The sequence below is a fragment of the Phocoena phocoena genome, chromosome 1 (assembly GCF_963924675.1).
Source record: "Phocoena phocoena chromosome 1, mPhoPho1.1, whole genome shotgun sequence".
NCBI classification, from domain to species: domain Eukaryota; kingdom Metazoa; phylum Chordata; class Mammalia; order Artiodactyla; family Phocoenidae; genus Phocoena; species Phocoena phocoena.
Window position 1 is genome coordinate 1,270,563 of NC_089219.1, and position 66,867 is coordinate 1,337,429.

A 66,867-nucleotide genomic window follows, 5' to 3' on the forward strand; every position below is an offset into this window, starting at 1 on the left:
TGTGATACAGCGTCCCTGTCCCCTCTGCTTCCATTTCTAGCTGCCAACGGCTTCTCTCCAGGTCGCCCGAATGAATGAGGCTCCCAGGGGAACCGAGGTCTGCTGAGATGGGTGGGGGGTGAGCCTGCAGGATGGGCTTCTGCTCCTGAGGGGCACAGAGGAACTGCAGGTGGTCAGTGAGGACTCCCTGGAGGAGGCGGCTTTCCTCGAAGTGACTGCCCAGAGGCTGACCTGCGCTCACCCCATGTCAAGGCGGCACCGGCACCCGCAGGGGTGGGTGTGGTGGGGCAGTTTCCGTCCTGCCCACAGGGTGCTGGGCGCTGCTCCCCGCCCTTTGCTGGACACCCCAGTGACTCACCTGCCCCATAGGCCGACCCTCGTGCTTCTTTTCTTCCCTTGCCCTAAAGAGAAAATAAACATTTGCATACGTAGCGCTTGATGGCTGCTGGGTCCTCTCATCCGCGGGGGGAGCTGGGGCTGCAGAGGGTACAGGGGAGGGCAGGTGGCCAAGGGCATGGTGCCCGGGCTCCCCGTGCTGTGTCCTCCGGGGCTTGACTCCCTCCAGGCTGCGGTGAAAGTGCGTGTCGAGGGGACCCGAGTGGCAGTCACCATGGGGCAGGGGATGTGACTGGTCACCACCCAAGGCCTGTCATCTTCGGGAGCCTGAGAGCGAAGGAAAGGCGACTGGCTGGGGTTGGGGCCTCGGGGAAGCTGGGCAGGAGGCTTATGGACACGGGTGCCCAGACCGACCGCTTGTGGCTGGAGCCTCTGCCTGGGGCCGCCGGAGGGACCCCTCCACATCCCACCAGGCACTGAACCCACGGCTCTCTGGTGGGTAGGCCCCCTGGTCGAGTAGGATCTTGGGGTCTCTGTCTTGTCTTGAGGGAAAATGTTTTCCAGGTGCCCTGGCCCCGAGCTCTGTATTCACCCCCCTGACCCTGAGTTGTATATTCACACCCTCCCCTCCCCCAGTTGTGTGTTCACACCCCCGGCTGTGTATTTCACACACCCCCACCTCCCCGAGCTCTGTGTTCACACCCCCCCAGCTGTGCGTTCACACCCCCCCACCTCCCCGAGCTCTGTGTTCACACCCCCGGCTGTGTATTTCACACCCCCCCACCTCCCCGAGCTCTGTGTTCACACCCCCCCAGCTGTGCGTTCACACCCCCCCACCTCCCCGAGCTCTGTGTTCACACCCCCGGCTGTGTATTTCACACCCCCCCACCTCCCCGAGCTCTGTGTTCACACCCCCCCAGCTGTGCGTTCACACCCCCCCACCTCCCCGAGCTCTGTGTTCACACCCCCGGCTGTGTATTTCACACCCCCCCACCTCCCCGAGCTCTGTGTTCACACCCCCCCAGCTGTGCGTTCACACCCCCCACCTCCCGGAGCTCTGTGTTCACACCACCCCCCCAACACACTGCGTCCCTGTTGCTAAGTGCTCAGGGCACTGCCCGAGTCTCCAAAGGAGCAAGGTCAGGATTAGAGCCCCAGTGACTCCAGTGCGGGGGGAGGGGTGGAGGGATAGTGGCTCTGAACTGGGCGCCGGCGAGGCCTCCTGGCAGACCTGCGCTCTCAGAAGCTGGTACGGGGTTACCCCCCGACCCTCCATAGACCGTCTCCACAGGATGGTCTCAAGGCCGAGCTTCATTCCCCTCGTCCACCTCTTGTGTCCCCAGTCTCACTGGGTATGAACATCTGTGGGGATGCAACCATTGTCCCACTGGTGTAAAGGAGATTAAAGCTGGGGTGTCGTGGTGTGGGCGGCCGGCTCCTTGCACTGGGGCTCCCTCTCCCAGTGACCGGGGCAGCCCGTGGCCACTGGTCAGGATGACATGACCCTCCAGAGAGTTCTTGCCCCTGTGCTGACCATGGCCTTGTAGGGACCCGGCCCCTCTTTGTAAAGAGCCAGCCCTGAAGCCCCTCCCGGTCCACGTCTGGGGCTGGAGCTCAGGAGGCGCTGAGGGACCGGTTGGGAATGCGGCAGGTGCCGCGGGTTGGCAAGGCTCTCTCCACGCGCCAGGAGCCCTGGGGCTGAACCATGAGCCGTTCCCTCCGTGGCCTCGTCCCAGGCGGCCTCACCTTCCCCGTGTAAGTCATCACGACAAATTCAACCCTCACCGTGAGCCCTCTCCAACTTGGAGACGCGTGTGTGAGCACCCAGGATTTTTGAATGGTTTCCATTCTACCAATGAACACCAAGTAAGCAGTTGTCTGGATGTAGTGATGTGGCAAAGTTGGAAATAATTTGTACATAAAATTGCACTGCCGGGAAGACCCCGGGGCAGGCAGGCTTTGGAGGATGGTTTCAGGCGAGCACCCTGTCACAGGGCCGTACATCCTCGGCACGGTGAGGGGCTGGGAGCTGACGGCCAAGGAGGGGTCTAGTACCGCCCCCCCGTCTCCCTCTCCTCGGCCCCTCTGTGCCCTGAGCTGGGTCCTGGGCCGAGAGCTCTTCTCGCTGTGGTGGGCATGGCCCAGCCGACACCTCTGCCCCTGAGCCGGCGCTCCCTGACGGTGGAGGCTGCTTCTGCTTTGCTCATTACTTCCCGGCCCCAAGCGCAATGCCTGGCACACAGCAGGTGCTTAATAAACGTTGGCTGTCGGCTGGGGGGTGGGTGGCGGAATAGGTGGTAGGGGGAAGGGCAAGGGAAGATGGCCCAGGGGCACACAGGTGGCCGAACCTGGCCTGGGATGGTGGGTGCATGCCGCCTGGGAGCACGTGCAAGGCCTGCGAGCCTGGCAGCCAAAAGCAGGGCTTGGTGCACGTGCTTCTGATTTCAAGGGTGTTTGTATTTTTAACCGATGCAAGTTGCCAAGTGGCTTCCCATCCCCATGCCTGCGTGGCACACGGGCGCCAAGATGGTACAGCACAGGCTGGCAAGGCTGAAGGGGACGCCCAGGTGCTGGGGGCCTGGCCTGGCCTGCCACGGGGCAAGTGGTGGGCAGCTCCGCACAGACCCTGCTGGGGGTGTTGGGGGTTGCCCTGGGTGGGCCGGGCCAGCGACTGTGTGGCCGCATTTGGCCCAGCATCCGGCCCCTGTCTTGGTGCCAGGCCGGTCGTGGCTCTGCCCGGCATGCACGCGGGCGCGGAATCTAGGTCAGGCTGGTGCAGGGGGGCCGGGAGGTGAGGGCAGTGCCGGCTCCCACGGGCTCTGTCCAGTGACTGGGCTGCGGCAGCCTGGGGCCGGGCGCTGACCCAGTGACCCAGCCAGGCCCCCGGCTGATCAGGGCTTGAGGTTATCCTGAGGGGGTGCAGAGGGAGGCGCGTGGATGCGCTGTGGCTGCAGGTACCACTGTCCGAGTGCGGACCGGGCCCCTGGGCAGCTGGGGGCCTGGGCACAAGGGTGTGGCCTCGGCCATTCAGGCAGAGCCTTCTGGAAGCTCCCCTCCCTCCCGCTGTCCGTGGCCTCCTCTCCCTGCCAGCCCATCGTCGCCCTGGATCGCCCCATTCTTCCTGTGTCCTCCCACGGGCTCTGGCCAGGTGAGGGCCTAGGCTCCCCTCCTGCCCCAGCAGCCCTTGAGGAGGCTGTGGGGGTGAGGACCTCCTGGCCAGCGGGACTCCACCGCCCCTGGTGCACCCTGGATCCAACCATTCCGGGCTGTCGTTTCCACTTTGGTTCGTTCTTCTGCCTGGGAGTGTGGCGAAGATGGTCCTTTCGAAGTGTCTGCTGGCTCCACCAGGCTTGGGGGACCAGGAGACGGGTTCATGCCCGTGTCGGAGGCTGGCACGGGGGTGCCGGGGGCAGTGGGGGTGCCAGGCCCAGAGCAGCAAGCACCCTTCCCACCCGGTGCCTCTGCTGGGCTGAGGGCAGGTCTCCTGGGCTGTTCACCCCGCACCCCAGGTTTCTGGGTTCCTCGGGTCCCACTTTCTCAGGGCATCTTCTCAGATGCCGCTCCCATGGTTTGCACAGGCTGCACGCCTCACTGCTACTTTACGCTCCAGCCGGCCCCCTCCATCTCCCACAATGGCCTGTGGTCACTCTGGGCAGCTGTGGGCAGGCTGGCTCCCCTGGGCCTGTGACCACAACCTCAGGCCCGAGCCCTGGACTCAGCTCATCACAGGGGTGACCCCATGGGCGTACCGTAACCCTAACCCGTACCCTAACCGGGCCTGGGGGAGCAGGGACTCTTCACGGGGGGCATCGCGGGGCCCGGCAGAGGGGCTGTCCCCTGCCTGGTCCCCGTGTGCCACTTGCTTCTTCCTCCCCAGCTGCTTCCCAAGGCAGGTTGTTGCTCAGCCCGTACTGGCGTGTTGAGCGTGTGTCTCGGGTGGTGGGGTGGGTCCAGCCACCCACGAGGGCCTCCCGAGCGGCTCAGTCCCTTACCAGAAGCCTTACCATTTACAGAGCTCTGAAATCAACCGAGAAAGTGACACTAGACTGGCTTCAGTGTTGAATAATTAATAAAACTTCCCCTGCGTGGCTGCTGGGCCCTGTGTCTCTCCCAACAGTGGGACCCTCAGTACTGTGTCGTCACCCAAGCGGCCGCCTTCCCACCTTTAAACAAGCGCTCGACCCTTTGGAGAGGTGGCTAAGATGTGCCGGGTGCTGGCTGGGGTGGGCCGCGGTGCCCACACTTGAGGTGGCAGGAGGGGCCAGTGTGACCTTTGGGGTGACCCAACTGGAAGGGGAGCTGCCTGGGGTCAGGGCCTGGGTCCTGGTCTCGGCTCTGCCTCTGCCTGGCTGTGAACCCCGGGCAAGACCCCTCTGTTCAGTGTTTCCTTTTGGAAGAGCAGAGAGGTTGGACCCGGTGGCCTCCGGGGCCCTTTCTAACTGGGACATTCTGAAGAAGCAGCCTCGGAGAAGCAGAATCAGGGACCCGCCAGGGCCCCTCTGCTGTGCACGGGTTCCCTGCTGCCGGTGGGCCCTCAGCAGAGCCCTGCCTGCAGCTGGGCAGCCTCAAATCCGTTTCTTGAGCGGGTCGTGGGGAAGTGTTTCCTTGGAGGTTTATGTAGGACGGAAGTCGGAAGCCGAAATCGAGGTGCCCCATGGAGGTTTCTGAGGGTGAGCGTCTGCTTTTACTCCGCTGGTGGGAAGGTGATTGCTCACAGCCTCTTGGTTCTGGGGTCTGTCAGGCTCAGTGGCTGCTGCCGCCCAGGCACGGGTCAGGGCTGCGCTCTTCGCACAGTGGCCCCCCCTCCAAAGCGGGCATTGCCCTTGGACCTTCGGCGCGAGATGGCCTGGCCCCGCCGGTACCCCACCAGGTGCCCACTGCTCCACACTGCCCTCCAGACCTTCTTCCGTGGCCTCGGGCGGGGCTCCAGGCTGGCCACCCCCTCAGAGCTGCTGGATCTTCCTCGGTGACAGACACGGACACTGAGGGCAGAGGTCGGTGAATTCCACGTGTCACGTGGAGGCTGACCCAGGCTGTGCACGGAGGCGCCCCTGCGAGCCTCTGGGCACACACACGTGCACACACACAGGCCCTTGCGGCCCCCCCAAGACAGGAGAGGCCCTGGCCTGGTCATGGCCCACGTCTCCAGCCTTGCCCTGGGACAGGGGCTGCCTAATGGTTTTTTTGGGAGATCAGAGGTGTAGGAGTGTTTCCTGCAGGACCACGGAGGGGAGCTACATTATACCCTTCAAGTAAATCGTGAAAGTCTAAGTGGAAAGTGGGTTTCAGGCTGTGGCGGGGCACTGGTGGGCCATGGAAGTCGGGGACCCAGGTTCTGCCCCCTGAGACCCTGGGCTGCCCCTGCCTTTCTTGGGCGCGCGTGGGGAGCATCAGGGCCACGTCCGGGTGGGGCAGCCCGGGGCCGGGAGCGGGGGAGGGCTCGGCAGGGTCCCCACGCGGCCCTGGTTGTTGGGCGCAGACAGCGAGGGGCTGCCCCCCTTTGCAGGGCCTGGCCCCGGGAGCACGTGTGCAGTGTTCCCATTTTTCAGGCAAGGAAACCGAGGTGACACATGAGGTTTGTCCACTTACAGGCCTGGCCGGGAACCCAGGGCTCTGGGTCCAAGGTCCAGGCTGGCCTCCACGTCTTAGGGCACAGTCTCCTCCCGGCAATGCTTGGGTGGACCCAGCTGGAGCTCATGGCCAGGCCCAGCCTCAGACTGGCCCCTGTCCGGACACAGCGCTTCAGACCTGGAACGCAGGAACCCCAGCCCAGAGAGGGGGTAGAGGGACGACTGCTCTAGGCTCAGTCCTCCTCCGCCGTTTTGACCTGTGAGGCCACACCCACTGCCCCTGCCCTGGGTGTCCAGGCCTGGGCTCTGTCCCCAGGGCTGGGGAAGGCCCTCTGCCCCCCGAGTCAGGCAGGTTTATGCAGCTGGGCCTGATCCCAAAGCAGGGGTGCCGCACACAACAGCAGGGTGGTGGGAGGGAGGCAGCTCAGGCCGTAGAAGGGCAGTGCACCCGGCCGGGGACAGAAGTGGGGCTCAAGGGCACAAGGTGCGCACCCCAGTGAGAGGGGCTCAGACAGGGGCCCCGCGCCCACTTCCCATCACCTGACTGTGTATTCCAGTCCCCTGCCTCAAACAAGAAGGAAATTAAACTCCTGGGGGCCGGCAGGCCCTTCCTCCCACCCACTGCTAGCCAGGCCAAAGGCTCTCAAAGGCGGAATTTTGCTTAAATGCCCGGAAAGGAGATTTAGGAGATCAGAATCTTAAGCAAATGAACACGTGCTTAATCACCGCCTGTTACTCGCAGGCCCAGGTCACGGAGCGCGGGGGGCGGGGCTGGCGACACCGATCGATCTTTCATTAGAGCCTGAACCTGAGTTTCATCCGACTTCTTCACAGGGTGGGGCTCAGGGGCCTTTGGTCCACTCCAGGGACACGAGGCTGGGCCGGCCAGAGCCCCCTCCCCCGGGGACCCTGTGGTCCGCACGCCCTCCCACACATTCTCACTCTCTCGGATCTGGCTTTGGTTTTGCCTCTCATCTCCTCTCCCTTGGTCCCCTCTCTCCCTGCCTCGGTTTCTCCTCTTCTGAGAGTTTGGGGCTGCTGGGCCTTTCCCAGAGGCGACCGGACTTACCAAACCCAGGTGTGGGCTGAGCACAGGAGGGGTTTGGATGCCGAGGGGGCTGGGCTGTCACCAGGGGCCCTGGGACCCCCACTGTCGTCATCCTGCACACCGCCCACCAGGACAGCCAGTGAAATGTCACCCTAGCCACCTCTGAAGCGCCGAGCCTTCGTGGGGGCCCCTTGTGGGGTGGGGTGACTTGTCCTGGGAGGAGGCCCTGTGCAGTGACGTGGGGGGATGCCAGCTGGGGGACATTTGGCTCCTGGGGGGATGCAAGCGTCTACCCGCTCTGGTAGGGGGGCTGACCTGGAGGGCGGGAGGGAGGCCAGGAACAGCCAGGGGTGGTGGGCAGAGCCCCAGCTGGAGGAGCGAACAGCACCACCCCCATCCCATGCTCCTGCCTCTGCCCGCGCCCCCTGCCCCCGACTCCCACCCCTACACGTGCCCCACGTGCACCATTCCTCCCTCTGTGGTTCCCAGCCTGGCAGTGGCAGTGGCAGTGAAGGGTTAAGGCAGGCGGGGAGCCCGCGGGAGGGGCGGTCCCGGCAGCAGCGGCAGCCGGCGCGGGCAGCACGTTGATCGGACATGGGCACGCGAGGGGTGCCCGGCTTGGACACAGGGACACACGGGGCCAGCACGCTGCCTGGGGACCCCTCAGGCTGTGCCGGTGGCAGTCGGGGTGGAGCCTGCGGGCCATGGCAGTGCCCGGGGACCCTGGCGGGCTCAGCCGGGACCAAGGTAAGGGGGACAGGAGGGGCTCAAGGAAGAAGGCTGTGATCGGCCCTGTGGGGAGCCCAGGACCAGGTGCTGAGCTGCCCATCGGTGACCCACCGACCCCACATGGGCAGTGCCTGACGCCCCCGACCAGGGGCTTCTCCGACGACCCCATTCGCACCAACACCCGCACACGTCTCCCCACCCCCGGCCTCCGGCCCCCACATCATCCCTACCTGTGCCGGCATCCACTCTGAAGGGTGGTGACAATCCCGGTGGGCAGCAGGAGGCGGTGCCCTGTCAGAGCCGACACGGTCCCCTGACCGCCACCCCGCCCCCAACGGACTTCAGCCTTGTTGGGGGTCAGATCTGGGTGTCCTGACCTGTGGGACCCAGGGGCCAAGCCTGTTCACACCGTCCCTGTCCAGGGCCGTGCAGGCAGCCCCGAGCCTCTGTCAGCACCATGGACAGGGCAGCGGCAGCCTCCACCTGAGGGACCTGCCCTTGTTTGCTGAGCCCTGGCACCTGTGCGGGCAAATTCTTGCTCAGATCTGTCATGCTGTCTTGATCTGGGGGCCAGCGCGCTGCTCCGGGCAGACGGCACAGATCCGCTGGGCTGGCAGGAGCCCTCTGAGGCTGCCCGGAGCTGCCGGGCGCCGAGGAGCTTGGATGGAGAGGGGCCGGGTGCTTGGCGTCGGGGCCCGTCCTGCAGGGACAGGATGGGGCAGAGCTTCTCCAAAGAGGGTCTCTGTCTGTCCCCAATGCAGCACTTGCTCCGGACCAGGGGTGGGAGTGGCAGGGAGGGAAGGGGGACCAGCGCCACGGCTGCAGCAGGAGTGACTTGGGCCAGACAGCAAAAGAACTTCCTGATTAAGGGCTGGGATTCCAAGGACAGTAGGAGCTGCCTTCTGGCGACTCGTCTGGATCCTGGTTGTTCTGGACCCGATTTGTTCTGCCCTCTGATTGGCATGGACACGGGGGAGGGCCTGGGGAGCCTTGGAAAGCATGTGTAGCAGGCAGGGGCATTACTGCTAGGCGGACTGAGGATGGGTCCCCGCCGGCGCCTTTGATGAGCTGTGTGACCTCAAGCAAGGCACTGACCCTCTCTGAGCCTCTCATGGAGGAGAGGGACAGCATGGGGCTGCCTTCCTAGGGTGGCCTTAAGAAGCGTGCGCCTGGCCCGTGTGGCTGCTCCAGGAATGCCTGTCCCCTCCTGCCTCCCAAGATGAGTTGCCCTTTATGAAGGAGGACAGTGTGGTGTGTGTAGACGGGGCTGGTGGTGCAGATGTTCCCAGCTTGGCCAGGTGCTCAGGCCACTCCCGGTGCGCCCACTCCCTGACCGCAGCCCCCAGCGCAGGGCAGGGTTCCCATGGGTGGGTGGTCCCTGGGGAGGGCCTGGCCCAGCACATTCCTGCCAATCTGGCCTGCAGAGAACTCTGTGGAATTAACAGTCCTGGGCTGGCCCGGCCTCGTTCAGAACCGCTGGGTGCAGGATGCCTGCTTGAAGACGGTGCAGGAATGGCTGCTACCATGTGGCCCCAGGGCCCCAAGGTCCAGGTAGCCCCGACATAGCCAGTGTCTTCAGCCAACGAGGGAGCAGCCTGGGAGCGGGGTGGCAGCAGGCACCGCCGTGAGCCCCCCTCCGTGCCCTGTCCTCTGGGCTGAGGACTCGGCCAGCCTCGAGGGTGGGGATGTGCGGCGTGGCCCTTATCTTCTGGGTCGAGCGTGCTGGGCCCCCCTCCCAGGGAGGGAGCAGTCTCAAACTTGCAGCCGAGGACGGAGCAGATGGCTGCAGTCTTGGGTCCGGCCTCCAGCTGCACAGCTGCTGAGCCGACGGCCGAGGTTTCGGCTCTCCTGTCACCTGTCTCCTGAACAGCCAGTGGTCCGGCCCCCACCGGGAAGCATCCCTCTCCAGGGGCAGGGTGCGGGTGAGGGGCACGTGGGGCTCCGTCCTGTGCCGGGCCGGGCCGGCTCCACGTTCTCTGAGAGCTGTCGGTGGGAGTGGGGTTGAGGTGGGGCATGAATAATCGGAAATGTCTGTTTCTTCCTGGGACTCTGCTTCCAGCTCGTGGGCTCCCGCGGGCTGGACGGACGTCCCTTGTGGGAAAGGCCGGTGGGCATGGGCCTCCAGGTGGGGCAGCGGATGCCCGCCCCAGGACAGGACGTTTCCGTGGCTCCTGCGAGCTGTGGGGAGAGGAAGTCACCCACCCGGGCAGCCCTCGACCGGGGTTTCCACACCCGCCGGGGCAGCGTGTGCGGAAGGTCCCAGGCTGGGGCCTCGTGTGCCAGCCGGTCAGCTGAGGGGACCGAGCTGCTAGGAGTCTGCCTGCTTGGGCAGCGCCAGAGCCCGTGGACCCTCAAGCTCAGTGTCCCGAGGGTGGGGAATGCAGGCGTGGTGGCCCAGGAAGGCTCCGTCCGCAGGCGGGTCCTCGGGAGCCATGATGAAGCCACCGCTCAGGGACAGAGGGCCACCCTGTCCTGGGGGTCCCCTCAGCCTGCCCAGGTCTGGGGACCCACAGACAAGCCTCCAGGTGGCTCAGGGCGGTCCCGATTTCACACTGAACGGGACCTGGCCTGGCCCATGCCCCGGGCCCTGCCTCAGCCGAGCTGCTGCTTCCTTTGGAAGCTCTCCCTGGCGGTCAGGCCCCCGCGGTGGAGCTGACTGTGGGCCGGGTGCAGGCGGCTCTTCCTGGGCATCCTTCCCGGTCAGCAGGGTGCGTCTGGGGGCTTCATGGAGGGGAGTCAGGGTGAGGCCCAGGCAGGTCCGCCGGGCCCCTCGGGGCAGGAGCAGGGGCCGGCAGCTGGCCCAGCCCCCAGGTGGGGTGGGAGGGGCGTCCTGCACGAGATGTGGGACACTAGTCAGACTTGGAGGACCTGCCCGGTTCTGGAACATCCCCTCTGTGCTGAGGCCCCAGGGCTCTCTCCGCAGCTGCCTTGGAGGTGGCTGGCCACCCTGGCTGGGAGGCGTGGCCGGGCTGGGGGAAGGGCCCAGCCTTCTTCTGTTTCTTGTCTCCCCCTGTGGCTCTGCCTGGCGGCCGTCCAGCCCCACCGGCTGCTGCCCCCCGGACTCCCCGCACGGGCCTGGGCGGGGCCGGCTGGCCAGTACCACGAGGACGCCTCCCCTGGAGCTGTCCCCCAGCCCTGCAGGAGTTTCCTCTCCTCCCCACAGGCAGACCAGGTTCCATCTGGTGACTTTTCAGGGAAGTGCCCCCCCCCCCCCCGCCCCCGGTGCCGCTCTGAGCCTCTCTCTCCCTCTGCAGCCACTCCCTGGGGCTCCCTGGGCCCCTCCCGATGTGGGCCGGCACCAGCCTCGGCCCCCCACCGCCTGCCCGCCCTCGCAGCCTCACCCAAGTGTTGCCAGGGCAGGAGCCCCCAGAACACAGGCACCAGGGCAGCTCTGAGGGCAGGAGGCCGTGGATGGCTGCTAGCGGAGTCCTCTCCCGGTCTGTCGGATGTGATTAATGCCGCCGCTGTAGCTCAGCAGGGGACCGCCGGGGCTGGGCCTGTCCCCGGCCAGTACGAGGAGGCCCCGGCTCTGCTGGGTGGGCAGAGGAAGGCCAAACGTTGGGACCCCGCTGTGCTGGAGACCCCCCGGCCCCCCGTGGTGCTCAGACGGCTCCATGTCAGCATGGGGGCCCACTGCGGGGGAAGGGGCTCGTCCAGGGGACAGGTGCGGGCACTGGACACCCTCTGCCTCAGAGAGTGTCCTGTCCACCAGTGCCCACTGCCACAGGAGGCCGGAACAGCTGAGGACAGCTGTGACCATCACGAACGCTTCTGCTCCATCACTCTCTGTTGGGTGGTAGACAGAAAGTTCCCGCTGGCCTTCCCAGGGCTGATCCTGGAAGGAGCTCAGGCCGCCGGCCGGAGGGGCAGGGGGCAGGCTGCTGCCATCCCCACCCAGAACAGGAGCAGCAGGAGCCTCTGTGGGCAGGTGGAAGGTGCAGGCCCAGCCCAGCTGGTCCGTCGGCCTGCTGGATGGGGCGTGGCTGGCCACCAGTCTGTCCCCACCCTCTAGGACACGCTCTGTGCCTGACTCCCTGAGGTCTAGCGCACAGGCCCAGAGAGGGCAGGTGGGCAGAAGCAGCCCAAGGGGGCGGAGCAGAGCCTGGCCCGCTCGCGCCCTGTCCCCCTCTGGCCCTCCTCACAGCCCAGCTGGACGATACAGGGGGGCCAGGCCCCCGCCCACCGAACGCTCATCTCCCCCGCTGCCTGCCCCGTGAGGTGGGGTGGGGCCTACAGGAGGAAAAGGGCACATCCTGGTGACAGGGTGTCTCCCTCCCCGGCTGCTTCCCTGCCCCCCGGGCCCTCAGCTCTCCCCCAGGCTTGTCTGGGGCCAGGCCCAGGCCTTGCTGACCCGGCCAAAGGACCCTCTGGCTCCACTGTCGTGGTGCGGACCCCTCGGGCCAGCCAGGGCTCCTGTGTCCCCCGGCCCGGAGCACAGCCACGTTGAGGTCTTGCCTGGGAGGGTGGACTTGAAGGAGGCAGCTCACACTGCCTGATAAAATAAAAATAGTTGGGGAGGAGACACCCAGACGTACGGGGTCATGCCGCTTCTCAGACTAAACGTTTAAATAATCTCCAGCATACGTGAGTGGGCCTGTCTCTCCCTCCTGGAGGCCCCGGCCTCCTTCCCCTTCTCCACCTGAGCACTGTCTGAGGGCCTACTGCATGCTGAGCTGGGCCCCCCGTGCAGCGTCGGGGGAGGCTGGTGGGGGGCTGAGGACCCTGTGTGTCCTGCTGTTACTGACCATTCTGAGTAAAGTGGACACGGGGAGGGTCCATTGGAAGGTCCTTCGAGAAGGCAAAGAAGCTTCGGAGGAGGAAAGGGCTGGAAGCAGACAAGCAGGGAGGGCAGATACTGGTTTGCCCCACGAAGGGCAAGCGAACATGGTGTGTGTCCCTTCTGGGGCGGGCCTGCGGCTCCGCGGGAGTCCGTGTGTGTGTGCGCTCGTGCTGGGAAGCCTGTGGGTGTAATTTGTGGGTTTTATTGGAAGATTAAATTGATTTCCCAGCCTTCCCTGGGGGAGAGGTGGAGATGCCGCTGTCACTGCTCCCTCGTTGCTGCCGCGTTAGGACAAGATCAATCTCGGCCATAAAAAAAAAATGAAGCCAGAGCTACCCGGCTTCTGACCGTAAGGGCGCTCCTTCCTTGGAGCCATGGCCGCCAGTGTCCCGCGGCCGGCCGCCGTCCTCCGTGGGGCTTGGGGCAGGAAGGAGCCAGGGGCGGGGAGCCGCCTTCTGACAGCCGGGGGACCTGAGGCAGGGGGCCGGGCGAGGCCCATCTGAGGCCTCCGTGTCCTGGCGGCTGCTGGGCCAGGCGGCCTGGGCGGCGGTTCCACCGCAGTGTAGCGGCCGGGCGCCTCTCCCCTGGGGGTCGTGTGGGGTCGAGGGTGCTGTGCTCTCTCCTCGCCTCAGGAACTGGCCCTGCCCGTCCCGTCTGCTGGGCGCGTCTGCACGCCAGGCTCTGCGGCTGGAGGTGTCGGTGCTGCCTGGTGAGGCTGAGCCCTAGAAGGCTGGACGGCCAGGCCAGACGCCGGCTCCGTGTCTCCTCCTGGAGCTGGCTTGGTGGCCCGGGCCCTGTGCCCACCCCCACTCGAGCGCCCGGTCCCAGCTGGTGCAGGGGCAGAGCCGGACAGGCCCGGACGTCCCCTCCCTGGAGCACACGGTGTGCAGGCGAATACGCGTGGTCCTGTCAGCAGCCACGAGGCAGCGTGAGGAGCCTTGAAGGAATCACCCAGGGTCACGGGACAGGACCTGGAGAGGGGAGTGCAGGGTGGGCGTGAGGATGGAGGGGCCTGGGGACCCCCTCCGCGACGGAGCCCTCCTGCCCCTTCCTGACCTGGGTAGCTGGTCCCCAGCTGTCCTGGCCTGGGGGTGCAGGGGGTCCCAGTGCAGGGCAGGCCTCCCGGGTGGGCCTGTCATTCAGGGTGGGACAGGTACGAGGGCCTGGAGGCCAGGTGTGCTGCTTCCTCCCACCTGAGCCCCACAGGGCTGGGCCAGGGCGGCGGACTGGGCACCTGTAGCAGGTGTCCAGGCTCGAGCAGGGAGGCCCCTGACCGAGGGCGTCGACCACAGTTGGGGTCTGGGGCCTTGTGAGGAATGGCAGCCCCCCACCCCGGGGAGGGGTGTGTGGGTCCCAGGCAATGGGGGAGCACACCAGGTTACCTGCCTTTGTGGGGGTGGGGTGAACCTGGCCCAGGTGTGAAGGGCGCCCCAGGGCCCCATCTGTGGCCCCCGTTATGGGACCAGGTGGGGCGCTAGGCCCTGCTCCCTCCAGGGGTCACCCAAGTCTGCTCTCAGGCAGCCCCCTGGGGGGCTGTTTCTCAGGCCTTGGGACCTGGGCCCCGAGTGTGACTCTGCGGGAGTGGGGGTCCCAGCTGGTGTTGCTGGCCTGGCACCTTTGGGGGGCTGCTGGGGGTGCGAGGCAGGGGTCCCACACCTCCTGGTTTGGGGGCTGAGCCATGTGGGCTTGGGGCCCGTAGGGGGGTCACCTCCGGCTTGGCAATTACCGGGGGCGTGGCCTTTGCACCCAGTGTGCTCGGCGGCACCGTGCGGGTGACACAGCCACCCCTGGGAGGGGTGCTCCCCGCCGGCGTCCTGCAGCCCTGGGGCATCCCTGTCTCGCACAGCAGCTGTGGTTCTGCGCCCCCCTGACTCCTGGAGCATCAGAGGAGGGGTGGGGGGGTCCCCTGGGCAGCAGCCTCGCCAGCAGAGCCCTGCCTGAGGCAGATTAGCTGGACCTCATCTGCCTGGTCAGTGGAGGATTATGGCCTGGGGCAGCCGTGGAGACTCAGGGAGCCTGGGGTGCAGGGGCCGGGCCCCCTCCCAGAACCCCTGCCCAGGAAGATGGGGGCACCGAAGCCCCCCGGGGTGGCGGCGGGAGACCCTTGATCAACCAGTGGCTGAGAGCCCAAGGGCGTGGCCTGGGGGGAGAGCTTGGGGTGGGGGAGCTTTGCGGGGGGGGAGGCGAGGGCACCTCCAGACTGGAGCCAGCTGTGGGGAGGGGAGAGCAGGAGGGACAGGTGTGAGCTGGGTTCGAGGAGACGCAGGCTTTGGGGCGGGAGTGTGTGGTCCAGGGCCACGGAGGGGATGAGGGCGGTGACCACAAGAAGGGTCAGCACGAAGGAGGGGTAGGTATCACACGGGGCCCAGGGCACCGAGAGTGTGGGCCACTGGGCCTCTGCCGGGGCTACCCCGGCCTTGCTCTGGCCTGATGCTCCCGGGGCTTTCTGGTTCCCCTTCCCCACCGCCCATCACAGGGGCTCCGGCAGCCTGTGTCTTCCTGAGGACGCCCAGGACAGAGTCCCCTTTCCAGTTCCGCGCAGAGCCACCTCCTGCAGGGACGGAGCCAGTGTCTCCTGGGCAAAGTTCCTCACTGGGTTTGGGTACTTGGTTCTGAGTCAATGACGGGACCCTGGTTCTTGTGCTCAGCCCAGGTGACCCATCCTGTCTCCTCAGAGCCTGCGCCACCTACCCTCCCTGACCCTGGACCCAGGGGAGTGTCCCGGGCTGCCCGGTCTCTGGTGCCCTCTGGCCCTGGCTCTGTGGCCTGGCCCGGGCTCCGCCCCTCTGGCCGGGGAGGGAAGGCGGACGGGCCCCGGCACAGCCCAGGAGCAGTGGGGTTTAGGGCAGTGAGGACTGAGGGGTGCAGGCCCAGCACTGCCACAGGCGGCCTGGGACACGGATTCATGCTGTCCCTGCGGTGCCTGGGCAGGGGGCACAGGGTGGGCTGGGGGCTCGCGGGCCCAGCGGCAGGAGGAACGTGAGGTCTTCGGGGCAAGACCCCAGTCCTCCCTGCTGCCGTGACTGGGGTGGGGTTCTGCCCCCCGGCCTGTGCCCCCTTGTCTACCAGGCTGGCCTGCCCTGGAAGCCTCCGACACCCGGCAGCCCCTGGCCCAGAAGAGGAGGGGCTGCCGCCCACTCTGCCTCTCCTGGTTGCCCCTCGTCTGGGCCTTAGCCGGTGGCCTTGACCGGGCCTTGTGTCCGGTCAGCAGGCAGCAGGCGGGTCTTCCCTAGGCCCGGCCCTCCTCCCCCAGGACAGGTCGGTCATGAGCAGGGCAGCTGGCCCAGGCCAGCCCAGCCTCTGGGGGCAGAATGCTGTGAGGAATGTGCCCCCTCCGCTGGGAAAGGTCAGTCTTGAGGGCTGGTCCTTGGGGACTGCAGCTGCACGCCAGGGGCCTGGAGCTGGGTGACGGAGGCAAGGAGGGCTAGACCCAGGCTTGGGGACCTGCATCCTTCAGCCAGTGCTGGGAGTCGCAGCAGAAAGGGGCCCAGTAGGCCCCGGGTTGCCCGTGGGCCAAACAGGCCTGGCCAGGCAGTCCCGCCCGGCTTGGCTCTAGGGCGCCAGCCCACAGGGAGCTGGGTGCTGGGGGGCAGGATACTACTGCTTCCGTCCCACCTCCAGGCCCACCGGGACCTCAGGAATCCCCTCGGAGTTCCCCTGGAGTACGAGAGATGTGGGGTGAGATCAGGGCCTTCTCCTGGGGCACAGGCTGGGATGGGGCAGAGCATCCAACCTGCGGAGGGGCGTAGGGAGACCTCCTGGTAGGGCCTGAGAGTGTGCCCCGGTGGGTGGTCCCATGAGGACCACCCCAGGCCTTACAGCTGTGGTCTTCAGGTCCCCAGGGAGACCACCTGTCTCTCCTGCCTGTCGTTACTCAGCTGGGGCGTGGGGGCTGGTGGCCTGGGGCCTTGGCCGACACTGCCACCTGCCTGGTCCCCTCCCGGTCCCCGGCCGGGAGTTCCCTTGGCCTAAATCCTCTGGCCAGCTGGGCTGGATCCAGGCTTGGATTAGCGCAGGGACTGGGCAGAGGGTGGGTGGGGCGGGCAGAGGCCCTGCAGCTTCCCTACCTCAGGCCCTGGGGCGTTGCTTCTCCTGGGACCCCTTTGTGGCCCTGGGGGCGGGTGGGCTGGCTCGGGGGCCATCGGGGACAGCAGGTGAGAGGCCAATGCCAGAGGCGCCTGGGAGCAGCCCTGCGGGGGCCTCGGTGGGCAGTGAGGGGGAAGAAGAAGCCGAGGAGAGAAGGGGGCCCCGTGGAACCCCCGGGCTGCCTGCCACCGCCTGACCTGCCGTTGAGGTGGGGCTGGGGGCTGGCCCTCTCTGGCCTCCGTGAGCCCACCCCTGGCCATCATCGGGGCATGTCTGTCCCCTGGCCATTTAACCCCAGCCGGACCAAGGGAATGGTGGCCTGCCGGGCGGAGGCCCTCCTCTGGGTCGGCGGCAGCGTGGCTGTGTCCTCGCGGTGGCAGCTTGGCCCACTAGGTGAGGGAGCAGCCCTGTCTGGTCATCTGGGGCGGGGCTGGCCTGCTCCTCCCTGGCTAGAGCCCCGCCCAGCCCCCGGGTCACTGGGCTCAGGAGATGGGGGGGCGCTGCTCCTGGGGTTGTGAAAGGCCTGGTGGCTCCCACCCCACCTCCATGCAAACCTGTAGCCTCCTGACCCCTTGGGTCTCCCTCTGGGGGTCACGGGGCTCCGGCAGCAACCCCCGGTGCACCTCTCTGACCCCTCCGCTCAGGGCCTGGAGGCTGAACCCCAGGCGGGCAGTGGGGAAGGAAGGGGTGGGGGAGTCAGGGGTAAAGGAGGGGCCGGGGCCATGGTCCTGGTGGATGTGCGGCTGGACACTCGCTGAGGGGGTCCCTGGTACTTTGGGGGGCAGTGGCACCTTCGGCCCAGGTGTGGTGAGGCCAGCATGCTGGTGCCAGATGTGTCGGCCCTTAGAGGCCGGCAGAGTGCCCGACACTGCGGTGAGACTCTGGAGGGTAGAGTGTCTGTCTTGGCGGGGCCCCTCCAGCTCTCTGTTCCAACTGGCAGATGGGGCCTGGCCCAGGTACCGCCTTCCAGAACCTGGTTCTAGGCCTCGGGGGCCCGCCCCTGTCCCCATCCCCGGCCTCTCCCCTCCCACCTGCTACCTGTGTCCTGGCAGCCATACCGCGTCTTTACCTCCTGATGTCTCCCCTGGAGCCCAGCCTCCCTGTGCACGGCTCCCCTCTGTGCCCCCCACCCAATACCTGCAGTTCAAGGTCAGAGGTTGGCTTCCTCTGAGAAGTCCTCACTGCCTGTTCCCTCGGGCTGACACTGCCCACGGGCCTCCACACACCACCTGAGGGTTCCTCGTCGGGGGGGCCTCGTGGGTTAATTACTTGGTGTTTCACCAGTTGGTACTTCCTGGGTCCCGGGCTTTCTAAGCAAGCAGTTGTGAGGGGCCGGAGTGGGGCCAGGACAGACCCATCCCTGGGACTTCTGGAGGGCCTGCTACCTCTCCAGCCTGGCCAGCCATGGCCTCCCCTGGTACCTGGGAGATACACAAGCTGCAGACAGGAGGCTGAATAGATGGAGGAGGAGGGGAGGGGAGGGGAGGGGGAGGAGAGGGGAGGGGGAGGGGGAGGGGGAGGGGAGGGGGAGGGGGAGGGGGAGGGGAGGGGAGGGAGGAGAGGGGAGGAGGAGGAGGGAGGGGGAGGGGAGGGGAGGGGAGGGGAGGGGGAGGAGAGGGGGAGGAGGAGGAGGGAGGGGGAGGGGAGGGGAGGAGAGGGGGAGGGGAGAGGAGGGGAGGGGAGAGGTAGTGGGGCCCCCTGGGGGAAGGTGTGGGCTCTGCACCTTCCCAGACCTGTGTGGGGCCTTGGCCTCATGGAGCCTCCTCTGTGGCCTCCGGGTGGATGTGTGTGGTGCCACCCTTGCGGCGCGTGTGAGGAGGGCGGTTTCCTGAAGATGCCACGGGAAGGGGATGCAGGCTCTCAGGAGCGCCTGCGGCCAGGCCAGTGAGCCAGGCTGGGCATCGTGGGGGGCTGCCTGCATGCCGCCCACCTGGGTCCACCCTGTGCCTGGCCCGGGACCTCGTTGCCCAGCAGCTCCTGAGAGCGGGCTCGGCCACCCATCCCTATGTCCTCTCGTGTGTCATAGCTTTTGGGGCAGGTCATGGTGGTGGAAGGGGGTGGGTGGGAGGCCGCTGAAGCAGGGCAGAGCTGGGGGGCGGGAAGGGTCCCGTCTGGGACCTCGCCTGGCCCTTGGGCCGCAGGACCATTGGGGAGGCCAACAGGAGCCCGGCTGGGCAGAATCGGTCCAATTCTCTGTGGACTCTGGCCTCTCATCAGGGTCCTAGATTGGATCTGTGGCCTGGGCCAGCACCTGGGGCCTCAGGCAGGCCTGGGGTCTGAGTTCTGCACCCCCTTGAGCACGTGGGGGGTGGGGCTGAGGCTGCAATGAGCACAGAGGGGCCGCTGCAGCGCTCACCAGCACCCCTGTCTGTGTCTGTCTGTGTCTGTCTGTGTCGGTCCGTCTGTGTGCCGGGTCGGTGGGCCACCAGTGGAGCGATGTATGAGTGCCATGCAGGCGGGGACACAGATGGTAAAGCTCCGCGGCAGCTCCAAGGGCCTGGTCCGCTTCTACTTCCTGGATGAACACCGCTCCTGCATCCGCTGGCGGCCCTCACGCAAGAATGAGAAGGCCAAGAGTGAGTGGGTGGGGGAGTGGTGGGCAGGGCAGGGCCCCCAGACCAGCACCCAGGGGGGCAGAGGACCCTCCCAGAGCAGCCACTGGGCAGCTGGAGGGGCAGCAAGACCTGAGCCCTGGAAGTCCCCAGGGCTCAGCTGGCCTTGGAGATCCTCGGTGACATCTGGACGCAGTGGGGTGAGGGCCCTGGCCCTGCTGCCCACCTAGCAGAGCCCTCTGGGACTCAGTGGAGACTGAGTAGCCCCAGTGCCCAGCCCTGCACCGGATGCTGAGATGCGCTGAGAGGCGAAAGTCTTTCAGTCTAGCCGGCGAGATAAGACCGCTGGTGAGCAGCGAGACCCTGCTGGGCACCCTGAGGGTACGACCCGGTGCTGAATGCTGGCCCAGGCAGCCTGGGGCTTGAGCAGCTGACAGGCGTGTGGAGGCTGCAGAGCTGTCTGGATGGGTGGTGGCGGGTAATGAGCTGTGAGGATTTGGGCAGGGACCAGGCTGGGGGTCCTGGGGGTCAGGAAGAGACACGTGAGTCCTTACAGGCGAGAGAGGGGACTTTACGGCCCCTCCTCTGGCTCTGGCGACTGGAGAGACGCAGGTGTGCCGGGGCAGGGCCTCAGCCGCATGGTTGCTAAGGGCACTGCTGCCACCATGGGGCCCAGGAGAGAGCCACGCTGTGGAGCCCCCTGGGAGGGTGTCTTGGAGGAGGGGGCTGGGACTGCCCTGTGGGCCCCGGGGAGGTGGAACCACCACTGGCTGCTCAGGCAGGAGCCCCTGTGCTCCATCCGGAGCGCCTGCTCTGTGCCAGGCACTGTTCCCAGCACTGGGCATCCTTTGGGAACTGAGCCGCCATGAAGCTCGTCTTTTGAGTGCGAGGTGGGTGACACCACCTAACGGTAGGATAACTTCACATCATGCTGAGTGACGAGAACACAGGATGGCAAATAGAGGGGAGCAGGTGGGTGGGGGTCGTGGAGGCCCCTCTGGGGAAGGGGTGACAGGGCAGAGACCAGCAGGCTAGGACGGGGGGAGACCAGCTGACTCTGGCCATGGAGGGGTCCCCAGGAGGGAGGAACTGTGGGGGCAGCTGTCTCCTGACTGTCAGCGCCCCCTAATCTGGGGGCCCAGAACCCTCACCCCCACCACGAACATGCGTGCGCACAGGGAGCTGGGGAGGCGGGAGCTCCCGGGGAGGGGGTAGTGGGGGCAGAAGACAGAAGGACTCGCGCACCCTTCACTGTGCGAGTGGGGAAGACCCATCGTTACTGCACGGGACACGATAACGTCCAGGGTGGTGCCGAGCCTGCCGCCGGGGGCAGGAGGCGGGCAGGGGGCGCAGTGCTGGAGTCCCTGGCTGTGCCGAGCCCAGGGTGCTTGCTCCCAGCGGGGATGCTGCCCACCTGTGCCCCGACTGCCTGAGAAGGGGCCCTGCCTGGGGCACAGGAACAGACCCTACAAACGCCCTTCTCAGCTCATCTCCTTGTGGTGACTCAGCTTCTGAACGGAGGCTCCACGGAGCTGCAGGCGCTGCAGCCAGTCATGAAATCCCTGCTGGCGCCTGAGCTGGTGCGCGCCAAGCCGGGCCCCGCTGCCCCCCGGCCCCCACCTGGTGCCAGCCTTTATTACCGAGGCGGCCCCAGGCTCAGACGGGGCGGGAAGCCCCAAAGGGCCCCAGCTGTTGCTGAGAGCACCTTGGGGCCTGCGGGTGGAGGACGCCTGGCCCCGGGGAGGGCTGTGACCGTGCCCCCCGCCCCCTGCAGTCTCCATCGACTCCGTCCAGGAGGTGAGCGAGGGGCGGCAGTCAGAGGTCTTCCAGCGCTTCCCCGACAGCAGCTTCGACCCCAGCTGCTGCTTCAGCATCTACTACGGCAGCCACCGAGAGTCGCTGGACCTGGTCTCGCCCAGCGGCGACGAGGCGCGCACCTGGGTCACCGGCCTGCGCTACCTCATGGCTGGCATCCGTGACGAGGACAGCCTGGCCCGCCGCCAGCGCACCCGGGACCAATATCCTCACGGACGGCGGGAGGGCCCCGGGGACCACCCCTCACTGTCCCCCGTGTGAGCCCCAGCGGGCTCACATATTTCGGGAAGGGGAACTTGGGCGGGGTCCTCCACGCCTTCCTGCCCCGGGAGGGGAGGGGAGGGGCGGGGCGGGGAGGGAGGCGCAGCTGGCCTTGCTGCACCTCCGTTGGCCCCTAACTTGGCCCCAAAGTGGCTGAAGCAGACGTTTGACGAGGCCGACAAGAACGGCGACGGCAGCCTGAGCCTCGGGGAGGTCCTGCAGCTGCTGCACAAGCTCAACGTGAACCTGCCACGGCAGAGGGTGAAGCAGATGTTCAAGGTGAGGCCGGCGGGGCCGCCAGGGCTCTCGGGCCCCGAGCGAGGGCTCCTGGGGACAGGCGTGTGTCCGGCAGCAGGCCGGCCCTGTCCAAGCTGCAGGAGGTCCCGGGCGGTGCCGTCCAAGCTGCAGGAAATGGCAGGGAAGCAGCCGTCCTGCACCTGTGCGGGGCGGTCAGTCAGACGCCCCAAGCTGCCCCCTGTTTGCAGCTGTGCTGGCACCACTGCAGCAGCTCCTGGGGCCTCCCCGGACCGGTGGACCGGACATGTGGGCAGGCGCCGGGTCAGCGAGGGGAACCGCCCGCAGGACCTGCACCCCGCGATTCCCCAGACTTAGTGGGGTGCACGGGCCCTGCCTTTTGGGCAGCAGCTCTGGCTACCCACCGCCCAGCCACCCCGGTGTTAGCAGTTATGACAATGCATCCTCAGCTGAGCGGCAGCCTTTATTGTCTGTAATCAGTTTCTCTCTTTGCGGAACCGCTGCTGGGCCGGGGTTGGAAGGCGGTGTCAGCGGGTCCTGGATCCGGGTGGGGACGGGCGAGCAAACTCCACTTCACTCAGGCCTCACTGTCTTGCTGCCACCTGGGAAGAGGGTTCCGCGAGCTTGAACCGGGCCCTGCGCCCCAACACACACACACACACACACACACACACACACACACACACACACACACACACAGACAGAGCCAACCGCTCCACGAGGCTCAGGTGCCCGGCTGCCCCCTTCTGGGCTCTCATGAGGGACGGGAGGTTGTGCTTGGCTGGAGCGAGGGGAGCTGGCCGGCCCGGAGCACATGGATCTGTGCGTGAATGGCGGGGGCGGGGTGGTGTGAGCAGAATGCTCTCGGACTGCTGGGTGAGTACTGGGGGGCTCACAGGGCCCCTCCTGAAGGCCCCAGTGGGGACAGAGCCGGCCTGGGCAGTGAGGGGCCGGCAGATAGCTCAGGCCCGCAGAGCAGCCCCACCGTTCCCTGCCTGCCCTGCTTCCAGGGGCAGCTCGGCGGTCAGCAGTGCCTTCCAGAATGGTGAGGCTGTGTCAGGGGCTCAGATTGGCCTCAGAGGCAGGACGAGAGACGAGTGCCCCCCACGGAATGGGTGCGAGTGGGCACAGGCCTCTGGGGCCTGAAGGTCCACCACCAAGACCTGGCTTGAAAATGCCCCCCGCTGGGAGCTCCGGAGAGCCCACGCCCCCCGCCCCTCCTGTAAGGAGGCTGGGCCTCTCCCGCACCCCCTGGGCACAAAAGGGGCTCCCCACAAAGCCCTCTGACCAGCCCCAGGACTAGTGGTGTCCGGGTGCTGTCCAGACCGCTTCAAGGAGAACCTGCCAGTGGGGCCCTGGAGAAAGGCCAGCAGGGGGCTGTGGGCCACAGCTGCTGACCCCAGACCCTGGGCAGCTCAGTGCCAAGTGGGCGCTGTCCACGGTGGCCCCTGAGCACCTGGGCCTCCCTGCCCATCTGCACGGGGCCCTCTGTGGGCGCTCGGGAGCCCAGGGAAGGAGGGCTGACCCCCAGCCGGGCAGAGTGGCTCTGATAATTAGTAACAATTTTATGGTCGAGAAATCTCAATATTGTTTCCGCTGCCTGGAGCTGCCCTAACAAAGGAGAGATCTGTACGGTGGGTAACGAGTGGCTAGAGCGTAATTTCATTAAGCCTAAAATAACCGTGGAACGTAGGCCAGGCCGCACCCTGGGCGGCTCTGAGGCCTGACCCAGCAGCACAGCTCCGGCCGGCGTGTGCTTTTAGCTGCCACGGTTTCCCTTTGTGGAGAGGAGAGCGGCTGTGTGACCACATAGACAGGCGTTTCTGGGGCCGAGGGCTCAGAGCCGCCTTTCGGGCCCCTGAGGGCCTCGCCGTCACAGAGCATTTTCAGCCACCACCTCGGCCTGCTGCCCAGCCCGGAGCCCGCGGAGAGGCCAGATCACCCCGCATCTCTGCCCAGCTGCAGCCTCGGCCCCTGGGAGGGCCTCCAGCCCGACTCCGTCCCAGAGGGGCCCTTTGACCTGCAGCGAGTGCCCTGCCTGGGTCCGTCCCACCAGCTCTAGACACAGGGCTGCCCCCAAACCTGGCACAGACACAGGGATCCTCATCTGGCATCTGCTGGCCCCGTGCAGGTGGCCCTGGGCTGGGCCCCTCATACCAAGCTGGCCCTGTCCTGGCCTTGGTGTGAGCACCCGGCATGGGCACCCGGGTCCTGGAGGGAGATGCTCGGGCTGTGCTGGGCGCCCACCTAGGGGCCAAGCCACAGGGCCGGGGCAGGCAGGGCAGCCTTCCTGGGAGCCCTACTGTCTCTGGGGCCGGGGACATGGGGGTGGCTGTAGCCTGCACCTGGCTCACTGGTGATACTTCTGGTTCAGAGGGGGCCTCATTCCCATCTCCAGCCACCCCAGATTGTGTGGCCATAGGAGAAAAGACAATGCAGACGCCCCGAGAGGCTGGCGGGCACTGCTCTCCGTGGTGCTGAACCTGGTGTCTCTTTTTGCCGGGCAGTCGCACCCACCCCCACCCCCACCCCCCGCCCCCCAACCTGCTCACCCGGCTAAGGACCCAACCTTGGCACTCAGGGTCTTGAGTACCTTCCACATGGCCCTTCTGGCCCAGCTCCAGGGACCCCCATGACTTCCTAAGGGCAGCCTGGCCTCCAGCACTGGGTGCCCTTGCCCTCTGGGTCTGTCCCTGGCCTGGGCTCTTGGTGTCCCCAGGGTCTGACACCTCAGCAGGTGCTCCCTGAGTGAGTGGATTCATGAAGGAGTCTGTGGTCTCATTAGCAGCCTGGTGGGTTTGCCTGGGGGGTTCCTGTGGGTATTGTGTGAGCTGCTTTCTGGTCTCAGCCACTGTCCTCGCATCTCTGCTGTGGCAGCCGGAGTCTGGGATTCCTGCGTGCCCGGGGGCCCTGTGCTTCTCTAATCAATGGATGGCCAACCCTAGTTACAGATCATAGCCCAGCGTAGGCATTAACTCTTGGGTGGGGTATTTCTCCAGGGTGGGGTGACTTTGCTGGGTTCAGTTGCAGGTTGACCTGGGAAGGCTCGGAAAGGGGGAGGTGGGGTGAGAGCTGTGTTAACGGGTCACTCGGTGGCTTCTTGGTGGGAGAGGCGAGGGGGAGCCCAGTGAGGACGCCGCTGCCGGGCTTGGGGAGCATTCGTGAGCCCGTGACATGGGCAGTAGTGCTGGAAGAGGGAGGGGCGATTCGACTCAGGGTTGCCTGAGGAATGGGGAGCTTGGAGGCACCCTCGCGGTTGAGGCCCAGGGTGGGATGTGAGGGGACCCGGAGGCCTTGCGTTATAGGAAGCAGACACAGATGACCACCAGGGGACACTGGGCTTCGAGGAGTTCTGTGCCTTCTACAAGATGATGTCCACCCGCCGGGACCTCTACCTGCTCATGCTGGCCTACAGCGAGCACAAAGACCACCTGGACGCCGCCGACCTGCAGCGCTTCCTAGAGGTGGAGCAGAAGGTGAGCGTCCCCGGCAGGAGCCGGGCTCCTGGTGGCTGTGGCCTCACTGCGGCCTCCCGGGGCATTTGAGCCCGTCCACAGTGTGACTGGGAGCTTGGGGAAGTGTGGGCACCAGTCTGGCATTTGAGGCCCACTTACTGCACCTGCCTCGGTTCCTGGCTCGGGCCACAGCCACCAAGCCGGTGGGGAAGGAGAGTGGCTCAGCCCTGACCGTGGCCCCCCCGGAACTCCCAGAGGGGAGCCCGTGCTTGACCCCGGCCCCGACACTGGCGTCGAGCATCTTCTGGCCTAGGTCCCTTGGCCCAGCCTTCAGGCCTGGTCCAGCCACGTGGGTCTGGCTGGCTCCCACCCCCAGGGCTCTGGGCCCGCTGCCAACTCACTCCAACATTTGTCCAGCAGACGTGCAGGCGCCTCTGGGTGCCAGCAGGGTGTGCCTGCCTCTACTGTCCCCGGCCCCAGGCGCCCCATCCGTCCTGAGAGGCCGAGTGCTCCCCAGGCGCTGCCTGGCTCAGGGGTCTGGACCCCTCATCCCGGGCCCGGGTTGGAGGGGGGAAGGCCACCCCCTGAGGGGACAGCGCTGCCACAGCGGGGCTCGGACCGCAGACGGCGTGGGTGCGGCTACTGTGGGCAGCGCCGGAGTGAGGCTGAGGGGCCGCTGTTCCGACAGGGGTGGAGGGAGGGAACGCGGCCCGGGCTGGGATGGGTAGAACTGACCCGTTGCTCCCTGACCTTCGCCCTAAGCTCTCCAGAGCTCTTCTTACCGTCTGCGGCCCAAACTATCCACCGGCTGGGTGGTTTGAGTCCTGGCCCCTGACTCTGGGCCTCCTGGGTCCACAGCTGCTCCAAGCTCTGACCCCATTTGCCCCTCTCCCCCCACTACATACCCATCCCCACATTCCTGGGGACGTCCGGGTAGCCCTGCTGGTGGGTCTGCCTCTGGGAGCGGGGAGCTCCCGGGGGCTGCACTGTGGGGCCCTGGGAAGTCACTCAGCCTCTGACACACGGGTCCACCGATGGGCAAGGCCACCTTGGGCTCGGCTGCCACGCACAGCTTTCTTGCGAGGGACTTGGGGAGGCGACAGGAGGGGCCAGGTGAGCCCCCTGGGCTCCTCCAAGATGGGACGTGGTCCTTCTCACACCGGGCCTCGTTCCCTGCCAGCCCGCCCTGGTCCACAGCCCTCGAGACCCCTAACGCAGCAGCGGTGGCGGGTGGCCCGGCTGATCATGCCAAAGACCCCTCCCCTGCCAGGGGTCCTCAGTCAGCGCCAGCTCTTCCAAACCCAGGGGACCCTCTGGAGTCTGCTGGTCACTGAGTCCCAAGTCTCACGCCACTGGGGGTGGCCAGTGAGCCCCCCAAACGGGGGAGCACGCCGCAGGGACCAGGGCCTCAGCCTCGCGTGGTCAGCGCCCGTGCGCGGAGGCGGCCCGCGGTGGGGCCGGAGTTGGGCCGGCCTGGCCTCAAGCCCCTGCTCTGGCCTAGATGACGGGCGTGACCCTCGAGAGCTGCCGTGACATCATCGAGCAGTTTGAGCCCTGCCCGGAGAACAAGAGTAAGGGGACCATGGGCATTGACGGTGAGTGGGCGCCACGCCGGCCCAGCTGCACTGCTGGGTCAGCGGGGCGCGGAGGGGTCCACGCGGCATGGGGGCGGGTGGTCCCGAGATGAGCCCACGGCGGGGCTGGCACAGGGCTGAGCCCCTTGTCCCACCGTGCTCCCCCAGCAGGTTTCACCAACTACACTCGGAGCCCTGCTGGCGACATCTTCAACCCGGAGCACCACCACGTACACCAGGACATGACGTGGCCGCTGAGCCACTACTTCATCACCTCGTCTCACAACACCTACCTCGTGGGCGACCAGCTCATGTCCCAGTCGAGGGTGGACATGTACGCCTGGGTCCTGCAGGCCGGCTGCCGCTGCGTGGAGGGTGAGTGCTGGGGCTCTGGGACCCAGCACGCCCCTCGGCCCCAGGGGCCGGGCCTAGGCCGTGGGCTGATGTCTCCTGTGGGAGGGCGGGGTGGCCCCGAGGAGCCCTCTGGAGTCTCTGGGCACGGTTCCTGCCCTCCGCCTGGCCGGGGCCGGGCTACGTCTCTCCCGGTGTTAACTGCGGCACAAGAGGGCCGCCTCCGGTTAGCGTCCACGGACTGGGTCTCCGGGCAGCGGTGGTCCGGCCCCTGGAACCCACTGAGGCCTGTGTGCCTGCAGTGGACTGCTGGGATGGGCCTGACGGGGAGCCCATCGTGCACCATGGCTACACTCTGACCTCCAAGATCCTCTTCAAAGACGTCATTGAAACCATCAACAAATACGCTTTTGTCAAGAACGAGTGAGTGGCTGGGACTGGGGGGGGCTGGCCCGGGGGTTGGGGGGGAGGGGCTCAAGGGCCTCATCCTGCCCCTCCTGTACATCCTTTCTGCGGCAGTGCAACCTTTTGGCGGGCGGTCTCTTGTTGAGGGTGAGGGGCAGGGCAGGGGCAGAGGAGAGGGAAGGCGGTGGATGCAGGAGCGACAGCTGGGCCGGGCAGGGCGCGTGTGTCAGCGGCCCCGGGCCACAGACACCTGGTGTCAGAGGCCCTCCACAGTGGTGGCTCCGCACTAATTGCTCTTAAGAAGTTACTGTGTCCAGACTCAACTTGCGTCACTCAGAACGGCTAGAGACACTGTTGAACAAAATCCAGTTTAGTTTCTGGGAATAGAAGATGGCCTCCCCGCACTGCTCCCCTCAAGTCTCAGCTCAGCGAGGCTCGCCGGTGAGAGTGAAGGAGGGGGGAGTGGAAGCGAGACTGATTTAAGAAGTAGAAACCGAGGTGCCCCTCCGGGAAGACCTGGCACAGGCTCTGTCTTGGAAGGGGTGGGAGGGAGGGATCTCTGCAGGGCCTTCTGGCCTCTGGAATTGCAGGTGAGGGGGCGTCTCAGAGCAGGGGGGCTGGGACACACAGGTCTCCTGCTGGGGTCTCAGGACGGGGCTTGCGCCTCCCACGCCAGCATAATCTCTGTGGGCACAAGGTCCTCCCCCAGGCCTCGGTGCCCTGCCTGGGAAATGGGGAGGGGTGGACCTTTGCCCCAGGCCGTGCCTCTCACATTGCAGGACTCGCCCACCTCTTGCTCTAGTTTCTGACTTCTGTGTCTGGGTCATTTACATTTTCTAAAAGGATTATGTTGCCTTTCGGCAAAAATCCAAGTAAATGTGCACATTTCTAAGGAAATAAACAACTGAAGAACTTATCGTGAAAGTCCGCACGCTGCACTCCCCACTCTGCACCACGTAGGTAATAATGACGTGCCCCCCGACGGTGTGTACCAGGCTATGTCTCCCTCCTTATTGGGCCCCAGGGCCATGCACAGGACAGCGTCTGCCGTATCTCGGTGAATGGGGTTATCTCTCTCACAGTCTATCCATTGCACCTCGGTGTAGTCCACGCCATTTTTTTTTTTGGCCGTGCTGTGTGGCTTGTGGGATATTAGCTCCCCCACCAGAGGGGGACTAACCCTAACCCTGGGCTCCCTGCAGTGCAAGTGCAGAGCCCTAACCCTGGACCACCAGGGAGGTCCCCCACGTCATTTTCAAACCATGACTTGCTTGAACATTTCCTTTTGTTTTTCCTGGAGTTTCTAATCGCCTTTGTTATTTTCTTATTGGGAGAAGAAGTACATGTCTCCTTTACCCATCCCTAAGGTCTCCCAGCTCCTTTCCGCCACACTCTCTTGCTTTTGAAAGCCATTGGTGGGCCCCTTCCCAGAGTGGCTGGCAGCCCCGTCTATCCTGGGCTCCTGTGAAGATTCCTCCTCATGCAGTGGTGCAGGTGACCCGCAGTCCTACATAGGTGAGACCTAGCCTTCCCCTGGCCTTATTCTGCTCCTTCCCCCTTGGGGCCACAGGTATCCAGTGATCCTGTCCATTGAGAACCACTGCAGTGTCGTCCAGCAGAAGAAGATGGCCCAGTATCTGACCGACATCCTTGGGGACAAGCTGGACTTGTCATCAGTAAGCAGCGAGGATGCCACCATGCTACCCTCTCCACAGATGCTCAAGGGCAAGATCCTGGTGAAGGTGAGCCCCTGCCTACCCCGCCTGGGGCCAGCGTCCTGCTGAGCCTCTGACCTCCGACCTCTAACCTGCAGTCAGGTCAAGGGCAAGGCCCTGCTCCGGACAGGCTGGGGTTCCGCACCATCTGTGATAGATTTGAGGGGCCACAGGGCAAGCCCTGCCCCTGACCTCGCCTCCTTCTCCCCGTAGCTGTCAATCAACTTGGGGCCTTTGGCATCACACCCGGGCACGTCCCTCCCACGCCGCTGCCGCAAGGATGGGTGGGCTGGCCCTGCCCCCGGCCTGAGAGCCACAAGCAAGCTTGGGAAAGGCTCCTACGCTTTGCTGCTGCTCCTGTGGGTGCCGGCCCCCCAGCACTTCCCACAGGGCCCCTGCCAAGGTCCACCTCCTCCCCCAGGGCAAGAAGCTCCCAGCCAACATCAGCGAGGATGCTGAGGAGGGCGAGGTGTCTGATGAGGACAGCGCAGACGAGATCGATGAGGACTGCAAGCTCCTCAACGGGGATGTGAGTGGGCGTGGGGGGCTTTGGGGGCCGGGGGAGCTGCAGACCTGAACAGCCAGCTCAAGCCTTGGTGCAGAAGGGAGGTGGCAGGGACAGAGGGGCAGGGGGCAGATTCTGAGGGTGATTTGCAAAGCTGCCAGGCTGCTGGGCACCCCCCTGCCCAGCCCTCCACACAGGGCACGAACCCTGAGTTCCCAGCTAGCGGCTGTCGCCTCTTCTCAGAGAGTCGCTGGGACCAGGGGCAATGCTGGGAGGCTGAGGAGTCCACAAGGGCTTTGAGCAGCCGAGGGGCAGGCGGGGGTGGGGGTGGGGACTCTCTAATTAGCTTCTTCCCTCTTCTGGGTACTGCCAAGGTATTATTTCTCCCTGAGGGACCATCGGATGGGAAAATAATCTTGCTGCTGGCTAATTGTTTTAGAAAGCCCTGAGGCAGTGGATTCCTCCCGCTCTGGGTGGGTTTGCACGTTTCCCTGCCTGGCCAGGGGTGATAGTAAGCCCTCGGTCTGTGGTGGCCACCTTGCACCCACTCCAGCCTGGCTGGGCATGGGGGTGCCCAGATGCCCAAGGCCCAGGCCCTGCCTGGAGGGTCCAAGTTGGTCAGGACCACGCTGGGGTCTGTCCCCACCCCATCCATCTCCTTGAGGCGCACGGTGGCTGGTGGTGGGTTCCCAGATCCTGAGCCGCTGAGCGGCTCTCAGAGCCCAGAGTGGCCGCCGGGTGCCCGGTGAGCGGTCCACTTGGTCCGGCGGCCGCATCGTGCACCTGAAGGAGACAGGTGTTAGAATCGGATGGGCCTGGGCTCAGGGCCTGCTCGGCACTGTCTGAGGCCCCGGGGCAAATCACATGCCAGGGCGCACAGCAACGTGATGTGGGAGTGAGCCTGGGGCCAGCTCCAGGCGTGAGCTGGAGCTCACGTGGGCTGAGCGTGAAGTGGTGCTGGCCCTGCCCGAGACCGGACGCTGTCCCCGCTGCTGCCCGCAAGCTGGGGACCGAGGCCAAGGGGCTGGCCGTCCGCCTCTTGCAGGCCTCCACCAATCTGAAGCGTGTGGAAAACATTGCCAAGAGGAAACTGGATTCCCTAATGAAGGAGGCGAAGATTCGGGACTGCGAAGACCCCAGTGACTTCACCGCGTCCACGCTGCCCCCGCCTGGCAAACTCGGGCACACGGCAGAGGCCAAAAAGGTGGGAGCCCCGAGGCAGGTGGGGTCGGCCTGCAGCTGGGAGAGGGGCCGGAGCGTGAGGTTTCTGCATAGCTGTGCACACACACCTGCACGCACACACACCTGCACGCACACACACACCTGCCCCCCCAAACCTGGCCACATACACACACACCTGCACGCACACACCTGCCCCCCCAAACCTGGCCACACACACACACCTGCACGCACCTGCACACACACACACACACACACACACCTGCACGCATACACACACACTGCCTCTGGTGTACATCTCCACCCCGGGTCCTCCAGGAGCTCACACTTGGCTGTTCCAGTTCTCACCATGAGGGACCCCCAGCTGTCACCCTGTCACAGGCAGATGGCCAAGGAGGGGCTGCCCTGTTTGTGTGGCTGACAGCCTGTCCCCTGGAGGCCTGCGGACAGCTCCTCTAGCCCACACCCTCCCTGCCTGTGGGCAGGAGCGGGCTGGCAGCCCCCGGGGCACCTGCAGCTCCTTGCCGAAGAGGACCTGGGCGTGGCCTGGGGGGTCTGGTGGTGACAGGCAGGGGCTCCAGGCTCTCAGAGCCGAGTGAGTCCTGGGCAGCTGTGCAGCCCCCTGCCCAGAGGCCCTCCAGCCGCATAGGGAAGGGCTGCCGAGCTCTGGGAGGTTCCTCTGTGGGAGAACAGTGTGGGGGCCGTCAAGGCGGACATGAAGCGTATGGGGGCCGGGCCGATGCGGCTGAGCAGTTGTGGGGCCGTCTGGAGGGGCCGGCAAACGCTGGAGATGTGGCCCCATCAGCTGAGTGGCCCGAAAGCCGGCGCCCTGCACGGGCTGTGATGGGCGGGGCAGCTGGCCTTGGGGCCAGGAGGGTGCCGGTGGGCCCCGCAGACCCCATTTTGCGAGCACGAGGCCTGTCAGGTGCTGTGTCCTGGTGGGAGGGGCTTCCCACACCCCCCCCGAGGACGGCACGCGGGTGCTGCCTCCCCTGCTGAGCTTGGGGTGCGCGCGGTGGGGGTGGGTGACAGCAGATCCTGGTTGTGGCCGCAGCACTTCTCCAGGATCTGGGCCAGCAGGCGCCTCTCCGCACTTGTGGCCAGGTTCAGGGGTGCTTGTGTGCTGGGTGACCACGCGGTGCAAAGAGCCAAGGGGTGTGTCAACCCCGCCGGCTCCTGACACACCGTGAACGCGGCTTCCCGACCTCTGCCAGCTCACGGGTTTTCTGAGCGCCTCCGTTGCTGTGCCTTGGGCTCTGGACCAGCGCCCCTCTGGGCAGCCAGCCAGCGGGTGGGAGACAGCACTCCCCAGGGGGTGGAGGAGGGGGTGGGGGGTGGCCCCGTGGCTGTCCCTACCCCTCAGCCCTCCTTGGCCGGGCCTGGGGGGGCCTCGCATCTCCCGCTTGAGCTCCAGGCTCCCTGCTCGGCGGCCGGAGCCCAGACCTGAGGGGTTCTGCTCATTTCCTGGGTGAGGCCAGCGAGCCAGGCAGGGGCGTGGCCGAGGGAGGCGTGTGCGCACAAGCTCGCGTGGGTGCACGCAGGGCGCGTGTGCAGATGTGTGGGCCCCTGGCTGAAGCCCCTCCTTGACAGGGAACCTCGGCTGCGAAGCCGGCTCCCGCCCTGGTGGGCACGTCCTGAGCAAAGTTGGGAGAGTTCGGGGGCGGGGGCGGGGAATCTGTGGAAGGGGCTGGGGGGCGGCTGGTGACGGCTGTGATGAGGGACCCAGGGGACGCTGGCACAGACTCCCAGCCGCTCCAGAGGTGTGACTGAGCTTCAGGGTGGATGAGAGCTTTGTGCCTCGGCCCCAGAGGGGGGAGGGACAGGCCCGGGGGCCCCTCGGGTGGGGGCAGGAGGGGAGCCGCCAACGCGCATGTTCTGTAAACAGCAGCGAAGCGCTGGTCCTGCAGCCTCAGGAGGCTCACCGTACCCGAGTGCAAACGGGAAATGGCCACAGCCCAGGGGATTGTCTAAGTAGGTAATAGCTTTGCCGCTGCAAGAAGCAGGCGGGGGCTCCTGAGCTGCGGGACCCCTGTATGAGGGTCACCTAAGTGGACACGCCGAGGAATGTTCCGGACACACAAGCGGCATTTATTAGGCCGTCACCATCCACGGGAAGAAATCACGACTAGGCACTGGAGGAGTGTCGAACGGCACGGCACATCGTGGGGAGCTGATGCGGGCGTGCGCGCGAGCGCTGTTCTCAGGCCTCTGCTCCCGGCACACTTCCTCCACGCCCCTCCCAGCTCCCTCCCTTCCAGGAAGGTGGCGCCCGGGGCCTCTGCGGGGAGCTGCCCATCCCAACCCGGGCCCCAGCCCCGCTGCCTGTCTCTCCTCCCAGGCCGAGGAGGCCGGAACCAGCAGACAGAACGGCCGCCTCCTCGCGGGCAGCTTCTCGAAGCGCAAGGTCTGCCGGGCTCCCCATGTGCGCCAGCCAGAGCTGGGGGGTCTCCTCCAGGACCCAGGGCCTCTGGGATTCCTGACGCCCTGGGCGGGGCTGGATGGAGCAGGTGCCTCGATGGCCCTCCCCCGGTCCACGCTGGTCGACGCCCGGAGTGCAGGTCACCCAGGGCCCGGGCCAAGCAGGGCACTGCAGAGGGGGCAGGCCCGGCTGCAGGGTGGGCGCCGGGACCCCAGGGCTGCAGGCCCTTCCCTCGCAGCGTCCTGGCCTCTGCAGACGGCCCGACTGGGCCTGGCGCTCCAGCCGTCCTGACTCTGCCCTGGTTCTGCACAGAAAAAGAGCGGCAAGCTGAAGAAGGCGGCCAGCGTGGAGGAGGGGGACGAGGGCCCGGATGCCCAGGGCGGCCAGAGCCGAGGGTCAGTGCCTGCCTCCATGCCGGGCCCCCGAAGAGGCAGCGTGGCGGCACGCGCTGGGACCCTTGTCCTGGCGACGGTCGGCGTCACATGCGCAGGCTCAGGGACCCGCACGGTGGGGAGCGGCCGTGGGGGCCCAGGGCAGGGACCCCGGGGTGCAGGGCCAGACTGCCCAGCGCGGTCCCCGTGCTCGTTTCTGTAGCAGCTGTCGCGGTTGGCCACCTGCCCCCTCCCCCGGTGTCACCTCTCAGCACGTCCGCCGCACGTCCCGACGCCTGGAACACGGGGGCGTAGTGGACGCCTGAGGGGCGCTCCCCGGAGCCTGAACAGGGAGGCGTGCGACCCAGGTCCTGACCCCACCCCTCCCGCAGGGCCACCCGGCAGAAGAAGACCGTGAAGCTGTCCCGGGCCCTCTCAGACCTGGTCAAATACACCAAGTCTGTGGGCATCCACGACGTGGAGATGGAGGGTGAGGGGCCCCTGGGGGGCGGGGGAATTGGGGCCCTGGGGGGGTGGCTGACCCGGTGCCCTGACGCCGCCCGTCTCACCCGGCAGTGGCGTCCAGCTGGCAGGTGTCTTCCTTCAGCGAGACCAAGGCCCAGCAGATCCTGCAGCAGAAGCCGGCTCAGTACCTGCGCTTCAACCAGCACCAGCTCTCTCGCATCTACCCCTCCTCCTACCGCGTGGATTCCAGCAACTACAACCCACAGCCCTTCTGGAACACCGGCTGCCAAATGGGTGGGCGCGGGGCCTGGGGCGGCCGGGCTGCCAGATGGGTGGGCGCGGGGGCTGGGGCGGCCGGGCTGGCGAGGGGGTGCAGCTGGGTTCTCCGCGGCCTCTCTGCTTGCCCTTGGCTCTGGAGAACCTTCGCGGCAGCCAGCCAACTTCACCAGGATGGCGCCGGGGTGGGGGCCGCTGGGGCGGGGGCCTTAGGACCCCAGGGCAAGGCGGGAAAGACACAGGTGCGCGGGGCTGCTGTGCCGGCTCTGTGGGAAGTCCTGCCTGCCGGGACGCACGGCCCTGGCCGTGCCCGACGTGAGCCCCAGGGCCCCTGCTCACGTAGTGGACGTGGGCTCACAGGAAGCGGCGGGCGGGACACATGGGCTGGGCGCTGAGCCAGCCACCTCACATCCTTCCCCACAGTCGCCCTGAACTACCAGTCGGAGGGGCGGATGCTCCAGCTGAACCGGGCCAAGTTCAGCGCCAACGGCAGCTGTGGCTACGTGCTCAAGCCCCAGTGCATGTGCCAGGGTGAGGCTGTGGCCCCAGGACGGGGACACGGGGCTGGGGGCTGCTGCACGGAGGTGGCAGGGGGCGGCCACGGCGAGGCCACCTGGCGGGTCAGGCTGGGGCACGGGGAAGCGCCGCCACCCTGCCGGGCATCTGCGGCCCCTCCCCACGCTGCCCCAGCGCGAGGGTCCCCGGGCGAGGCGCCCTTGGGCGAGGTCTGCCTGGCACTTCCTGCCTTCTCGGTCACCTCAGTTTTGTCCCCGACGTGCTGAGAACGACTTGTGGGTTTCTTCCCATCGTAACCCTGACCCGTCCTCCCACGTGCCTCTCGGCTCGTGCCGTGCAGCCTTTATCTGCAGTGGCCTCTTCGAGTTATCGACGTGCGCAGCCCCAGGGCCCCCCACCCTGGACCCTGTCCCCGGGCACCCAGCCCCCCACCCGGAGGTGGTGTGGCCTCGCACTGAGCCCCCGTGGTCCACCTGTGGGAGGAGCGAGCTGGGCCCACATCACGGGGAGGCCGCAGAGGCGACCGGCCTACGGCCCCCGACGCCCACCCCTGCCCCGGAAGGCTGCCTCCCCTCCCCCGCCCGCACCCGGGGCTCCCATCCAGTGGATGGGGTGGAGGTGGGAGTGGACGCACCGGGGCTGCCCCGGGAGCCGGTGGTGGGTTTGCCCTGCCTGCTCAGCCTCACCCTGGCCCCCCCAGGCGTCTTCAACCCCAACTCCGAGGACCCTTTGCCCGGTCAGCTCAAGAAGCAGCTGGTGCTTCGGATCATCAGTGGACAGCAGCTCCCCAAGCCGCGGGACTCCATGCTGGGGGACCGAGGGGAGGTAGGAGGGAGGGCCTGGGGGGCCAGGGAGGGCCGGGGCGTTGGCCCGGGCCCCGGTGCCACCCTGCACTGTGTGCCAGATCATCGACCCCTTCGTGGAGGTGGAGGTCATTGGGCTCCCCGTGGACTGCAGCAAGGAGCAGACGCGCGTGGTGGACGACAACGGTGAGGACGCGGGAGGGCCGGGGGCGCCCGGAGGCCCCGTCTCAGCTCCTGTGCTGCTGACCGGGAAGGGAAGGGTGAGGGCCACCACCTGTGACCCACATGACTGTCCAGGACGCCCCCTCGGCTGGACGCCCAGGGACAGCCGCCTGGCCTTGCAGTGTTGCTTCTTTCGGCCGGTGGCCAGCCTAGGAGGAGGTGCTGGGAGAGGGCGTGGGCCCCTGTGGCCTCCAGGCTGGAGCTGTGGTGTGGATGGGACTGGCCTGTCTGAGAGGTGGGGGTGGGGCAAAGGTGACAGACACCTCCTCCTGGTGGCCTCCAGGATTCAACCCCATGTGGGAGGAGACCCTGGTGTTCACGGTGCACATGCCTGAGATAGCGCTGGTGCGCTTCCTCGTCTGGGACCACGACCCCATCGGGCGTGACTTCATAGGTCAGAGGACGCTGGCCTTCAGCAGCATGATGCCAGGTGGGCAGGGGCCAGTGGGGGTGGGGGAGGGCCAGTGCCCCCCGTAGCGCGTCCCCCATAGGCCAGCAGAGGACGCCAGGACCGGGCGGGGCTCAGCTTCCTCCTGCGAGTTGCCTTCTGCCACGGGGCGGCCTGGGGATACCGAGGGAGCCGAGGAGGAGGATTCAAGGCCACAGCACTTTTGTGGTCAGGGTGGGGGAGGGTAGCACCAGCTGCGGAGCCCCTCAGCCCCCAGAAGATGGTTGCTCTGCAGGCGAGAGCAATCCTGGCAGGCTTTCTGGAGGAGGTAGCGGCCCCAGGACCGGGCTCACAGGTTGTATTCAGGGCTTTGGGACCTTTAAGTAGAGTGTGGGGGACGTGGGTGGGTAGGAGCCGTGGTGAGCGTGACCCCGGCTGTTTCAGGCTATCGGCATGTGTACCTGGAGGGGATGGAAGAGGCCTCCATCTTTGTCCACGTGGCCGTCAGTGACATCAGTGGTAAGGTGAGTGCCACCTGCAAGGTCACTTGCTGTTGGAAAGGGGTGCCCCAGCCCCAGCCCCACCCCATCCGTGTCCCTGGGGCCATGAGGCCTAGTGCTTACCTCGACGGGCCTGTGTCTCCATCCACGAAACGAGTGGCGGGGGCCCCGGGCGCGCCTCTATGTCCCGGGGCCAGTGTGGCCACCAGCATATGGAAGCCATGGCCCTTCCTGGGCAGCCGCGGCCCCTCCCGTCTCTCCTGAGCCTCCCCTTCTAATGCTCGGGGTCCCCTGGTTCTCTGTCCCTCCTCGAAGGCGTCTGCCTGGTTTTGCCCCGTCCCTCACCTGCTCCCAGTACATTTGCCCCAGGATGGGGTCTCACTCCGACTTCCCCAGTCTGCAGAGCCCAGGGGTCCCTGGTTCTAAGTTTGGGGCCTAGCAAGGCTGCACGCGGTGGTCTGTCAGGCACACACGGGGGTCCATGTGGCTTCCGGCACTAACCGTCTCTCTCCTACCGTGTTCCTCGGCCCTGCGTGCTGCCGACGGAGGCCCCGCAGGCCTCCCAGCTCCGTTGTGCGTCCATGGTCACCCTGTCGGTCCCGTGTCTCCGTCTCCGTGCTCCACGCCCGCTGTTCGTGTCTCACGGCCTCACTCTGTCTCTTTGGTCTTGCAGTGGGCTTCTGTATGTCCAAAGTCTACTTTTAGAAGCACGGCCCTGTTAGGAGCTCGAAGGTACCCCAGCACGGGGGCGGCGTGGCCTGCCCGCCCCCCACCTGCATGCTCAGGCCACCCCGTTAGCATCCGTGAATTCCTGGTAGCATTTTGGAGACTGCCAGCTCATGTGACATGGGTCGGGACGTGGTTCCGGGTCCCCCGGGCCATCCTCAGGCACAGAGCGGCATTTATGAGGCAGGTCCAGGACCTCAGCCAGGCTTCCTGTGTGTCCGCCCTGAGGTCTGGCCCATCTCCTCCTACCCTTGGCCTTTCCGACTCCTGCACCTCCCCCACCCCCCGCCCTGCCCTGCGCCTCCCTGTGTCCAGTCCTCTAGCTGCCGGCCCTCCCAGTACCCGTGCCCTCTCCCTCTCCCCCACCTCCCTCTGCGCTCCGCCTGCCTGTGTGCCCCTCTGATCTGTCTGTGCTTCCACACCCAGTGCTGGAGGGGGAGGGCGGGGTAGACCCCAGGGACCAGGAGCTCCGAGCTTGAATTCTGGACCTTCTTCTAAATGACCTCCTAGCCAACTTTGACCAAATTGCTCTGGATTTGGGATCTTGAATCAGACAGCTGATTCAAGTGCTGGCCGCTGATGCCTCTGCCCAGATGTGCCCCCGTGTCGCGGGGACCGTGGCTGTCTCCAGGGTCTCTGCATGTGAGGACCCTGCCGGCCTCTCCGGTGTTGACCCAGGCACGTGCCAGCCGGTCCTGGAGACCCTGGCTGCCGTCCTCAGGCCGGGAGGCTGCGGGGAGAGGCCTTGTCGGGGCCCCCCGGGCCCGGCCGTCTGGGAAGGACTGCCTGGCAGGCATCTGGAAAGGCTTCCCGGAAGAGGCAGCACCTCCAGGGGAGAGGGCCGGGCAGGAGCATGGGTGAGCCGAGCGCGGGGCTGCACCTGGCTGTGCTTGCTTCCTTGGCCGCGGTGCCTGGGGGCGGGCGGGACCGGTGCTCCGTTTGGTTCACACCCCGTCTTGCTCTCCACACCAGGGCCACCCTGGGGGCCCCGTGCCAGCCTGCCCTGCCAGAGCTGGGGCCCCAGGGGCTGGAGGGGTGAAGAGTGCGGTGGGCACTGGGCTGGGGGCCAGGTATCTGCTTGGGAGACCCTGGGGGGGGCCTCCCCGCTCCAGCACTCCCTGGCCACCTGCCCTGAGAGCCACAGACCCTCCGCCAGCGCCCACTCCCTCCACCCTGGTGCAGGCAGGCGCCGTCCACGCTGTGCTGAGGCCACAGCCTCCGCCGCCCCTGGTAGAGCCTCCCTGGAGACCATCCTCCTTACACACAGCCCTGAGTGGTGCCCCAAGCGAGCAGGCCCGTCGGGCCGCAGCAGGCTCTCCCGGGCCACGGCCTCCGGAGCACAGCTGGACAGGGCTGGGCAGTCTCCGGCCCCTGGTGCCCAGCTGTCGGCTATGTATCTCCTTCTCTTGCAGGTCAAGCAGGCTCTGGGCCTAAAAGGCCTGTTCCTCCGAGGCCCAAAGCCCGGCTCCCTGGACAGTCATGCTGCTGGGCGGCCCCCGCCCCGGCCCTCTGTTAGCCAGCGGCTCCTGCGGCGCACGGCCAGCGCCCCAAGCAAGAGTCAGAAGCCAGGCCGCAAGGCCTTCCCAGAGCTGGTCCTGGGCCCGCAGGACCTGGGCTCTGAGGGGGAGGCCAGCGACGCGGCACCTTCCAGCCCCGGCCCCACTCCCGAGGCCCCGGCCCTGGAGGAGCTGGGCGGCCGCAGCCCTCGAGGTAAGGCTCCAGTGGAGAGGAGCCCGGTGCAGGTGCGGCCCCCGCGGGCCCCCGAGGGCCCTGGGCCTGCCAGGATGGCCACCACCTGCATGAAGTACGTGGTGGGCTCCTGCACCGGTGAGGACGCCGAGGGCCTGCGGAGGGGGCAGCTGCCCAGCCCGGGGCCCGAGAGCAGGCACGCGGCCATCAGCCAGCAGCCCCGCGCCTGGGCGGGCTCGCTGGGGGCGCCCCACACTGCGTCTGGGAGAAGCAGAGGGGCCCCCAAGGGCCCTGGGTCCCGGCAGCCAGGGCCGGGCGGCTGCGGCTTCGTGTCCTCGGACTCCAGCAGCCCAGGCAGCCCCGAGGGGACTCCCTGCTGGCCCGAGGGCGCCCGCAGGCAGGTGGGGGCCCTGCAGAGGGAGATGAACGCCCTGTTCATTCAAAAGCTGGAGGAGATTAGGAGTAAGTCCCCCGTGCTCTCCACCGGTAAGCCCAGGCGCTCCTCTGCAGTGTCCCCGTGGTGGCTCCCACGCTGCCCCCGCATGGCCTGGCTGGCGTCCCCGCTGTGCTTCCGTGTCCAGAACTGTGGCCTCCGTGTGTTCATTGGCCTTCGTTTCCTTGTTCCACTGGCTGGTCCCGTGGGCCCCTCAGCCCCCATACCCCCGTCTGACCATGATTTGCCCCGTAGGCCCCCAATGCTCCCCAGGGGCTGGGAAAGTGACTGCAGCTCTGGCTGCAGCCGTCCTCACCCCGGGCTGGGGACTGGGGAGTCTGAGCCGGGTCCACTTGCCGAGGCCTGCAGCCCAAAGGGTGGCCTCTGGAGCCCAGCCTGACTGCCAGGGCCCTGGGGCAGCTTCCAGGCCCTCCTCCTGCCTCCCCCTGGCCCCTGGCCGGCACCGCACTCCTCTGGGGAGTCTGGCCTGGGTTCCTGGCTGGGGCTCAGAATCTCGACGTAGAGGCCTCTGTTTGCAAAGTGTGAGGGGAGCAGCTTGACCGTGGCCCTTGGCCCTGGGGACGCATGTCTGAGCAGCTCTGCTCTGGAGCCCCCACCCCGGCCCCAGGGCTGGTCGTGACAGCACTGCCTGTGGCCCCTGGTCGCGGGGAGCAATCGGAGCCCGGGGAGGGCGTGCTGGAAGCTGGGCCACCCGCCCGCTCCCCCTCCGTACCCGCCCAGCCTTGCGTCCGTCTGTCCACGGCCAGCCCCACCCCGGCGCTGACCACCCTCTTCTCCTTTCTGTCCCCACGCTGCCTTCCTAGTCAGGGATTGAGAGCGGCTGAGTGCCAGGTAACGCGGCCCGGGCGCGCGTGGGCCCTGAGCTGTGCCGGCCCCAGGAGGGCCTTGCCTGTGCGCCCAGGCCCATCTCTTCCCCCATCAGCAGCGGAGTGGGGGGGCAGGGTGGGGGCAGCTGTGAGCACGTGGAGGGGCCTGGAGCCCCGCGGGCGCCCCTGACATCTGCCTCTCCCTCTCCCCGCAGACGCCCACCCCTTCTCCTCCCTGTGCAGCCTGGAAACCATTGCCGAGGAGCCAGCCTGGGGTCCTGGCCCCCCACCGCCGGGGGCCGTCTCCCCCAGCCACGCCCCTGGAGGGCCCCAGTGCTCTGCGGGGCCCGGCACGGGCTCGGCGAGCCCCCGAAGGGCGGCTCTGGGAGCTTCCTGGCCCCTCCAGCTCAGGACCGGGAGCCAAGGGAACGCTGAGCCAGCCCCCGAAAGCAGGCAGTCGGCGTGCCACGGCGGGGGCCCTGCTGGGGCCTGCAAGGGGGTCCCCGGTAGCCAGACGGACGGCAGGGGCCACCCCCGGGCTCTGGGCCACGTGCTTAGAAGGGCCAAGAGCGAGGGGCAGGTCCCCTCGGAGTCCCTGGGTGGACGGTGGCCCCTGGCCAGGCCCCGCCCCGTCGTGTCCTTGGACGCCACTGGCGGTGACCAGCTATGGCAGCCGCTGGAGCCAAGCAGCCACTGTGGCAGCGTGTCCTCGTCCTCCAGCCTGTCGTCTGGTGACACGGTCATCGACCTCTCCCTGCACGGCCTGGGCTTGGGACTTGAGAGCCTCCCGGGGGCCCCGGCGGGACGCCTGCCCCTGTGGCCCTGCTTGGCCTCGGCCGCCCGCCTGGACCTGCCCGCTGTGACCAAGAGCAAATCCAACCCCAACCTGCAGGCTGCTGGCCAGCTGCCTGTGGGGCCTGACGAGCTGCAGCCCCGCCCCCTGGCCCCATGGCCACCCTGGGCCCACCACCTCCTGGTGGGCCTCCCGGACTGCACTGTGGCTGCCAAGTCCAAGAGCCTCGGGGACCTGACCGTGGACGACGTTGCCCCCCCCGCGTGGAGAGCCCGGGCCGCGGCCTGGGCCTGGCTGGGGAGAGGCCAGCAGGGCGGGGGGCGTGGCTGGACGCCCTGACGGAGCAGCTGCGCAGGCTCACGGGGTTCCAGCAGGCTGGGGGCATCACGTTGCCCACCAGCGGGGTCCCGGCTGGGAAGGGGCAGCGGGGTCCCGGCTGGGGAGGGGTCAAGGGGGTCCTGGCTGGGGAGGGTCAGCGGGGTCCCGGCTGGGGAGGGGTCAGCGGGGGCCCGGCTGGGGAGGGGTCAGCGGGGGCCCGGCTGGGGAGGGGTCAGCGGGGGCCCGGCTGGGGAGGGGTCAGCGGGGGCCCGGCTGGGGAGGGGGCAGCGGGGGTCCCGGCTGGGGAGGGGGCAGCGGGGTCCCGGCTGGGGAGGGTCACCGGGTTCCCGGCTGGGGAGGGGGCAGAGGGGGGCCCGGCTGGGGAGGGGGCAGCGGGGGCCCGGCTGGGGAGGGGGCAGCGGGGGCCCCGGGCTTCCTGCGGCGTTCCTCCTCCCGCAGCCAGAGCCGTGTGCGCGCCATCGCCAGCCGGGCCCAGGAGCGGCAGCGGCTGCAGGGCCCGAGGGGCTCCCCAGAGGAGGAGCGGGGCACCCCTGAGGGCGCCTGCTGCGTGGGCCAAGAGGGCTGTGGGGCTGTGCCGGCCCCGCCAAGGGTGCCACCAACCAGCTGTCAGGTGCTGCCGCCACTGGCCTCCTGCTGCAGCCCAGGGCTGGGCGGGGCCCGCGTTTGCTTAAGATGCGGAGCTGCCGCCCCGAGGCTGCCGCCTGTCCCGTGTGGCTGTGCCCCTCGGCCCTGCCCCTCCTCCTGGGAGGAAGGAGCCCGCCCTGGGGCAGGGCAGAGTTTTCACGACCTTTTAAGATCCACGTACACAGAGAGATACTTAAATTTTCAGAGGCAAAGCTTCTACAATGAGAAAATGGTACCGTGTCCTTTTCCACTTTCCCCTGGTCTCAGCTGCGGGGCGTGTGTGGGCGCGCGTCTGCCGGGCCCCGCCATGCGAGGCGCCCAGTGACCTGGAGCGTGGCCTCCCCGCCCCGACTGCTGGCTTGTTCTGCACACACTCTGCTCTGTACGGGACGTTGTAGACTCTTGTAAACTCCCAAACACAGCTCCAATAAACACGCTTGCGCTTGTTCCGAGCGGGCTCCCTCTGTGGCCGCGTACCCGGTGTCGCGGGGCCGGAACCCAGAAGATGCCCCCCACCCTCTGCCCGCGGATGGCTTGGCTGGACCGCACCCAGGGTCAGGGCCACAAGCCCCGAACACACCCCTGTTCTTTCCCTCCCCCTCTCCCGCCCCACTTGTCGGGGGCAGACGTTGGCCCTGGCAGGGCCCCAGGCCAGAGGGTCCCCAGCTATGGGGCTGCTGCTCCCGGAGTCTCTGCGCACAGAGGACCGCCAGGGCGGCCCCCTCCCTCGAGAAGCTGGGGGGCTGACTGCCCTCCCCACCCCGGCACCTGGCCTGCACAGAAGCCAGCTGAGGTGTCAGAGGCCACCCCAAGGGTGGACTCTCTTGGTACAACAGGCAGGGGCTGGGGGCAGCCCACCCACGGCTCAGCTCAGGGAGGCCTCGGGCCCCGCACCAGGATCAGCCCTACCGTCCAGGGTCGGAGGCTCTGGGGACGGTGGGCGCCGGGCAAGGCGTCTGAAAGGCTGGGTGTTGGTGGGCGCCAGGCGCGCTGTCTCTTGCTGTGTCCCTCGTAGGCCCCAGGGACTCACGCCAGCCGCTTGCCCAAACTCAGCAAAGGCCTGGGGGATGGGCAGTTGTGCCAGTGCCACTTTCCTCCCAGGACCAGTCAGGCCCCTCGGAACCGGAACCGGGAAGGCCCTCCTCCTTCCTCTGGTTGGGGGAGCTCAGCCTGGGGGAGCTGTGGCCCAACCCCGGAAGGGAGGGGACCCCAAGGCACTGCATCTGGGCTACTAGAATCTTGGGGGAAGTGAAGGGGAGGCGGGGGGCAGGGAGGGACACAGCCTGGGGCAATCTGCCAGGACTCACAAGATATGGGGCGGGGCGGTCAGCCCTTCTCCAGCCCCGGGTGGGCGCTGCCTCTTGTTCCGTTACCTCCCAGGGGCTGCCCTCAGCTGCTGGGAGGCCCAGACCCTTTCTGTCCTAGCTGAGAAAGGGACAGGGCATCGCAAGAGGGGTACCTGAGGGCAGGGCAGGTGCTCAGAGCCCTGGTGCCCTACTCACTGCGGGGCCACCGCAGGCTTCCCCCGCCTGTCCAGCGACCCTCAGGGGAGCGCCAGGGCCTGACAGGAGGGAGGCCCAGCGAGGCATCATGACACAGGCCGAGCTGGGCTCTGATTGGACCTCTGGAGTCCTCCTGGGTGTCTGGGCAGGGCATGCCCTGAACAGGGAGCCCCAGACCAGCTAGGACGATGCTGCTCCGACACCAGGGACGGGAGGACAGAGGGTGGCCTGGGCAGAAGAGGGGCCAGGCCAGGCCTCATAGAGGCGACCACAGGAAGCTGAGCCGTGCATAGGTGCAGGCCGGGGGGGGTAGCGAGGGGCTGTGTTGGGGTCAAGGTGGGTGAGCCTTCGCGGAAAGGGGATCACATGGACCACCCACTGGACAGGCCTAGCCTGTGCCCTCTAGACGGCCGTGCCCCCTGCTCCCCCTGGCGGCTGCTCACAGGAAGGCCAGGGCCCTCTCTGCCGACAGAGCAAGTGCTTTGAGGTCCGTCCATCCAGGAGTGGGGTGCAGCACATGGGTCACCCAGGGGGGCTGCTGTGGCGCAGGACAGGTTGAGCACCTCTGAGGTTCAGTGCAGGTCCCAGACCGCTGAGCTCAGGCTCCCGGAAGGGGGTGCAGGGCCCCGGTTTCCCTGGCCCAGCAGGGCAAGTGCGAGGGCGTCTTGGGCAAAGAGGGCGGGGCTCAGGTCCCTGCAGGGGCAGCCCCGACGGCCTTCCTCATCCCGCCCGTCCTCACGTTGCTGGGTGCTCCAGCAGTGAGGGACCTGGGTGCTGGGCAGTGGGGCTTCCTCAGTGCACAGGGCCCGGGGCCACGGTAGCAGGGCCCCCACGCAGCTCTTTGTTCCTGAGACCAATGGCACACACAGGCGGCCTCGCAGCTCCGGGGCCAGTTCTTCTGCCGCGATGTGGCGTCTGAGGCTCAGGTCTGCACCCCGAGGGACGGGTCCAGTGGGGAAGGAGCCCACGCCATCTCACAGCACCTCCATCACCGGGCCCAGTGAACCCCCCCACCCACCTGCCGTCAGGCAGGGCTCTGGGCATGGGCTCAAGGCCGTGGCGACACGACCCACGTGGTCTGAGGTGCTCCGAGCAGGAGAGGACTGGACCAGCCACCAAGTCCCTGAAAGTCCTCGAGGGCCCTCGAAGCCCGTGGCCTCCTCTCAGCAGCCTGTCTGTCCTTCCCGTGCGTAGCGGGGCCAGGCGGAGCAGGGGCGCACGGGGAGGCCTCCTCCAGATAGACACGACGGGGAGTGATGCCGGAGGCCACGTGACAGGGCAGCGGCCATGGCCCACGGGCCAAGGTGGGCCTAAGAGTTCTAGAGATCACCTAGGGAGAGACCCCACTGCTGGGCTCCCTGGGGGAGGCGTGGGCAGGGCCCCCGGGGGCGGGGCTGCCCACCCTCACACCAAACAGCAAAGGCAGAAACGCTCTGTTCTCACTCTGGAAACTATTTGCCGTGCCCTGACCTCAGCGTCCCGTCAGAGGCGTATACGTATATATTTATATTTTTATATATATATATATATATATGTATATGTATATATGTATATATATATAAAAGATTATTTAACAGTTAAATATATTCCAATAAGAACGTCTCACGGGACAAAAGTCGTGTCTCCCCACCACGAACACGTCAGCACTGAAGATACACCAAGCCCGAGGCCACGAGCGCTGAGCCCACACCTGGGCGCAGCCGGCTCTCTCATAAATATTCCGATTTGAACGCGGGTCCCTGTTGCCGTCGAGATACGTTCCTGAGGCGACGGGCAGAGCAGCCCAGCGGCGGTGGCGCCTCACTCGGCCGGGACCTCGTACTTGAAGATGACGCTGAAGAGCCGGCCACCCAGCCGCTCGGCCAGCCACGAGTTCTTGATGACGGCCAGCTTGAGGCTCTCGCAGCGCAGGGCCGCGTGGTAGTTGGTGTGGACGGCGCGGCCCATGCCCTCGATGACCACCAGGTCGGCGCCGCGCTCCCGCACCAGCACGGCCAGCCCCTTGTCCAGGCGGCTTCGGGGAGGAAGGGGGCAGTGAGGAGGGTGCAGGCGGGGGGCCTGGCGCCCTGCACTGGTCTGCACCCGGGGCAGACGCCACACCCTGCCTCCAGCCAAGGGCGGCGACCGGTGGGAACGCCGGAGACCCCCGACCCTCGGCCCCCCCAACTACGTGGGCCTTGGGTCCAGCCTGATCCCCGGACAGCCAGCCCGGCAGCTGCCCGCCCGGGGCCCGGGGCCCAGGGTCTTGGGGACCCCTGGCAGCTGCGCTCCCGTGGCTACAAGGAAGCCGGTTCTGAAAACTGGGCCTTAACGATACTTTTGTATTTTGAACGTTAAAGAATCTGAGTCCTTTCCATAGCTTTTTATCGTCCCTCCTTGTTGGTTAATAGTGGACCTGGAAGGGGAGTAAATCAACACTGGAGGATCAGCGCTGGAACAGACTGAGAGGCTGACGGTCCCCGAGCCCAGATGTGCCCTCCTCTACACGGCCGCTCCAGGTGCTAGAAGCCCCAGGGCGGAAAGCACTATGGCGACGAACTGATTATCCAAGGCGGGGACACGCCCCCCTTGCTTCCTCCTCCCAGGGTCCCGAGGGAAGAGGTGCCTGGACCCTGCCCGGGGCTGCGGCTGGCACAGCTGACTTCCGCAGGGGACCAGGGGGACCCGGGGGCAGAGGGGCCACATACCTGAGGTCGAGACACGGGGAGCTGGAGCCAGTCTGCATGAGCAGCAGCCTCCCTTCTCTGAGCGCCGAGCTGCGGAGCACAGGGGTCGTCACCCGTGAGGCGGCGCCCCAGGAAGCTGCCCCGCCGCACCCCCGCCTCGCCACGCCAGGCCCCAGCCTCCCGCCCAGCTTACCGGATGACGGGGTCCATGGCCGCGATGCGCTCGGCCACGATGAGGGACTCGCTGTAGGTCACGTCGTTCAAGGCGGGTCCCGAGTTGCACGCCAAGATGACCTGCGGCAGGATGCCCGGGCTCTTTAGGGACCTTGGCCGCCGGCAGTGCTGAGCCAGCCTGGGCTCGCCCGCCTGCCCGCCCGCCACCCACCCACCCACCTGGGGCTGCCGGCGGAGGAGCACGGCCTCCGGCGACCTCTCACGGCTGGGCCGGCTCTTGGGGCAGGCTGGAGGTGGCCCCAGGGCCCCGCGGTCAGGCCGACCTAAGCCCCAGGACGCGACCGGCCAGGTCTCCTCCCGTGCTCCTGCTGTACCACTGCCTACCCGGCACCTACCTGCACACGGAGGGGCCCAGGGCGATGCCAACCCCACCGAGCACGGGAGCTGGGCAAGGGACCCGCCATGCGGCCCTCCACACTCACCTCCGTCCCTCTAGAGAGAAGCTCCCTGACAAAGGGGAAGACTCCCAAAATGACGTCTACTCCACTGTTATCTGCGAAAATTAAGGCACATTTGTGAGGGGGCCCCTGTAAGACAAAACCAGGACGTTCAGTTGGGAACAGGCGCGTCCAAGCGTTCCAGACACCTCCACACTCCACTCCCCACGGCCGGGCGAGGGCTGCTGGGTCCTGCAGGCACTGGGGGTACAGGGGCAGCCCCGGCCTCTTCCAGAACTGCTAGCCCGAAGGACCTCTGACCCGAGGCCAGTGACCTCATCGCTGTCCTGCCGAAGTCAGGCTTGGAGCAGGGATGCCAGCTCATGCTTGTAGCTCGGGGCGGGGGGCCCTCGGTGCACCGCGCGGGCCCGCGCCACCTCCCCACCCGTGAACCCTGCCCGGGCCCCTAGGGCACAGGACAGAGGCGGGGACAGCTCCATGTACCTTCAGTCTCTGAAGCCACTTGCTGTAGGAGTCCACGAGCCAGGGCCGCTCTGCGGGACACAGGGGCGCGGTCACCCGCCCGCCGGCCTCTCCGGGGAGCCGGTCCTCGCCTCCCCCCGGCTCAGCGGGCATGCGCGGCCGCCTCGCTGCTTCCCCCCACCGGCCCGAGTCCTGGCACTGGAGGAGAGCCCGGGGCGCCCCTACCTTGCAGCTTCCTCTTTGCCTCCTCAAACCCAAACTGGGGGTCAGATTCAAGGACGCTGCACAGGGGAGGAGAAGACAAAGTCACCAAAGCCCCGGACCTCGGCCTCCGTCGCTCCCGTGGGACACGAAGCCCCGCCCGAGCTGGACGAGCGTGCTGTCACCCGTCACTGCTGCCGCGTCGGCCCGAGGACGGGGGAGGTGGCACGGGGAAGCCTCCGTGCCTGCAGCCACAGGCCAGGCCCCTGGGGAGCACCGGCCACCAGCCTCACCCCAACGTGCCGCCCAAGGGGCAGCCGGTGCTGAGGGCAGGGAGGGGGCGATGGCTGTCCCGGGTGCCCGGGTCCGAAAGCGCACGTTGGGTGACCCAGCAAGTCCCCTGCACGGGAGCCCCGGGGAAGGCGCCAGACGGCGGGCCCCGGGACAGGACCCTTGGGGGGACGGGGAGACGCGTGCCCACCGCTGAACTTCACGAGGCACCTATTCACTCCGAACACCCAACAGCGTCTAAGCCCACCCCACACGGTCACTGCGACGCGCAGTTTCACACTGACGACACCCACACCTGCAGCCCTCCACGCGCCTGCTCTTGTGTGCGGGCAGGGAGGCTGGGTCCCAGCACCTGTCCCATCCGTTCCCGAGGCCACACGTGCCCAGCAAGCCCCGAGCGGTACCCCAACCCCCGAGAACCCCCGGTGCCCCCTCTGCCACCTCCTCAAGGGCCAAGCTGGGCCGGCCGAGGCTGGGACTGCCGGAGCCACGTGTGGCCCAGGCGTCAGTTCGGGTCCAGGGGCTGTGGCTCTGAGGCTGAGCTGGAAGGAGGAGGGGAGGGGATGGGCCTGCACGGGCTGTGAGGACAGCGGGCACCTACTCAGAGACGGCTTTCGCTCCCCAGTCGAAGACGTTGCCGGCCAGGAGCCCTTTCACCAGGGCCAGCTGCCTCTCCTCCCAGCCCAGGGCGTCCAGAGAGTGGATCACCCTCCGGAAACACTTTAATGCCACGCCGTTGTCCTTCTGCTTCACCTGCGGGGAGACGCGAATGAAGACGTGGTCTGGCCTGCCCCAGGCCCCCAGCAGGGCAGGGAGAGGAGAGCACCGCGCCGCGAGAGCACCCACAGCGAGCCTGTTCTAGGGGACAGAAGACTCCCATTGACGTCACTGCGGGAGGCTAGACAAACCCAGATCGCGTCAGGTTAAAAGCAGCGCTGACTCGGAGCGGCGCGGGCTGAGAGCAAGCATGGGGGGCACGCTGGTATCGGTGCAGGTTTGAAGTGTGCACTGAGGACGGAGGCTCAGGTGTGACTGTGCCGTGGCCGAGCACGGAGGACCCACACCCCACGGGTGCCCGCTGCCCTGACCGTGACATCCTCAGCACCCAGACCCGCTGTCCCCAGACGCTCCTGTGCGAGGGCAGGGAGGAGGTGGCAGGGAGCTGAGGTCGGCTGGCTCTGGACCCCGCTCACGGCTCCAGGGCACGCGGCTTCCTGGTCAAAGAGCCCAGGGAGGCACCTCCAGGCCACCAGCCAGGCCCTGGGAGGCTCGTGGCCAGGACGGACATCCTCAGGCACCAACTCTTGAGTTTCCAGGCTGAGTTCAGGAGGCCAGGAAGAGGCGAGGGGGCCTCGGTGCCACATGCCCGCCACCCCCACTGGCTGCTGGCTAGAACCCCCAGGACGTGCTGCTGACGAGGTCAGGGCGGTGCCGGCATCGGTCCACAGCCGGTGCAGCCGACCGAGGGGCCGCGGCCCAGAGCTCCTGGGAGATGGACCCTCACCAGGGCGGCTCCAGGATGCAGCCTGTCGCCAGAGCCGGGGGTCAGGGCTGCCAGCACACCCGCTCGCTGGACAGGACGGGACTGACGCCCCGTTCCCCACGGCCCCCTGCAAGCACGTGCCCACCCACGAGAAGGGGGCGCTCACCTTGGAGTAGGGGTCCGGGAAGTTGAACTCGTTCAAACAGTGCTCCCTTGTGTCCAGGAGGCTGCGCACGGTCAGGGTCCCATAAGCGCTGAGGACAGAGCCGGGCGGAGGGCGGCTGAGTGGGCTGGACGGCTGACTGCACCGCCCATCGCACTCTCCCAACCCAGGGGCGTCCTCGTGGCGTCCAGGCGCCGAAAGGAGAAGCCCAGGAGGCCGGCGGGGTGCTGAGCGTCCCCGAGTGTGTGCCAGGGGAGGGGCACAGAGCTTCCTGGAGAACTTCGAGGGACTCGGCCCGCGGGTGCGAGTGCGTGTCCTCGTAGAGGCCGCTCTCGGGGTTCTGGCCAGGGCGAGCGGGCAGGCCACTCACAAGGGCTGGTGCCGCAGCGCCTGCAGCTTGCTCCAGTACTTCTGGCGGAACTTCTCGGCCCTCTCAGCTGCATCCACGGAGCCTGGCTGGCTCGCCACGGCGCGTTTCACGACCTACCGAGGACGGGGCGGCCAGCAGTGCTCAGGGCAGCCCCCAGCCCGTGGGGGCAGGCACTGGGGGCTCCCTTTGCCAGGTGGGAACGGGGCTGCCGCCAGCCCTGACCCAAAGCTCATATCCGTGTCCTCCGATACCAGCCCCAGGGCCCACTGGACACCAGCTCCCGCTCTGCTGAGGGGACTGGTGGTTCTGGAGCATCCTCCAAGTCTGTGGGACCCCTCGCTCTGAAGACAGACCCAATGGGCCTCTCTGAGGGGCGTCGTGGAGGAATGGGTGTTCCCAGGAGGCTCCCATGGCCTTGACCCCCCTGAGCCTGGAGCCGGAGGCCAGCCACTGCTGCCCCTGAGCCCTGTGCGAACTGCTTGCTTTTTAAAGAAACACGGTAGCCGGGAAAGCCACTTGCGAGCCGATGAGGACGCACCTCACTGACACCACGTCCCAACAAACCACTCAGTCAGGTTCCCACCCGGGAACTATGAATTATACCTCAAATAAAAGGTTCCTGGAAACCCTTGTTCTCCTCCATCCCGCCTCTCACTGCCCCTTGGGAACCTGAAACAGTCAAGAGGTAGCCAGGACCTCAAAGGCCCACAGCCCAATTCCTGGACGGACGTGTGTCTTCTTCCTGGGGGTGTCCAGCCCCGCCCCCAGGCCTCATCCCAACCTCACCCCCACCCCAGGCCCTCACCCCGTCCAGGGCCTCCTCAAAGCAGGTGAGCCAGTACTTTCGGGCCAGCGCATCGTCTGTGAGGTCGACCGTGTCAGGCACGTAGGAGGACGGGTCCAGAAGGAGAGGCAGGTTGACGAGCGGCCTCTCCAGACGGTCCATTTCCAGCAAGTCGAACTGGGAGGACGAGAAGCAGGCGGGCACGTCAGCCGTGTCCTTTCTGAAAGACCAAAACCCCCTTCTACAGGCCTTGGAACCGGCTTCCCTGCACGAAGGGAAGCTGCCGTGTGCGGCTAATGGAGAGCCTGGTTCCTCCCCGGCCCTGGGCCCTGCCTGCCTCTCACGGCCTCTCTCAGCCCGGGCGAGCCCTCCACTTGTCCGGGGCCCTGAGCCCGACGCCCCGACCCTGGGTCCGCTCACGCCCCCGGCTTCCTGCCGCGCCCCGTGCTCTCTGCTCCGCGCTCTGAACCATGCACACCGACCGCGCTTCTGGTCCACCTGCCCTGCCCGCCGGGCTCTGTCCTGCGGCTCCTGCCCGGGGTCGGTTCCCAGGCGGGGACACACCGCCCCGTCCCCCCACGCCCTGCATCCAGACCCACTGCCCCTGCCACACTCAGCAAGACCGGGACGCTCGATGCCCACGCCAGGGTCTTTCAAACGAAGGGTCCTGTGCGCCTGGCCCCGTTCTCGGATGAGAACTGTGTCAGGCAGCTGCTCCAGGGACGTGACAAGCGAGTGAGCTCAGGGCTTGTCCTCCAGGCACCGATCCTGCCCCCCACCCTCCAGGGAGCTGCCCACCTGGGACTTGGCCCTGTGTTGCTGACTGGCCCACTAGCAGGTGAGGCGGCAGGTGTGCTCGGACCAGGCATGGTCTGGATGAGAAGATCCACCCCACGAGGGAGAGATGGGCTTTGGGGACGCGCCACGTGAGCGCACGTTTAGCAGGGAAGGAGCCGGTGTGTCTCCACGGGGGTCAAAGGAGGCAATGGCTGCCCCCTGCCCGGCTGGCCGGCAGGGGCCGCCCTGTCCTCCAATGAGTGGGAGCTCACATCTGAGCTCGGCCTGGCCCCCTGCCCCTGGGGATCCCCACGCCCACTTGCAGGGACACCCCAGCACGACAGGCGCGTGGGGTGCCCAAGCTGCACGTCAGCGCTGGCTGAAAGGTTTCTGGCCCGCCCACCGTGTGGCCGGCATCCACGTCGCCCTTCGACAAGTCAGAGACGTTAACGCCTTTCTCTGCACACCCGTCACGGCGGGCCTGGGCCTTGCCAACCCTGCCCCTGGTGCCTGCCTTTGGGAAGGGCCCAGCTACCCCCGCACAGCTGGCTGCAAAGGATGCGGTGTGGAGCTGTGGGAACTGGGGGTGCCACACGTGGGGGACTCTCCCCAGGAAGTGAGAGGCGGCTGAGGCACATTCTTGCCATGTTTACACTGATTTACAAGAGAATCTGCATCTACAACTGAAAAGCAACTTTCCCTCCAAACTGGCCTCGGCCTGTCGTCCAGCCCCGCCTGTCGTCCAGCCCCGCGTGCGATTCTGACAAACCACTCCCTGGGTTATCAGGGATGTGATGTCAATGAAACGGTAACGGGCTTCCCTGGTGGCGCAGTGGTTGAGAGTCCGCCTGCCGATGCAGGGGACACGGGCTCGTGCCCCGGTCCGGGAGGATCCCACGTGCCGCGGAGCGGCTGGGCCCGTGAGCCATGGCTGCTGGGCCTGCGCGTCAGGAGCCTGTGCTCCGCCACGGGAGAGGCCACAACAGTGAGAGGCCCACATACAGCAAAAAAAAAAGATGGCAACAGCTCGTCCAACGATGATCTGGGCCAGGACGGGGCCACGGCAGTACCATCCCGTCCCAGCTGGGAGACCCTCTCCACACCGGCTCGGCTGGCGGGGGAAGCCCCCATCCAGACATGGTGGGCCTCACCCCAAGGGGCGACTGAGGAAAAGGTGGAATCGCCTGAGGAAATTTGCAGACTCTGCAGGCTCGGTACCGCCTTGAAACCATCACGCAGAGAACGTGTTCTAAGAGAAGGGGCCCAGGCTGGTGCCCGCGACCCACAGTTTTACCCCGATTCTGCTGTGAACGGTCCCAGAGCCCTAGGAAAGACCCCCTGTGGTCCCGAAACTTTATATTCTCCCTGCAAACCCGGCGGGGACCGCGTGGCCCCGAGGGCTCCGGCTGAACACCGGAAGAATGTGAGACACTACGGGAGGAATGAGAACAGCCAGCTGCAGGCTGCAAACGTCTCTCTTTGGCCCCAGAGTCTGTGGTTCATGACCGGCCTGCACCAGGAGGAGGCGCCTTCGAGCCCGGCCACGGCGGCACGGAGGCTCTCCTCGGGGACCACCAGGAGGCCGCAGCGGAGGCGGCGCACGTGGGACTCAGGGCCACCCGCGCCCGTACTCACGGTGCCACTCCTCGGCCGCTGCGTTGGGCAGAGCTCGGGCGAGGAGCTCATGAGCCCGGAGCTGCCGGCGTAGTTCTCTTCCCAGCTGTACTGGTTTGGGTCTGTGGGACAAGAGACCCGGCGTCAACCGAGGGGCGAGCGGCTCGGCAAACCTTGGGCGGCTGGGCTGCCTCTGGGAGGACCGGCTGCCGAAGGCCTCCCTGGCGCCGGGTGAGTCGGGGGCGTTGTTCTGTTGTGTTATTTCTTACTGGCACAGAGACCTCTCAAGCTGAGCGGTAGCTTCCGAAAGGTACCCGTGGCTTATCTCAAGTAAGAAGCTGGACTTAGGGACGCAGTGAAGGTCTGCCCGGGCTGCTCTGACTGGCGCTGACCCCCACGCAGTCTGCCCTGTGCTTCCTCGCGCAGAATCACGCCTGCGATTCCTTCACGTGTCCTTCAAAGAGGACAGACCGGATGCGCATCTGAAGCGACAGCTGGGCAGACGGCCGGGAGGAGCCGGCGGGCTGAGGCCTTCGGAGGCGAGGCCGTGTGCGCAGCCCCTGCACGGAGCCCCGTCACTCAAGGGCCCATGGGTTGATCACGTGGCACCCACGCGAGTCGGTTTCCACCGGCCCCTCAGGAGAATCACAGCAAAGGCTCCTGCCACTGCTGGGGAGGGCCCACGAAGACGCCACGTCCACCCACAGCCCTCGATCGTCGCTTCACACGAGCAGCCACTCCAGTCACTCCCCAGGGCCTCCCCGCCTCCCAATGCCGCTGCCCAACACAGGCCACGCTGTACTCACTGTCCTGCTCGGCTCCTTTAAGAAACGCTCCTATGGCGCCCAGGTAGCCTTCGTGCCTCAAGAACAGCGCCTGGACCTCCCCCTGCCACGGAGACGCCCCTGAAGCGCCACTCAGCCCAAGGCTGCGAGTCCACCCGACACAGGTGGCCTCCCTCCCAACTCGGCGCTTGTCCACGGGGCTGTACGCACACGCGGAATTCAAGGGCCCACCGTTTAGAGCAGCGGTCCCCGGCCTTCTTGGCACCAGGGACCAGTTTCACGGAAGACCACTTTTCCATGGATGGGGGTGGCGCAGGGTGGGGGGGCAGGGGGCACGACGGTTCGGGTGGTAACACGCGCGATGGGGAGCGGCCCGGGGCGTGGGGATCCCCGGTTCAGAGGGTAACTTCTTCCACAAAACGGACACCCACCCAGTTCCCCACGCTTGCTGGGGGCCACACGCCCCCACGCCGAGACTGACACCTAGAAGCTCACCTGGAGCTCGCAGACAGTGGGAGGCGGTCTCTAGACCCCACCCCCGGCAACGCGCCAAACTCAGGGATGGCCACGGCGCCCCAAGTGCAGGATGCCCGGAGCTAGTGGGTGGGAAGGGGCTGCGGGCAGGGGCTTGGGGGTGCTCAGCTGGGTCCCGCCTTGCTCCCGTCCCCTCTCAGGCCTGCGAGTTTGGAGACATGGGGGCCCGGGCCAGGGGCAGGCAGAGCAGAGGAAGGACGCGGCGGCCCGTTACCTTGGAGAAGAAGTTGATGCTGTAGGTGATGGTGCGCATGGTGACGGGGTGGCCGCGGATGAAAAAGCCGCCGAAGTACACCCGGTCCAAGCAGTGGAGCCTGGCGTACAGGCAGGCGAGCTGCCCGATGTCGTTGCTGATCATGTGCAGCAGGCTCTTGGCCATGTCCTCCTTGGAGAACTCTGGGGGCGGAAGCAGCGCGCTGGGCAAGCGGCCAGGTGGGCGCCACGCGCCTCCGAGAGCGAGAGCGGGCGAGCGGCCGGTACCTGTGTCCGCGGTGGCCGACTTCCCGAAGCTGCTCGCGATGAGGTTGCCGCTCAGCCCCAGGGTCTGGTGGGCCCCTCCGTAGATGTCCTGCACCAGCATGTCCACGTTCGTGTGCTGGCCTCTGGAAGCCAGATGCAGCAGCTCGTCAAACTTCTGTGGGGACAGAGCAGACGGGAGCACCTGAGGAGCCGCAAGCTGGGAGAACCCCACGGCCCTGGACGAGCCCACGGAAGGAGGCCAGCCGCCGTGCCGGGGAGGGAAAGCCCTCTCCCGTCATGGCCCAGAGGTGGGGGGAGACGGGCAGCCTCTGTGGACCACCCAGCTGGGCGACACTCTGGCCACCTGGACGCCCATCCTTCAGAGACTCGGGACGCAGGACGAGGTACAGGGAAGAGCCACTTTCACAACAACCCCAGCCAAGCACAAGCCTCCGACCCCACAGCCGCCAACCCTTTCCTGAGGGGACCAGGAAACAGGCTGTTCCGCGGAGCCAGGAGCATCTTCCTAGAGCTGCCCAAATACCTTAGTTTTGGTGAGCAGAGCCCCAAGCCCCCAGAAGGTGCCACCCCCGATGGAGCTGCCGCCGATCCACTCGAACCTGTCCTCTGTCTCCACCTGGAGCGAAACGAGGGCAGGTGCGTTAGCAAGGGGGCCCCCAGCCACGGCCCAGCCGGTCCCGGGGACGCGGCGGCTCAGGGGCATCCCCCGCCCTGGGTGGCGGTGCCCTCGAAGGCTGAGTCTGGGTGGGCTCGGCAGGTGCTCGTTCTGGAAGCAGGGGGCCGACCTCCCCGCAGACCGCCCGCGCCAGGCACTCCGCGTGCGGCCTCGCGCCGTGAGCGCCAGAGGCAGGCCTGGGTCTGTGTCCGCCTCCCTGTGCCCGCGTGCCTGTGCCCGGCATGGCTCCGACATGCAGCCAGTGCTCAACGAAGCTCTGCAGAGGCCCGTCCTCTCCCACGAGCCAGGCCCCACCTTCACGATAGAGACCCCAGAGCCGATGCTGACTAGGAGGTACGGGAAAACGCTGGGGTGGTTGGTCTGAAACCGGAACTCGGGGTTGGAGCCCTTCTGGTACACGAAGGCCTCGTGCGGGATGTTCTTCAGCACGAAGTTGCAGCCCTTGATCAGACAGGTCATCACGTCCTCCTTGTCAACCCTGCCAGGGAGCAGCCCAGCCACTGGCACCGGCACGGGCCACGGCACAAATGGCCCCTGCCTCCCCGCCCCCCTGGCAGGGCCGTGGCCCCGGGACCCTCCGTCCAGCGGGAGCGGGCCCGACTCGGTCTCGGGGCTCCATTCCTTTCCTTTCAGCCCTCGCCTCTCCCCACCCACCATCTCCAGTCCCCCGAGGCTTCCTGAGTTTCAGCCACCTGAATTCCACTGCAGCCGGCCCAGAGCTTGGCCTCAGACCCGCGGCCACCCACCAGCCACCCGGAGCCTCACCGGGTCCTGAGGTCTTAGGAACCCCCAGAGCCGGGCGAACGGGCTGGTGCAGGAGAGGGGCCACTGCGGCCGCCACGTCAGGGCCCGACCCCGTGAGCGGAGGCCAACCGGCCCCCACGCTCCCCTCCCCGCCCCGAGGTCCCCACTCACTTCAGCTGCAGCTTCTCTTCGATGAGGTCTTTGAACTTGTACGCCCCGCCCCCGGTTGCCTGGATGACCTTGGTCTCGGTGTTGACCAGGTGGTCTTTGATGAAGTCCAGGCAGGCTTCTATGTAGGTGTTCTCGAACTTGACAAAGTGCAGCCTGGCGGTAACCTCCTCCTGGACGGAGATCTCATAGGGCGGCTCGTGGTCCTGCTCTGTGTCCTGGGGGTGAGGGTGGGGAAGCCGCGTGTGTGAGCACTGCCTCGGGGAGGGGACGACGCTGACACACAGCCCCCGGGCACCCTCAGCAGCGCCGACGATTTCTGCCTACCCTGAAGTCCGTGGGAGTCTTGATGGCGACGCAGGTGGGAGATTCGGGGGGGAGGCACGGGCAGGTGGGAGGCGGGGGTGCTCTCGCCAGGGCTGGGACGGAAGGGGAACTAAGCTGGGAGCATGGAGGGAGGGGCATCGGCACTAGAAGCTTCCGGCGCCTGCCCGGGGTCCTCCCAGGAGGCTCACCTTGTCTGAGTGGTCGAAGGAGCGCACTCTGGCAACTTTGTGTTGTACGGTGGAGTAGTAGGCCAGCTTGGTCAGCGACCCACCTACAGGGGACACACAGATGCGGCGGATTCAGAAGTGGCTGGAAGGGACCCTGCCCTTCCACAGGCCCTCCTCTGCCAGACCTGGGTCCTGCCCACAAGGAGTCTGGTGCTACTTGAACGTGAAAGCCCTGCAGGGCACCAAACAGAGGAAGGGAGTGAACTGTGAGGCCTAAACACGCTCTGCCTTCCTCGAAAAGCTCTGGTCCTCTCAGGGCCCAGACTGAAACGGAGATTGTCTGTTTCTCCACCAGCACTGAGTCCTTGACGAGCAAGGGACCTGCTGTTTCTGGGTGACTCGGCGATCCTCAGTGGTTTAGGAAAATTCTGTTTCAGACTCTGATGAACCGAAGGAAGAAGCTGACAAATCCACTGTTCTCATTGAAAAGCATACAACTGACGGTCGGTGGAAGGAGGTGGAGAAGGCAATGCGGGCGGAGGAGGGGCTGTTTTCACCAGGAATGTGCAAGGAAGGGGCCGGAGAGCAGCAGCTGAGGCCCAGACTCACCAGGGAGGCCCTGCAGAGGGCGGCGGGGACTTGTTAATGCCCCTAGGAAGCCTGGATGCCCCTGGCCTGTGACCAGGGACAGAATATCAGGAAGCAGATAAGGCCTTTGGGCAAGTTAAAAAGATCCCCAGAGCAGTCCTCCTGGAGGAGGAGTTCTGGCGAGCCCCACTCCTGAGTCAGAGAGGAGGCATCGGGGGCTATAGGTGATTCACGGCTGTGAAAGCCACGAACGGCAGAGCAGAGAGAGGCAGAAGGCTCAGCTCTGCAAAGTGACCTTGGAACCAACTGTGTTTCCTAGGAGGCCCGACAAAAATAAGGGGGAAACCCCTTGTCTTGAGAAGGCAGCTAAAATTATTAACGACTGTTGTTTTGTGACAAAACACTAAGGGAGTATTCCACAAACACTCAAGTCAGAAACACAGATTTGGAAACACAGTATCCGAAGGCCAAAGCTCTTCCAGGTAAGAAAAATCAAAGCCCAGCTTCCGAGACCAATCACACCTGTCCCATCGGAGCCGCCTGTCTGGCAGTGTGGACAGGGCCTCCCGGGACGTCCTGCGACCTGGCCTCGTTGGGCCACGTTTGGTCACTGAACACCGTCGTCCTGGGCTTGCTCTCATCCCCAGACCGTCAGCTTAAGACACAGAACTTGGCCTTAAGCCTCCTTATCCCTCCTCCCTGCCCCCAATCCCAGCCTGGCACGGAGCATCTTCCACTGAAATGTTTGTTGCCCGATTCACCTCTGTGAATAAATCGTTTCCTAAAAAGACAGGCAACGCAAAGGGATGAAGATATCTTTTGAGAGGCTCATCAAAAGTTACCCAGGTCACAGAAATCCAATTCCAGACAGTGTGCTCTTCAAGTCAGCTATAAATCACAACCAAAACACACAGTGCTGGGGTTCGCGGGGTGGGGGGTGGGGGCCGTGGGGAGTGAGCTGGGCTCTGTGCACCGCACACCACGCACCCCGAGTGGGGCGAAGCCCGGCACTGCCCAGACTTGTCTCCCACCCGAGCCAGGAGACAGTGGATGGGGCACGGGGCTGCGAGCAGAGCAGTGCAGTCAGTCTGAGCCAGGGTGAGTTCACAGAGCAGCACAGGGGGCGCCTGCGGGAGCCCACCTGCTCTCAGGGTCCCTTGCGATTCGAGTGAATGCCAACTCGGGCCGGGGCCGCACACGTCACACCTGACGAGGGCAGTGACCAGGCGGCCAGCACAGTCCCGCGCTCTCTGGTGGACGCCATGGGCTCTCCAGGCTACCCCACCCCATGCTCCACCCTGGGGCCCACAGCATCCCCGACTGATGGGAGGGACCTGGGCCAAGACCCGCCAGTTCATCCAGAACCCCGGGGCCTGGTGCGGGGCTGTCCTTCCACTCCAGGCACCTCCATGCACATCCCTGCCCTGTGGCCCCTTCTGCTTCACCCAAGGGACCCTCCCTCTGCCCAGCAGAAACCTGGAGTCAAGTCAGCTTCAAGTATGTGTTGACCCAAAGCGTCCCTGAGGCTTTTGAAGCAGGGACTCCACCAGCGGAGAGGGGAACCCTGTCAGAGCTGGACTGAGAGGCTTGGGGAGGGGAGAGGAAACCGGAAACCTGCTTGTGAACCACTGACAGCACTCGGGCTTTGCGGATTCCTGGGTGGAGGACCCCTGCCCTGAGCCGTGACCTCCCATCAGCTACACTAACAAAAGTCTGTCCTTGTGAATTCCCTGACGGTCCAGTGGTTAGGACTCTGCGCTCTCACTGCTGAGGGCCCAGGTTCAATCCCTGGTCGGAGAACGAAGACCCCACAAACCTCGCAGGGTGGCCAAACCCCGCCCCCCCCCCCCCCCCCGACAAATGTCTGTCCTTAGTAGCAATGAACGTGTCTTTTAAAGAACCAAACAGAGGACCCAGAGCCGGAGGGAAATTTCAGAGAGGAAATAAACATGGACACTGAAAATATGCCTTTGAGTGTCCTTCTGCTAAAGAACCCTGACCAGGCTCGGCCCTGGAGGACAGGCAGGCACTCCCCCTTCCGCGCCACAAGCTAGGGCCACGCAGAACGACCCAGGTAAGCCCTGTGGCCAGCCAATTTTCGGGGGCGCTTCAGAAACGTTAGGTGCTGACCCGTTGGAGCAGAGCCCCCAGGGTCAGGGCAGCAGCATCAAGTGCGGAAGCTCCGAGCACACGGCCACTGGACTGCCATCACATCCGGAGTGCACAGGGCTCCGAGGACAGCGGCAGGGCCCCGAGGGGCTGACTTGAGCCCCCAGGCGGTTCCTCGCGCGCACCGTCTCTGGCCCAACGTCCAGCCGGGCACCGTTCTGGCGGGTCCCCTTCGGGGGGCCGACCTCAGGCTCACAGCTGCCCTCGCCCGGCCTCCGGCTTTGCAGGTGGGGGCTCAGGACGCTCCCCACTTCCCTGGACGCCGCCCCCCCCCCCCAAGGACAGGGGAGCGGGGCGGCCCAACCCCTCCGGGGAGAAGCGCACTGTCTGTCCCTGCATTCACTGAGCGGCCACGGCGGGCCAGGCGCGCGGGGGTCCCGGGCCGGAGGTCATGGACCGGCCCCGGACCGCCCGGGTATCCGCGCCTCAGCGTCCACATCTGAGAAAGCGGTCGGCGGGAGGCGTCAACGCGTCGGAGAGGGAAGGAGGGCCCTGCGGGGGGCGGGGCTCGGGGGTGCTTCCGACCTGAGATCTGCGCCCAGGTCCTCCAAAGCCCCGGCCCCAGACACCCGGCCCCCGATCTCCGGCAGGCGGGGAGCTGCGCCGCCCGGCGGCCGACCCCCACCCCCGCTCCCGAGGCGGGATGCCAGAGCGGCAGCCAGGCCGCCTCTCCCGCGGGACTACGAGCCCCTGCATGCCCCGCTCCGGCCGCGCGGCGCCTGCCGGGAGCTGTAGTCCGGCTGCCGCAGCGAGCGGGCGCCGCCGGCTGCCCGCGGACTACAAGGCCCGACAGGCCGTGCGCGCCGACGGCCCGCGCCCCGCCCTTCGTCCTTGCCACCGCCCCGGCCCGCCGGCCTCGCTGCCCGCGCCCGCGCCCGCCCCTGCCGCCCCGCTCCCCGCGCTCGCCCGCGGCGACCTATGTCTATGGCGAAGCGCTTGGCGTTCTCCAGGTTGCGGAAGATCTCGTCGGGGGGCAGTGTGATGCTCTTGTCCAGGCTGTCCCCGCCGCTCCCGCTGCCGCTCGCTCCACACTCCGCCATTTTGACTGTGCTCGGCCAGCCTCATCAGCCATGGAGATATATGCGCATATATTTGACTGCTAAACGCCTCCCGCGCATAGATTATGCTAATGAGCGTTCGGGCCGGCCCTCGCCCCTCCCGCCGCCGCGGCGGTGGCGGCTGGAGGGCCGACTCAGGCAGGCGGGCGCGGGTCCCCCAGACCGGACCGCGAGGCAGCTCAACACAAAACCTCTGGGCTGTCGTCGTCTTTGTTGTTCCTTCACTGAGTTGGCTGGATGCTGACCTCAAATGATATGAGCTAGTGCAGAGGGGGCACCTGGGGTTTGGAGACCACCAGGGTAATCGGTTTCTTTAGTGACTGCGGTTGTGAGCCTGGCACCTGCACGTGAAGACGCTTGGGACCCACCAGCTTGGTTCCCTAGGAGTGCAGGACCGTGGGTGTTAAAAACCCTATGCAAACAGGGGGAGTTGGGGACCCCGCCCTCTAGAAGCCTTTCTCACCCCGCCCGGAGTAGGAGCTACCCTTGCAGCTGGGCGAGATGTGTGAATGATGGTGAGATCCTCAGAAAGTGCAGGGGAAAGCCGAGCGGCCTTCCTGGAGGAGGCCGTTTTCTGGCAAAATAGGGAGTCTGTGGGAGTTTGCAGGGAACAAGCTGAGAAAGTTTCCATGTGGTGTTGGGGACAGGCTTCCAGGGCTAGTCTCTGGGAAGGCGTGGAGGCTCTTCTTAAGGGGCGTGTACCCCTCAAAGGCAGTGGGCACTTTGCAAAAGAGCCCAGTGTTGGAAGCATGCCGAGGGTCCGCGGTGGCTTTGGCACCTGCCTCCTAGGTGACCCTGGGCCAGTTACTCTGAGTCTCTGGACCTCAGCCTCGGTCTGAGCATGCCACCAGCTGCCTGACCAGGTCAGCCTGACCAGGAGGTACGCCCACGAGAACAGCGATTGCCCCCGCTAAGTTCAATGATGTGCCTGCCGTACAAGCAATAAACGTGAGGGGTGTGAGAGGGGCTTCCCATCCCGTGCTCACCACTCCCAGGGCTCAGCAGGGACCCCAGAGGCCACTAGCAGTACTGGCCTGGAAGGGGCGCTATGGACCTCCGCTGCAGAGTGGACAGAAAGGGATGGAAGGCAGGGCAAAGAGAGGTGCCAAGCAGAAACGAGGGAGGGCAAGTCTGGGTACCTCTGGGTCCCTGCAGACTCAACCGACACCCCGGGCCTGCCTAAAAATAGGTGCCCTTTCTGAGACCAGGGCCTGCCCTTGGCAGGTTCATTGCCAGCACTGCCTGTTTCAGCCTTGGTGAGCGGTCCACCTGCAGGAAGGCAGGGCAGCTGGCCACCTGTGGGCCAGCCGAGAAAGTTACCCCGGGAGCTTGTCCCAGGACAGGGCCGCCGGGCAGGGAGGACCGTGGCGGGGCAAACACCTTCTGTGTGTTTGGCCCAGCTACACCCTTTTTGCTGCAGCAAGAGGTCTGCTGCAGGCTGTGGCTTTTGGGTTGCTCTCAGCTGGACAGAGCTGGACATTCCTGTCACTGCGCCACCACCCCCACCTGCAGGGAGCTATAGTGAGCGGTCTAGGGCGGGAACCCAGGTTCCCCGCCATGTCCCCTCCTACTGCACACGGCGGACCTGATGTGTTCCGTGAGGCCCTCTCCCTTCCGGCCTGCCTCTCCCCTGCTTCCCTGCCTCTCACTCACTTTCTCCCCCCAAGCCCGTTTCTCCCCGGCCTCCTGACCTGACCCCTCACCCCTCATTTCCACCTTCTGCTCCGCCCCCTCCCTCCCTCCCTGCCAGTCACTTCTGCGTCCTCCCTCCGGGCTTCTCCTCTGCCTGCCCTCCTCCCTCCCCGCTCCCTTCAGCAGAAGCCCAGCCCTCCTTCTTGTGTCCAGGGGTTCGCTGGCAAGGGCGCTGCCCACCCATGGCTGCAGACCGTGGTAGTCCCCACTCCCCGTCATCCCTGCAGACCCGCCTGCCCGGTGGCCACCGAGGACACGTGTGAGGCACAAGAGACAGACAGCGGAGGGGGCTGAACTAGTCGGATTTTATTAGAAGTCTTTAGAGCAGTCCCGTGGCTCCCACGTGACTGAGATTCAAATTCTGAGTACAGAGTTGTGCCCACGCGCACCCACCCACACGGGAATCCTTTAAGGATCGTGGTGGAGACCCCCAGCCGCCCCACACAGCCCCGGTGTGAGCCCCGACCAGACAGCAAAGCATCCCCAGGGGCTTTGCGCCCACGGCTCTGCCCTGTCCTTCCACGCCCATCCAGGCTGACACTGTCGTTCCTACGAGGATACACCTTGAGTTCCGCCTTCACAAAAGGCAAATGTGCCCACGGCACGGCCTGCGCCAGGCCCACTGGCCTGGCAGCACCGGATCTGAAGAAAGCCCTCTACGCATGGGGCGCCGGCTGGCCGAGCCCCGCCGCCTACAAATATCATAGAACCCCGGCAGTGGGGACTTCCCAGAAGTCACTTGCTGAAATGCAAACACAGAGCAACCCCATGGGGTCAGACATTTGGCAGAAGATGGGCCCTAAATGACAAGGACACTGCACGCACATTCTCTGAGAATGACCCTCCTGCTGGCCCGCCAGCCTGGAGAGAGAGCCTTCCGGAGAAGGGGCCAGTCCAAGCCAGGGGCGGCACGGACGACGGGGAGGCCCTTCCCTCTGCCAGAGGAACGCGCTGGCCCTCTGGTCCTCCGGGCAGGGCTGCCGCCCGCGGGTCACCACGGCCGCCAGAGGCCACAGGCGGGCTGGCGCGCAGAAGCGGCGGCGGCGGCCTTGGCCGGGGCGGGCGCGGGCGCGGAGCCAGGCGCCTTGGGCTCCTTGGCGGGCGCGGCCGGCGCGGCCGGCGGCCGCTGGAAGTGGTAGAGCAGCTTCATCTGCGTGTCGCTGGCCGCGTGCAGCGTCAGGAACTGCACGGCCTCCTGCAGGCACCACGAGTAGCCCTCGCTGTAGTCCTGGTGCAGGCTCTTGGGGCCGGCGGCGGCGGCGGCGAAGGCTGCGGGGAGTCGGGGCGGCGGTGAGCGGGGCCGGGGAGCCCGGGGCGCGGGGCGGCGGGGAGCGGGGCGGGGCGGGGCGGGGCGGGGGTCGCGCGGGCCGGGGCTCCAGGGCGCCGGGCGGCTCACCTTTGCTGTGTTTCAGGTAGCTGACGGCCATCTCCAGGATGTCGGCCTTCTCCAGCTTGGAGTTGGGCTGGTGGCGCGCGAACTCCTGCTCTAGCAGCAGCTTCAGCTGCTCGATGCTGCTGTTGATGCGGTCGCGGCGCATCTTCTCCACCACCGGCTTCCGCAGCTGCGGGCGGGAGGAGGGGGCGTCAGCGGGGCCGCGCCAGCGCGGGGGCCGCAGGGGCCGCGGCCGCGCACTTACTCGGTTTTTCTCTTTGGGGCTGAGCAGCTCCACGGCCACGGTGCTGGGGGCCATGCCTGGCGCGGGGAGAGGCGAGGAGGCGAGGAAGCAGGGAGCGGAGCGGGCGCGTCCCGTGCTGGCGCGGGCCCCGGCCCCTATATAGGCGCGGGCGGCGGGCTGGCGCCTGGGGCCCGGGCGCCGCGGCCGTTCCCACACTCCGCGGCCAATGGCGGCGCGGGCCGCACAAAGGCGCCGGCCCATTAGCGCACGCTAAATTGCCTGTGAATTGGCGCGGGCACAATGGGCGCTCCCCGAGGAGCAGGTGGGCCGCGCGGCACAATGTCCGGGCTGTGGGAACGCGCTCGCCCTCATTAGCATCCCGGGGCCTGATGCTGGGAGCCCCGCGCCTCAATATGCTGCCTTTTCCCAGGCCGCGGGGACAAGGGTGGGGGCAGGAAGGAGCTGCGCCCCTCCCCTCCCCTTCCCTCCCTCCCCCTCTTCTCTCCCTTCTCCCCCCCTCCCCAGCGACTCCCCGCTGCTGGCTGGCAGAGGCCAGGAGCCCAGATAAGGGGAAGCTTTAGAATGCACAAGTGCGGGCGGCTTCCAGGAGGGTGGGCACCGTCCCTGACAGGCGAGGGGGACGGAGGAAGCTGCACTTTTCCTGAACAGACACAGTCACCTCCCTCTGCACAGGTGGAAGAGGGGCCCAGGCTCTCAGGATCAGACCTACTGGCACATGTGGCAAGTCTCCCCAGGCTGTCACCTGGGACACGTGACTTCAGAGCTAGAAAATGGGCTGCCACGCCTCCCTGGCTGGGCCGTGGGTAGCTTCAGGGAGCCGGAGTACCCGAAACGCCCAGCATGGAGCCCGGCACCTAGGCGGTCCCCCCAGGAGCTGCACTCCCTCCTCCCTGGAGCAGTTCAGCAGACTGTGGCAACTGGGGTGCTCTGAATCAGCAGGTGGCCTCCAGGGTCCCACCCCACCCCCATCTGGATGGGAGTCTGACCGTGGCTGTCCACGGAGCACGGGAGGGCGCGTGGCTGCGGGCGTGCTCTGTACAGGTGTGTGGTCACTGCTCCTGCGTGACTCGGGGGAAGCCTTGGCTGCATGCTACCCTCTGCACTGCCTTAGGAGCGCTTGTAGGGCTTGCTGTCCCTAGGCATTTTGCCAGTGCTGAGGAAGGGGGTGCCAGGTGGCAGACATGAGGCTCCTGCCTGGAGCCCACACGAACGCTGTACCTGCTCAGACCCCCTGGAGGAACCGCTGATCCCGGTACTTGGTCAGCCCAGCTGAGGGCCAGCCGCTGCTTGGGGGGCCACCAACCCCACCCTGGGTCTCTAGGGGAGGGCTTGTTGGGAGCACCCCTCCACCCAAAACAATCACTTTACTTTGATTCTCTGCAGCCAGGAATCCAGTTCTGCAGGGACTGCGGGAGGGGGTGGGGCTGGGAGTACCTTCTAGGGGCAAGGCGGGACCCAGCAAGGTCCAAAGAGGAGGCAGGGCTTCAGCCCGGGGAGCCAGCGGCTGGCATCAGGGTGCGTGAGCCAGAGTCTAAACCCAGGAGCACAGTTCCCTGGACGGCAGCCACGTCCGAGCGCAGCTGGGAATTGCAGGGCCTTAACAAGGGTCTTGGCAGTGACTCACAGCTATGAGTGGCCTGCTTGGTGGACCTGCTCAAGAGGTTCGCAGCACAAGGAGCCTTTGGGGACCTGGAGATGGGCCCATCCGGGAAGCAGGAGGATGGTGTCAGGACGGCCAGGGCAGGCTTGGCTTGGAGCCAGCACAGGGCAGCCCCAAGAGCCTGCTGGTCACCCACTGGGATGGATTAGGCTGGGGAGCTCCCGGGGGGGAACCTATAGGTGACTTTGGAAGGGAGTGGAGGGCAGCCCCATTCACCCCTTGGCACCCGCTCTACCCCCAGAGCACCTCTCTTGAAGGGGAAACAGGCCCCAGGCTGGCTTTGGGAGGTGGGTGACCCTGAGCCCTGGGCTCCTCTCGAGCAGGTGGACCCCCCACCACAGATATCCGGCCCGATCAGGTTTGATGCAAAAGGGCAGAGGGCACCCAGGCAAACTGGGATGGGCGTGCTGGAGACATGTGCTCTGCCCTCTGCTCCACAGCCCTGGCTGGCACTGCCAGGGGCACCCGGTGACGCTCAGTGGAGCCATTTTTGCACCAAAAGTGGGGCTTGCGATGGGCGACCGGCACGTTTTGGTGGGTCCCTCGCCTGCCTATGGACTCCCTGGGGGTGGACTGTCGGGGGGAGGGCAGGATGGCTTAGTTGCCTGTGTCCCCATCGCCCACACCCTGCCAGCCCGGCACCTGGCGCCAAGGAGGAGCTTGGCCAAGGAAGAGGGAATGCAGGGACGAGGGGCGTGTGCTCAACTGCCTCGCTGCGGGCAGCGGGGGCCCCAGGGCTCTGCCCGGAACTGAGGGCAGCACGCGGGCCGGGCCCGTCCCCCTGTCCCCCACCCCGCCAGCTTCAGAGGGGCAGTTGGCCACCTCCCCCAAGCCAGCTCTCGGCCCAAGGGAGACACGTGCCAGAGACGTGGTCCAGGCCCTACCCCACCCCACCCCAGCTGCACGCCCACCCGCAGTGGGCCAGGGTGGAGGTGAGGGTGGCGGGTGGGCCGTGGGAGGCTGACTCCTCCCGCCTTCCTCCCCTCCCCCCTCCCCCTGGACAGTAGCAGCTTTGATCCAATTTTGAGTTGTGGGAAATATGAAATGAATGGTGTTAAATCTCAGCCCGGCCGGATGAAAGGCTTGATCCCTCCCCGAGTGCGGGCCAGATGGCAGCGCGGCCTCCGAGGCACACGCCTGGCCTTTGTGGGCCGTTTAACACTGTGAATGGGGCCAAAGTGTGGGAAAGTCGCTGGGCTCCCGGCTCACACGTCCGTCCGAGGTGAGTGG

The 66,867-nt window shown here is 66.5% G+C and overlaps 3 protein-coding genes across 3 annotated transcripts; 1 reads left to right on the forward strand and 2 right to left on the reverse strand.

Annotated features, from left to right (window-relative positions):
• Positions 1-16,851: 16,851 nt before the first annotated feature.
• On the forward strand, positions 16,852-44,513 carry PLCH2 (phospholipase C eta 2). The gene is given in 28 exon segments (XM_065894770.1): positions 16,852-16,942; positions 18,979-19,125; positions 20,876-21,118; positions 21,326-21,456; positions 24,738-24,908; positions 26,389-26,482; positions 26,633-26,836; positions 27,115-27,235; positions 28,788-28,959; positions 29,354-29,461; positions 30,483-30,641; positions 31,929-31,943; positions 32,955-33,020; positions 33,348-33,430; positions 33,799-33,896; positions 33,983-34,165; positions 34,571-34,678; positions 35,364-35,488; positions 35,568-35,652; positions 35,972-36,118; positions 36,521-36,600; positions 38,715-39,012; positions 40,467-41,300; positions 41,303-41,443; positions 41,749-41,958; positions 41,961-42,091; positions 44,157-44,267; positions 44,379-44,513. Coding segments are annotated over 28 exon segments (4,482 nt in total). The 5' UTR covers positions 16,852-16,860.
• Positions 44,514-45,309: 796 nt separating this feature from the next.
• PANK4 (pantothenate kinase 4 (inactive)) lies at positions 45,310-60,630 on the reverse strand. Its single transcript, XM_065881596.1, has 19 exons — positions 60,507-60,630; positions 56,855-56,937; positions 56,343-56,557; positions 55,722-55,905; positions 55,275-55,367; positions 54,752-54,905; positions 54,486-54,667; positions 53,759-53,840; positions 52,974-53,074; positions 50,583-50,738; positions 49,778-49,890; positions 49,411-49,498; positions 48,363-48,514; positions 47,495-47,550; positions 47,291-47,340; positions 46,832-46,936; positions 46,369-46,469; positions 46,197-46,265; positions 45,310-45,523 (listed from the first exon to the last, which is right to left on the reverse strand). The coding sequence occupies exons 1-19, from the start codon at positions 60,628-60,630 to the stop codon at positions 45,310-45,312; spliced, it is 2,322 nt and encodes a 773-aa protein (XP_065737668.1).
• A 2,701-nt stretch (positions 60,631-63,331) lies between these two features.
• Positions 63,332-64,031, reverse strand: HES5 (hes family bHLH transcription factor 5). Its single transcript, XM_065896291.1, has 3 exons — positions 63,978-64,031; positions 63,737-63,902; positions 63,332-63,609 (listed from the first exon to the last, which is right to left on the reverse strand). Exons 1-3 carry the CDS (start codon positions 64,029-64,031, stop codon positions 63,332-63,334), a joined length of 498 nt encoding a protein of 165 aa, XP_065752363.1.
• Between the last annotated feature and the right edge of the window lie 2,836 nt (positions 64,032-66,867).

What these genes read in the sequence shown, in the direction of transcription:
- PANK4 (XM_065881596.1), bottom strand. Translation starts at nt 60,630, where the DNA reads ATGGCGGAGTGTGGAGCGAGCGGCAGCGGGAGCGGCGGGGACAGCCTG. An exon ending in CTCTGCTCACCAAAACTAAG is followed by an intron (nt 54,906 to 55,274) that starts GTATTTGGGCAG and finishes CTGTCCCCACAG; the next exon opens with AAGTTTGACGAGCTGCTGCA. An exon ending in TTGAGGAGGCCCTGGACGGG is followed by an intron (nt 49,891 to 50,582) that starts GTGAGGGCCTGG and finishes CGTCCTCGGTAG; the next exon opens with GTCGTGAAACGCGCCGTGGC.
- HES5 (XM_065896291.1), bottom strand. Translation starts at nt 64,031, where the DNA reads ATGGCCCCCAGCACCGTGGCCGTGGAGCTGCTCAGCCCCAAAGAGAAA. An exon ending in GCCCCAAAGAGAAAAACCGA is followed by an intron (nt 63,903 to 63,977) that starts GTAAGTGCGCGG and finishes TCCCGCCCGCAG; the next exon opens with CTGCGGAAGCCGGTGGTGGA. An exon ending in CTACCTGAAACACAGCAAAG is followed by an intron (nt 63,610 to 63,736) that starts GTGAGCCGCCCG and finishes GACTCCCCGCAG; the next exon opens with CCTTCGCCGCCGCCGCCGCC.